At 43.4% G+C, this 72,089-nt stretch overlaps 2 protein-coding genes across 11 annotated transcripts in view; both read left to right on the forward strand.

The window, feature by feature from the left end:
* tlcd4a (TLC domain containing 4a) overlaps positions 1-5,275 on the forward strand; it is a 65,962-nt gene extending 60,687 nt beyond the window's left edge. For all 7 annotated transcript variants that reach the window (XM_070886644.1, XM_070886643.1, XM_070886642.1 and 4 more), the window contains one exon: positions 324-5,275. In XM_070886644.1, the coding sequence (XP_070742745.1) occupies positions 324-639 (316 nt within the window). In that variant the 3' untranslated portion in view covers positions 640-5,275. The remainder of the gene's footprint in view (positions 1-323) is intronic.
* Positions 5,276-14,747: 9,472 nt separating this feature from the next.
* hccsb (holocytochrome c synthase b) lies at positions 14,748-42,569 on the forward strand. Of its 4 annotated transcripts, none has more exons than XM_070886019.1 (7): positions 14,748-14,831; positions 24,538-24,680; positions 25,199-25,356; positions 29,037-29,182; positions 30,960-31,079; positions 34,954-35,040; positions 40,876-42,569. In XM_070886019.1, exons 2-7 carry the CDS (start codon positions 24,563-24,565, stop codon positions 41,075-41,077), a joined length of 831 nt encoding a protein of 276 aa, XP_070742120.1. In that variant the 5' UTR covers positions 14,748-14,831; positions 24,538-24,562; the 3' UTR covers positions 41,078-42,569. The 4 variants fall into 4 exon arrangements, with proteins under 4 accessions (XP_070742120.1, XP_070742121.1, XP_070742122.1 ...); XM_070886020.1 differs by having other exon boundaries at positions 14,761-14,831; positions 24,535-24,680; XM_070886021.1 differs by having other exon boundaries at positions 14,766-14,799; positions 24,535-24,680.
* Positions 42,570-72,089: the final 29,520 nt, after the last annotated feature.

Here is a 72,089-nt window from a genome sequence, read left to right on the forward strand (position 1 = left end):
GAATTGGGAAAAATTGGTTTCTGGTTGATACCCCAGTAACCAACTTTTTTGTGAGGTGTACTGTATTTACTCATCTTTACATGAGGATTGCATTTTATGAAGTTCTAGGTTCTAACATTATAGTTGGGGAGAGGAAGGTTGAACTTATGAATGAGGCAGGAGCACTCTATTTTGTTAAATCTCTTTTGGTGATCAGAATTGTCATTTAATCTGGTTTTGATATTTCTGTTTAAATTGCCACAGATTCTGATGGTATTTAAATTGTATTTTCATTGTGGTGTTACATTGGAAGTGTTTCTCATCCATTGCCCTTTCCTTTTCAGGTGGTTTTTGGAAGTGTTAGGTTATCCAAAAACTTCCATGCCAAACATTATTAATGGGTTTCTGATGCTAATGATATTCTTCCTGGTGAGAATTGCCGTCATGCCTGTATACTATCACAAAATGATTTCCACATTTGGATCAGAGGCCTTTTACAAGCTTGGACTACGAGCACAATTTGCTTGGATCGTTGCCAGCGTTTGCTTAGATGTCATGAATATAATGTGGATGTATAAGATTGGAAAGGGATGCTACAAGGTTTTGTGTGCCTGCAAGAAGGAAAAGGCAGACAGTCAGAAAAATGGAAAACAACGGTAGAGATTAACTTTGCTTGGAGTGATTTTTGTGATGTTTTGAGCTGGTGTTTTGAACACAATGGTGGTGAATACCGCATAAACCAACAATGTACTATATCACTTCGAAGGACTATTTATGCAAATACAGGTGACTATTGCATTATGGAGCTTATAACCGTTAACATGACTTTGCAAAAGGTAAAATGTAAAAACTGAATATGCACTGAATAACTATCACTTGATTTTTCATACTTACAAATAGTAAGTGGAGGTACTCAAACTGCATGCCTTTTACATCTAACTCTGGAGAATCTTCCCCATGCAGCATGGTTTTAGGTTTGCACTATTTATTTTGGAAAACATTGTAACGCTTTGAACACTGCAAACCAATTGTATGCCTGCATCAAGACCTTTTCTTGCCACGAAGGAAATTATTTTTTGGATACTTGTAAACAACGGCTTTGAGGATGTTCACACCAACCATGTCCAACAAATTCTTCTTCGCTGGAAACTTGCAACAATAACTTGCATTGATACAGCGCCTGTAATATAGAAAAAAGTCCCAAGATGCTTCACACAGCAGTGAGGGAAACGGTCATGTTCCTGCAGGCTTGGAGGATCAATCTGTCTATCTGCGTGCATAAAGGGACTCCTTTTTAAATATCTTCCATCTGAATTTTACTATCTAAATTCAACAGTAGTATTTTTAAAAATGAATAAATATTAAGAGGTTTCATCATGAGAAGTCAGATAAGTTGATCTGCTGGCTGCCCGGAAAATAATTTTTTGAACTTTTATTGTCTTAAGAATTATTAACAATAGCCTGCTAGGCATATAGGCAATATGAAATCTTTTTTCTGTTGAACTTTAAAAAAAGTATATAGTTCTACAGATTTACAAGACTTACAGCCAGTAATCAGTGCTATATGTGATTTTATAATTTAACCTTGTACAATAATTAGTGCTGAAGGGGTTGCAAACAGGTACCTGTAATGGCTTTGATTTCTGATTTTGTGTAACTAGATTGTGTACATGTGTAGACAATACAGTGTAGATTTTAATAAACTTGTGAATTCTGTATCTTGTTGGAACAAGTAACAACCATTAAGATCTTAATTCACGTGAGATAGATGAAGCCACAATGGTTTGTTTCTTGAATATAGCAATAACATCCAATGTGGAGTCTTGTGTGGTCTTTACTGGTCCTGTAGTGCTCCCATTTAGTCTTGACCAACACCTCTTAAATCATGACCGCAAAGCCCTTCAGTGCAATGTTATTTCTATTATTTACCATACAGAATTGATGCTGAGATTTTCTCTGTGTAATACTACTTTGTTGTGCAGGTTTATTTGGAACATTGCAGGCTTTTTGTTGAACAGGTGTATAGTGCAATGGTTGTATCATTAGGTCACATAGGCTTGAAGGATTGGTTGAACAGTACAGTACTGGGTCACCTGATGTCAAAAGCCCTATCCTGTTATCAGTTGCGTCACTGAATGTTGTAGGAAACACTCTGATACTTATTTGTTAAATAGAAGTTGTATAGAGGAAGTTGGTTAAAATCAGTAAATATTTCTGGTCTAAGTACCGATCTGAAAATCTGAGTTCAAATCATACCTCTTTAAAAAATAATGCTTGATTATACCTCACCGAGGTGAAAAGATTGAGTGCACAGAGCTAAGTCGGCAGCTAAACAATTTGCTAGTCCTGTATGCTTCGTTAATGGCAGAGTCGAATCACCATTTAACCACATGGGTAGATGTTTATGAAATTGTTTTTGTATTTTATATGTTTATCAATGGTTATGTTATGGTGGTCATGTGATGCACATAAGTACTAAAACAGGCTAGGAATAGTGTACTGCATATACTTGTTTCTGAATTCTCTAATTTAACCTAAAACAAATTTTAGACCATTGATCCAACCTGCACAGTAATTCCAAACCTGCTTGTGTGATATGTATCTGTAAACTGTTAATGAGATAGCGGTTTCTAAGTTTTATGTATTTTTTTTTTCTACACATCCAATTATTTGGTGTGTGTTTGTATATCTGATGATTATAAGTGCATTTTTCACCATGGTCTCATACAAGCCAGTTGGAGGGATGAATTGCCTTAACATTTACTATCATTAAAATATGTTTTACATTGTTTTTATCTAAACCAATACTGTTTTTCTTCTAGTGAGTTAAGGGACTTAAAGTAAAGGTCAAAATGTGTGTTTAAAAACTATTAATTTATATTGGAATCTCAATGTATATCGCAGATAAAACTATCCATTGCAAAATGTTAATGCAGCACCATAGCAAGCTAAGAGCATTGTAGATGATGTATGTCAATGGAAGCTGCTGAGCCACAGCTATATTATCAGTAAATGCAACTACCTACTGTTTCATGTGTGTAATTCAGCTGTCTCTGTATTTTTGAGAAAGCATGCCCTAACTATTGTGCTGTTACTAGAACTGTTTTAAACATAAATTGTATTTTTAATCTTATTCCAATGGTATGAGTAAAATATTTAGTATAGAAGGCTATTTTAGTTTCAATACTTTATACCAAAATACAAGCCTATTTATGATCAAACTAATACATTTTAATCTGTATAAAACAACATAAGGCATTCCTATAATGCATATGTGTTACCATAATTATCTAAAATTATCCAGGGATTCTTGCATACCACAATAAATATCCTATTTTGTAATTTAAGCATTTTTGGGGGGGTGAGTGTGTGTGCATATATCATTTTTATGGTAATTATAACTGTTCTAGATCAAAGAGAAATTTAAGCTTGGTAAAAGTGATGTTCTGACCAGTTTGGCTTTATGCAATGTTTTATAGTCAATGTTAATTTGTGTCTCTTGTTTTATGTTAGTCTTAGCGATGGACATTAAAGGATAGAAATTAATCTGACCGCCCATTTTACACTCCATCGGATATACTTTTCCATTGAAGTCAAATTGAAATTTAGTGCAGATATAAGAAGCCCTGGGGGCTTCCCTGAAACTGATGATGCTTACTGGAGTACAGTAAAGACTGGTGTAGCACTCAGCCATTTGGCCCCGAAGGTTGCAGGTTTGATCCTGTTCCGAGAGTTTTAATCCCAGCCGGCTGCAGCAATTGAGCTACTAGAATTGGTTTGAGTCCCCTCCCAGGCGAGGAAGGAGAAAACCTGTGAGGATTCCTACTCCCAATTTTTGCCCTCTGCTGAAATGTGTGTGTATATGTGGATGTCTGGTGATGGCAGTATCAGACTTGGTTGTGATATCCTCCATGGTAGAGATTTGCTCTCAAGTTCACGTGGAGAATTGTCACTGGTGTGAGGTACTGGGCACTACTTGTATCCATGCAACTGTATGCTAGCAAGAGTCGGTATCCTCATGAGACAGAAAATTGATTTTTTTAAAGTTACATATTAGTTACACATGTCTTATTAAAAATTGTTATAATGCTCCAAGCAGACACTGAATTTTCAAAATTTCCAAGATAATGTTTTCTAATGGCGTGTGTGGAAAGCTTATCTGCTGTTTGTTGCAGGACATAGTATCCTATTATTTTAAGATGTTTATTTTTTCATTTGGAGCAATATATTTTATTTTATGTGTATATTGCTTTTATACGTGCCAGGATGTTAATTCAGTTGGCCTTAAAATATAATAAAATTAACATTTTACTTAATTTTTTTTTAGAAATGAACTGTTTTCAGTGTATTTGTGCATTATTATTTTTTTGCTCTATACCTAAATTACCTATAAATGTTTTGTCCATGAAACTGAAGGTTTTGTTTGCTTGTGAATCATTGAGGTATGTTTATTTTAGGTGCTGATTAATTTAAAAAATTAAGTGATTGACGGAAATTTTAAAACAACATATGGCGTTTTGATGGAGAGTTATGGTTGCATTCAAAGAAGTTCCCAGCAAGATTGTCAATCGTTTTTAGTGTAGCAAAATGATAACAGGACCCTGAGGAGTGTTAATATAGGGAGGCAAAACTGCCTGCAGTGAATGTTTGTGCATTAGTTATAATCTTTTACAGTTTCATGTTAACACAATACAATGGAATCTATTTGTTTGCTACTTTAAATCCATGCATAACAATCCATTAAATTGTTATCAAAGGGTATTGATAGAGTAAATAGGGAGAAGCTGTTTTCCGTGCCAGAAGGGTCAGTAACCAGAGGACACAAGTTAATTGGCAAACGAACCAGAGGCAACATGAGAGAAAAAACATTATGATCTGGAATGCACTTCCTGACAGGGTGGTGAAAGCAGATTCAATAGTAACTTTCAAAAGGGAATTTAAGAAATACTAGAAAGGGAAATATTTGCAGTGCAATAGGGAAAGAGGGACTAATTGTTTAGCTCTTTCAAAGAGCCGGCACAGGCACAATGGGTCAAATGGTTTTTTGTGCTATATCGTTCTATATGATTAAGGGTTTTACACTGAAAATTGCATGTTCACACTGTCATTAATAAGTACTGCAACATTATGAATCCCAGTCGTATGAATCAAATGTCATGTAACTATCATCGTATAACAAAATTTTACAATTCTCGCGCTGCTGCAAACTATACCTCCTGAGTTTTCATTGAAAGCTTTTCATGCTGTGCCAGATGATCTTTTTTGCGTTTTTGTTTCTAATTAAATGTATCCTACACTTCCACAGTTGTGAAGAGACCTTTTTTTTTTAAACTTAGAACAATTTGCTGAAAGACCATATTATAAATGACAAAGCATGTGTTCTGGTCATTGTGCTGAAGAATACTTTGGTTTTTCACATGTATTTTTCCCCTGTGCCCTTGTCGACATTATTTTATATGCAAGCATAGATGGTGAGTGGCAGCAGGCTTTGTGATGGAGGGTGTCTGATCCTGTTCTCACTTGACATCCATACATACACACTGGCAGGAGGAGGGGATTTACTGCATAGTGATCGGGAATGTTTTTTCTGCCCAGTCTAAGCGTCCAGTGGCCTGCAGCTGTGGCCCTAACTAACTCAGCACAAACGAGAATCAAAGCTGGAACCTTCTGGTTTACAAAAAAGACTTGCATTTATATAGCATCTTTCACTTTCATTGATGTCTCTGTGCTTTACAGCCAATGAAGTACTTTTGGAGTGTAGTCACTGTTGTAATGTGGGAAATGTAGCAGCCAACTTGCGCACAGCAAACTCCTACAAACAGCAATGGGCTAATGACCAGATAATCTGTTTTTGTTATGTTGCTTGAGGGTTAAAAATATTGCCAGGACATCATGGATAACTCCCCTACTCTTCTTCGAAAAAATGCCATGGGCTCGATTACGACCACCTGAGAGAGCAGACGGTGCCTCGATTTAACGTTTCATCTGAAAGAAGGCACCTCTGACAGTGCAGCTCTCACTCAGTACTGCACTGGAATGTCAGCCTAGATTTATGTGCTCTAGTCCCTGAAGTGAACCCACAACTTTCTGACTCCGAGGCGAGTATGCTACCCACTGAGCCACGGCTGACACCTAAGGCACAGTACAGCATCTCCTCGGATAGTATGTTAACCCACAAGTAGTTTTTGAGTGGAATATTTAGAATTTTTTTGGCCTTTTTCATAAGACTCTTTGAAATTCTCTACTGTCGAGGGCTGTGGATGCTCAGTTGTTGAGTATATTCAAAACTGAGCTCAATAAATTTTGGGGCACGAAAGAAATTGAGGGATATAAGGATAGGGCGGGAAAGTGGAATTGATATAGAAGACCACCTATAATATTGAATGGCGGACAAGGCGCAAGGAGCCGGATTACCTACTCCTATTTCTTATATTCTTACAAGTTGTAAATTCTTTATTGTACATATGACATACATTTTTCTTGGCAAATACAATTTATTTACAACCAGCTAATACGATTGTACATGAGGTAATTTTATAAAATAAACATTTGAATTTATATTGTGCCTTATGTTAAAACACCTCTTTCATACAACACTTTGAGTAAAATATCTATTAGGTAGACAAGTGACTGTTATTCTGCAGCAGCAATGAGATAAATGATCAGTTAATTTTTTTTTGTTGAGATTGGTCAACACCACAACTTGCATTTATATAGCACCTTTTTAACGTCGTAAAACATCCCAAGGCGCTTCACAGGAGCGTAATCAGACAAAATTTGACACCGAGCCACATTAGGGCAGATGACCAAAAGCTTTGTCAAAGAAGTAGGTTTTAAGGAATGTTTTAAAGGAGAGGCAGAGAGGGAATTCCAGAGTTTGGGATCTAGGCAACTGAAGGCAAGGCCACCAATGGTGGAGCAAAACAAATCGGGGATGCTCAAAAGGCCAGAAATGGAGGAGGCAATGACAGCAGATTTGAAGCGGAGGGGGACAGAACCCAAGGAGAGGAAGCCGCTAACATGGACACCAGAAAGGGAAGTTGGGTGGTCAGCAGTTTGATGGGAATAGGGTCGAGGGAGCAGGAGGTGCATCTCATGGACCCACAGCAACTGAGGCAGCTGAACGGATGGTCTCCATCTTCTGGACAAAGGTTCATAAGCTTCTTGGACTTCTTGTTGGAGATGAGGGTGCAGGGGAGAGTGGTTTATGAAGTTCCAATGGGAGTGGCCAGAATTAAAAGAGTAATTCTTTTAATGGTGACAAGAGAAGATAATGAAATATTGGACGGGATAAACAGAGAGAGGAAGTTTTAACAGGTTTAGCATCCTTGAAAGTAAATAAATCGTCAGGACCGGATGAACTATATCCGAGGCTACTAAAAGAAGCAAGGGAGGAAATTACGGAGGCTCTGATTATCATTTTTCAATCCTCCCTGGCTACAGGAGTTGTGCCAAAAGATTGAGAATTCCTAACGTATCATTGTTTAAAAAGGGAGGAAGGGATAAACCGAGCAATTACATGCCAGTTAGTTTAATCTTGGTATTGGGCAAATTACTGGAATCAATTCTGAGGGACAGTATAAACCTTCATTTAGAAAGACACAGATTAATCAAGGACAGGCAGCATAGATTTGTTAAGGGAAGGTCGTGTCTGACTTGATTGAGTTATTTGAGGAGATAACAAGGAGGGTCGATGAGGGCAGTATGTTTGACATAGTTTACATGGATTTTAACAAGGCTTTTGAAAAAGTCCCACGTGGTAGGCTGATCAAAAAAGTAAAAGCCCACGCGATCCAAGGGAGAGTGGCCAATTGGATTCCAAATTGGCTCAGTGGCAGGAAGCAAAGGGTAACAGATGAGGGGAGTTTTTTGTGACTGGAAGGCTGTTTCCAGTGGGGTTCCACAGGGCTCCATACTCGGTCCCTTACTTTTTGTAGTATATATTAATGATTTAGACTTGAATGTAGGGGGCATGATAAAGAAATTTGCAGATGATACAAAAATTGGTCGTGTGGTTGACAGTGAGGAGGAAAGCTCTCGACTGCAAGAAGATATCAATGAACTGGTCAGTTGAGCAGAAAATTGGCAAATGGAATTCAATCCAGAAAAGTGAGGGGTAATGCTTTTGGAGGGCCAACAAGGCAAGGGAATACACAATAAATGGGAGGATACTGAGAGGTGTTGAGGAACAGACGGACCTTGGAGTATATGTCCACAGATCTTTAAAGGTAGCAGAACAAGTTGAGTAGTTAAAAAGACATATGGAATGCTTTCCTTTATTAGCCGAGGCATAGAATAGAAGAGCAGCGAAGTTGTACTCTAACTGTATACAACATTAGTTAGGCTACAGCTTGAGTACTGCGTGCGGTTCTGGTCACATTACAGGAAGGATGTGATTGCACTAGAAAGGGTGCAGAGGAGATTTACGAGGATGTTGCCAGGACTGGAAACCTTTAGCTATGAGGAAAGATTAGATTGGCTGGGTTTTTCATTAGAACAGAGGAGGCTGAGGGGACATTTAATTGAGGTGCATAAAATTATGAGCAGATGGGAAGGACCTATTTCTCTTAGCACTGGTGTCAATAACCAGGGGGCATAGATTTAAAGTAGTTGGTAGAAAGATTAGAGAGGAGAGGAGGGAATATTTCTTCACCCAGAGGGTAGTTGGAGTCTGGAACTCACTGTCTGAAAGGGTGATAAAATGTTCTTGGATGTGCACTTAAAGAGCCGTCATCTACAGGGCTACAGACCTAGTACTGAAAGGTGGGATTAGGTTGGGTAGCTCTTTTTTGATCGGCATGGTCATGCTGGCCAAATGGCTTCTGTGTTGTAATTTTTCAATGAAGGGCGTCAAAGGTGGAGGTGAGGGTGTGATTTGAACAGATTGGTGTTTGCAGAATAGTGGCGAATGGAGGGCTAATGGCTAGACCGTAAGAAATTCGAAAGTAAGAGAGAAATATTGGCCAGGAAACAGAATTTCCCGCTCTTTTAATACTGTCATGGGATCTTTGCCAATCCATCTGAACAAGCAGACAGAACTCTGGTTTAACTTCTCATGCAAAGGATGAAAAGGATTTAAAACATTTTTGCATAATTAATTTCCTCAGCCACTTCCTAACTTCATAGAATCATAGAAATTTACAGCACTAAAGGAGGCCATTTCAGCCCATCGTGTCCGCGCCGGCTGACCAAGAGCTATCCAGCCTAATCCCACTCTCTAACCCTTGGTCCGTAGCCCTGTAGGTTACGGCACTTTAAATGCACATCCAAGTATTTTTTAAATATGGCGAGGCTTTCTGCCTCTACCAGCCTTTCAGGCAGTGAGTTCCAGACCCCCCACAACCCTCCGGGTAAATAAATTTCCCCTCATATCTCCTCTAAACCTCCCCCAAATTATTTTAAATCTATGCTCCCTGGTTGTTGACCCCTCTGTTAAGGGAAACAGCTCCTTCCTATCCACTCTATCCAGGCTCCTCATAATTTTATACATCTCAATCAGGCCTCCCCTCAGCCTCCTCTGTTCCAAAGATTTCCAATCTTGCCTCATAGCCAAAATTCTCCAGTCCAAGCAACATTCTTTTAAATTTCTTCTGCACCCTTTTCAGTGGAATCACATCTTTCTTGTAATGTGGTGACCAGAACTGCACACAGTACTCCAGCTGTGGCCTAACTAGTGTTTTATACAGTTCAAGCTAACTTGTTTTAACTTGGTATTGTAATAAATCTCTATGAACTGTATTCTCTGGTCTTGTACGATTCAGAAATAACAGGATCTGGACAAAGTAATAACAGGCCATCAGGATGCTTCCCCTCTGCTTTCAGAGTTGATATGCAAAAAAACAGGTATAACTGTTCTTTGCAGATGTTAGAAAAATATAGGATTTTCAAACTGTATCTCCAAGGACATCAGATTTAGGTATTTACGGACTTACGAGCATGTTAGTTGTGCATGTGTATACACCTGAGCGGAGGCAGTGGCAGCAGCATAAAGGGAGCTGAGCGGCGATTTAAAAATTTAAAAAACATGGAGTGACATCATATGATAGCTGGTAACTGGTTGGTAAGGGTCACTTTTTTTAAGTGGCTAGCGTTAAATAGCTGGTTAGTAATAAAGCAGAAGCTTTGAGATTAGTAACTGTTAATGATATTAAATTAGTCACTGTTAATACTATATTAAATTAGTAACTAATACTACATATTAACTTGAATTAGATCGTAGTTTTAAGTTTCTGTACAGTTAATAGTTGAATAAATAAAGGCATAGCAGGGCAGCTTGCTCCAGTGGAGAGCATATACTGTGCCATGTGGGAAATCCAGGAATGGTCCCGTGTCCTGGACAACCACATGTGCAGGAAGTGTCGTCAGCTGGAGGAGTTTGAGCTCCGGGTTTCGGAGCTTGAGCAGCAGCTGACATCACTGCGCTGCATCTGCTAGGCTGAGAGCTTCGTGGATATCACGTTTAACAAGGTGGTCACCCCAGAGATAAGGAGTGCACAGGCAGAGCGGGAATGGATGACCGCCAGACAGAAAAGGAAGACCAGGCAGGTAGTGCAGGAGCCCTCTGCGTGCATCTCGCTCTCCAACCAGTATTCTGTTCTGAGTACTGGTGGGGACAATGGTTCCTCTGAGGAGTACAGTCAGAGCCAAGTCCGTGGCACCACGGGTGGCTCAGCTGTATTGGCAGGGGATTCGATAGTTAGGGGAGCAGACAGGCGTTTCTGCAGCCGCAGACGTGACTCCACGATGGTATGTTGGCTCGCTGGTGCCAGGGTCAAATATGTCACTGAGCGACTGCAGAATATTCTGAGGAATGGGTGAGCAGCCAGAGGTCGTGGTCCATATTAGTGCCAACGACAGGTAGAAAAAGGGATGAGGCCCTGCAGGCAGATTTTAGCTAGGAAAGAGATTCAAAAGCAGGACCTCAAACATAGTAATCTCTGGATTACGCCCGGTGCCACAAGCTAGTGAGTACAGAAATAGGAGGATAGACCAGATGAATGTGGGGCTGGAGAGATGGTGCAGGAGGGAGGGCTTTAGATTCCTGGGGCATTGAGACTGGTTCTGGGGGAGGTGGGACCTGTACAGGCCGGACGGGTTGCGGGGAGGTTTGCTAGTGCTGTTGGGGAGGGTTTAAACTAATTAACAGGGGGATGAGCACCTGCAGGCAGATTTTAGCTAGGAAAGAGATTCAAAAGCAGGACCTCAAACATAGTAATCTCTGGATTACGCCCGGTGCCACAAGCTAGTGAGTACAGAAATAGGAGGATAGACCAGATGAATGTGGGGCTGGAGAGATGGTGCAGGAGGGAGGGCTTTAGATTCCTGGGGCATTGAGACTGGTTCTGGGGGAGGTGGGACCTGTACAGGCCGGACGGGTTGCGGGGAGGTTTGCTAGTGCTGTTGGGGAGGGTTTAAACTAATTAACAGGGGGATGAGCATCAGCATGTTATATTAGAAAGGAGAAAGGAAGTGCTCAAAAGATTGGGAGAGGCACAGAACACTAAAGGAAGAAATTGTAAGGTATTAGGTGGGGTACAACTAAGTGAGAATACAGGATGGTCTAAGTTAGGTTTACAGTGTATGTATGTGAATGCACAAAGTGTAGTAAACAAGGTAAGTGAGCTGCAGATACAAATAGCAATGGGAATATGTTGTGGTATTAACTAAGACCTGGCTCCAAAAAAAGGCAGGATTGGGTATTAAATATTCCTGGTTATAAGGTGTTCAGGAAAGATAGGTTGTGTAGCAGTATTAGTTAAGGAGAACATTATAGTGTTAGAGAGGGAGGTCAGAGGCCAGGTATTCTGCGACGAGTGTCTCACCTCCTCACCCCCCAAAGCCTTTTCCCCCATCTACAAGGTCCAAGTCAGGAGTGTGATGGAATACTCTTCACTTGTCTGGATGAATGCAGCTCCAACAACGCAAAAAGCTCGACACCATCCCAGCAAAGCAGCCCGCTTGATTGGTACCACATCCACCACCTTAAACATTCACTCTCCATCACCAGTGTACCGTGGCTGCAGAGTGTACCATCAAAAAGATGCACTGTTACAATTCACCAAGGCTTCTTCGGCAGCACCTCCCTGACTTGGAAATATATTGCTGTTCCTTCATCGTCGCTGGGGCAAGATCCTGGAACTCCCTCCATAACAGCACTGGGGGAGTACCTTTACCACATAGACTGCAACGGTTCAAGAAGGCAGCTCACCACCTTAAGGGCAATTAGCGATGGGCAATAAATACTGGCCTTGCCAGAGATGCCCATATCCCATGAACGAATAATAAAAATCTCTTGATACCCTTACCTAACAAAAATCAGATCTTAATCTTTAAAATTTGAGTGACCTAGCAGTTTCCGCCCTTTGGGAAGAAAGTTCCCGATTTCTACTACCCTTTGTGTGATAAAGTGCTTCCTGGTTTGCGCCCCCTGATCTGGATTCCCCTAAAAGAGGAAATAGTTTATTTATGTACCCCATTAAATCTATTTCTCATTTTAACCAGTTTAATTAAGTTAACCCTCAACCTTCTAAACTCAAGAGAATATAACTCAAGTTTATGCAACCTGTCCTCATAATTTTACCTTTAGACCAAATACCATTCTGTTAAATCTGCAGTGTCAAATTTTTTCTTATAATTCTTCTGCGAAGCGCCTTGGGAAGTTTTATTACGGATGCAACATCGACAGGGTGGGAGGAATTGTAGTCCAGGTAGCTGTGGGAGTCAGTGGGCTTATAGTGAATGTTTGTCAATCACCTATCCCAAGAAATGGAGACAGAGAAGTCGAGGAAGGGAAGAGTCGGAGATGGACAATGTGAAGGTGAGGGAAGGGTGGGAATGGGAAGCAAATTCTGCCATCTCCATTTACACCCTATCTAGACTTAACTTGTCCCATTGTCATCTCCTTATGCCTTGCGCCATCATCCTTTTTGTTCATCCCTTTTGTCTCTTAACCTCTTCTGCGTTCCATCCTATCACAGATCTTCTCTTTTGTTCTTTCCTCCCCTCCCTCTTTCCCTGCCCCTATACTTGCTTAAAAACCTGTTACATCTCTAACTTTTTCCAGTTCTGACAAAGGGCCATCGACCTGAAATGTGAACTCTTGCTCCACAGATGCTGCATGACCTGCTGAGTATTTGCATCATGTTCTGGTTTTATACCTTGCATGAAGTTTGGTGCCCAAAACTGAACGCAGTACTCCAAATAGGGTCTGACCAAGGCTCTATACTACTGAAGCATACCAGTTCTTTTATTCCAGCTGTCTTGAGATAAAGACCAACATTGCATTAGCCTTTTTGTTTACTTTTGATTTTGTGCTTTATGTAAATGGACATTCAAATCCATCTCTTCCACTGTTCCTAGCTTTGTGCAATTCAGGAACTATCCTGATTTGTCTTTTTTGGATTCAAAGTGGATGACCTCACTTCCCCACATTGAACTCCATCTGCTACAGTTTAGTCCACTCATTTAATCGGCTTATGACACTAATATAAACTTCATGCTTCCATCTACAAAACGTAATATAGTTCTTAACTTGATGTCATCTGCAAACTTGGATATACAACTCTATTACTTCATCCAAGTCATTGATATACAAAAAGTGAAAAGTTGAGTGAGGCTCCAGTACATCCAACCAGAATAACTTCCCTGTTCTACCACATTTCCATAAAAATGAAAGATTGCTGGCTGATGGTAGATATATAGCAAAGCATCGTGGACTGAGACTGAGGTATGTCCTTCATAGGCACTTGTATAAATAAAAATACATTATATTTATTATCTTCCAGTGTGCTGTGCCCTCCTGTGCATTTATAAGTAAAGGGTAGAATCAAGAAATAAGTGAACTTTTAATTTTCCACGAGATTATTTTACAAAGATTGACAGAGACAGAAAGTACTTCCCCTCCTTTTTCCTGAATATTACCATGATAGCTTGGAACTTTCAGGATATACATTACATTAGTGTCAGCTGTGGCTCAGTTGGTAGTGTCCTTGCCTCGGAGTCAGAAGGTTGTGGGTTCAAGCCCAACGCCAGAGCACTTAAGTGCAAAAATCCAGGCTGTCGCTCCAGTACATATTGAGAGAGTGTGGCACTGTCTGAGGTGCCGTCTTTCGGATGATTTGTTAAACTGAGGCCCCATCTGTCCTCATGGCCCTATTTCAAAGAAGAGCAGGGGAGTTACCCCCGTGTCCTGGTCAATATTTATCCCTCAATCAACATAACAAAAACAGATGACCTAGTCCTTATCACATTGCTGGCTGTGTGCAAATTGGCTGCTGCATTTCCTACATTATAACAGTAACTACACTCCAAAAAGTACTTAATTAGCCGTAATGTGCTTTGGGATATCGGGTGGTCGTGAAAGGTGCTATATAAATGCTCGGGATAATTTTCCTATCGTCATGAAGTTGCGTTGATTGCGTCGGGTAAGTTTTATACTGAGTAAAAGGAACGGGCTGGTGGCAATCCTTGTGTCTCTTCGCTACTGGAGGCTCACAGCCCCGGGCTGGGGGCAGGAGGCTGCGTGTGTCACCGCCCCGGGCTGGGGGGGGAGAGAGGCTCACTAACCCGGGCTGGGGGGGAGAGAGGCTCACTAACCCGGGCTGGGGGGGGAGAGAGGCAGGACAGAGGCTCACTACCCTGGGCTGGGGGTGGAGAGGCTCACTGCCCCGGACTCGGGGATGAAGGCAGTCAGGCGCACGGACCGGGAAGAATTCCAGGAAGTGACGTGTGTTGGAAAGTGGTCTATTGGCGCAGCGGGCGCGGGGTGTTGTGGGAAGCACGTGACGGAACCTCGCAGAGAGTTGAGAAGCGGCGACGAAGGTGAGAGTGGAGGGGGAGCGGAGCAATCCGGGGTAGGTACTCCCAGGGCGGCTGGGCGATCAGTGACAGTAAGTCGCGGGGCGGAGCGGTCTGTCCGGGCCTTGAGCAGGTCGGGCCGCTGCTGCTGGGCCTAAATGGCGCCGTGGAGTTTGAAGGCTACCGGGGGACGAGCGGCTCTAGCTGCCGGCCCAGTACAGTAGGCTTGGGCTCAAATCACCTCCTGCCCCCAATACATCATCATCATCATCATCATTACCATCACCATAGGCCGTCCCTCGGAATGGAGGAAGACTTGCTTCCACTCTACAGTGAGTTGTCAGATGGCTGTACAGCCCAATACGGGAATTACAGTCTCTGTCACAGGTGGGACAGACAGTGGTTGAAGGAAAGGGTGGGCGTGGAGTCTGGTTTGCTGCACGCTCCTTCCGCTGCCTGCGCTTGTTTTCTGCATGCTCTCGGCGACGAGACTCGAGGTGCTCAGCGCCCTCCCGGATACACTTCCTCCACTTAGGGTGGTCTTTGGCCAGAGACTCCCAGGTGCCGGTGGGCTTGTTGCACTTTATCAAGGAGACTTTGAAGGTGTCCTTGAAATGTTTCCTCTGCCCACCTTTGGCTCGCTTGCTGTATAGGAGTTCTGAGTAGAGCGCTTGCTTTGGGAGTCTTGTGTCGGGCATGCGGACATGCAAGCCATGATCCTGACCAACGGATCTACCACAGACCCAATCCACGTCCGGGCCGGGGTCAAGCAGGGCTGTGTCATCGTGCCAACCTTCTTCTCGACTGTCCTTGCTGCAGTGCTCCATCTCACTCTCGACAAGCTCCCCGCTGGAGTAGAACAAAACTATAGAACCAATGGAAACCTGGTCAACCTTCGTCGCCTCCAGGCTAGATCCAAGGTCATCCCATCCTCTGTCATCGAACTATAGTACGCGGACGACGCTTGCGTCTCTGTACATTGAGGCCGAACTCCAAGCCATCGTCAACATCTTCACCGAGACGTATGAAAGCATAGGCCTTACACTAAACATCCGTAAGACAAAGGTCCTCCTGATCCCGCCACACAGCACTGCCCCTCAGTCATCAAAATCTACGGACAACGTGGACTATTTTCCATACCTCGTGAGCTCAACATTTAAAAACACAGATTCCTCTCGGATTTATCACTGAGATATTTAGCTAGACGTATGAGGATATTACTTCTCATATTAAAACAATTGTGACCAACATGTTCGTCATATTCAACCTCATTGTCTCCTCAACTAGATACTAATGTATCAGTGGAAACTGCGCAGGAATTCCAATAAATATATTTCAGATCATTTGCCTTTTCCATGTGGCACAAGTGGCTGAAATATATTACTTTAGAATTGGTTTAAATACCCAAAGCAATCCACTCTTATTTAAATGGGGTGAGGTAATTCACTTGCTGTTTTGTGTCATGAGTTACATGATCAGTTATCACTTCTTCACTTATCCATGTTTTGCTGCTGATAGGATTTTATGGACTATCTCGCTATTCTCCACCAACACATGGAGACTAGTATTTGAGTTACATGGTAATTAGATGACTAAAAATTATGGAAGATATATTTTTAGATTATTTCAACGGATTTGTTTGTTCAACGGTTGACATAATTTCTAAAATGTTTAAAGGCCACACTCCGCACATTTACAGCATTAGTTCCAAGACTGTTGTTTGGTTATCGAAGCACCTTGTGGTGTTTTTGTTAATGCTGCTATAATAAATGCAAATTGTTGTATTCGGCGGGGTTAGTATAACTATTCTTAATGCCTGCTGGATGTAAATTTTAATCATGACCAATGGAGGAATTCATTCCATAACTTAGAAGTTTTGCACTTTTTAAAATTTACTATGCTCCGTGCAGTTGCAAGTTGGTATGTGATGACTGAAATCTCCCCATTAAATCATTATGTAAGAAAGAAGTTGCTTTTATATAGCATCTTTCACATTGTCCGGACGTCCCAAAGCACTTTACTGACACAATTACATTTGAAGTGTAATCGTTGTTATTGGCCCTTAAATTCCGGTCGAGCTCTTCCCGCGGGCAAACGACAGAAAAAGAGAAAAAAGATGTGCATTTACCTGTTGCTGCTGCGCCCGTTGTAACTTCCGAGCCTGAGGTCTCTCGTGATTGCGCGTCGCAGCGCGTGCACGTGGGGATGTGCGCAGGCCGGGAGCTGGAGACAGTAGCCAATCAAGTGTTGTATAGATTCTCATTCATAGTAAAGGAGTTCCGTAAGTCCGGGACTCCTATTACTATGAATGAGAAACTCCCCACAAACACCCAAAACACTTTTTAAAAAAAAAAAGTAGAAAATAAACAACATATTTAACATTCATTTAAATTAAAGTTATATAAAAAAAATAATTTCTTGACTTTTTAAAAAGTTTTTTTAATTAAGCCTTAAAATAAACTTACCGTAGTGGGGAGAGTTTTTCAACAATAAAATGTGTTTTTATAACTTTATTTTAAAATGTTTGTGTATTTTTAAACACTTGAGCCTGAAAAGGCAGGTGTATAGCCTACTTTTACAGTCGCAAGATTTTAAAGGACATTTGCAGGGCAAATATCGGAAATCTTGCCCTGCAAGTGCCCTCGCTCCCGAGCTACGGAGGATCTGTCAAGCCAGAAACTTGGCAGATCGGAAAAGCCGGTTTTCAGCGCATGCGCATTGCGTACTGAAAACCAGCGCTTCCGATGCCTTTCCGCGTCCGTTGAAACTTCGTACAGACCCAGGACATTGGAATTTCAGGGCTATTATGTTGTTGTTATGTCAGCAGATGTGATCGTTAGCATGCACAGCAAGGTCCCGTAATGAGATAAGTAACTGCATAATCTGTATTTGCTGGTGTTGATTGAGGAATAACTGTTGGCCAGGACACTGGGAGAACTGCCCTGTTCTTCAAATAATGGCGTGAAATATTTTGGGCTGGAAATTCCCCAACCTTGTGCCCGTTTTTTTTGCGATATTTCGCTGTTTTTGGCGGAAAATGGCAAACCGGGAAATTCGGAGAAGTCTTGCACCGGCGGTTTTTAAGTACTGCTGGGGAGCAGATCACCGGCGTGCAAGACTCAAAATAGCGTTTTGCCAAAAATTTGGCTTTGAGGATAGGATGGAAAAAAAACACCTGGGAAAAACCTGTGTTGCAGCCCTTGGAACAGCGGTAGGTAAGTTAAAGTTTTTATTAATTCTTTTGCAGCAATTTGATAGTTAAGTGTCTTGTGAATGTTTTGTGATTTAAGGCCCAACTCGCAGCGGTATCGGCCTCGAAGAAAAGTTGCAAAAATTTGTGGTTTGTGCCACGAATCTTCGTGCTATGCCGATTTTTACCACTGGGCGCATTTTATCCCAATGTAGCGGTAGTGGAGTCATTTGCAAAAATACCGCTATGTCCACTTGGACCAAATGGGCCTTCAGTTTAACACCTCATTGGAAAGATGACACCTTCGACAGTTGAGCACTCCCTCATAAGAGCATAAGAAGCAGGAGTAGGTCATACGGCCCCTAAAGCCTGCTCCGCCATTCATAAGAACATAAGAATTAGGAACAGGAGTAGGCCATCTAGCCCCTCGAGCCTGCTCTGCCATTCAACAAGATCATGGCTGATCTGGCCGTGGACTCAGCTCCACTTACCTGCCCGCTCCCCGTAACCCTTAATTCCCTTATTGGTTAAAAATCTATCTATCTATGATTTGAATACATTCAATGAGCTAGCCTCAGCTGCTTCCTTGGGCAGAGAATTCCACAGATTCACAACCCTCTGGGAGAAGAAATTCCTTCTCGACTCGATTTTAAATTGGCTCCCCCGTATTTTGAGGCTGTGCCCCCTAGTTCTAGTCTCCCCGACCAGTGGAAACAACCTCTCTGCCTCTATCTTGTCTATCCCTTTCATTATCTTAAATGTTTCTATAAGATCACCCCTCATCCTTCTGAACTCCAACAAGTAAAGACCCAGTCTACTCAATCTATCATCATAAGGTAACCCCCCTCATCTCCGGAATCAGCCTAGTGAATCGTCTCTGTACCCCCTCTAAAGCTAGTATATCCTTCCTTCAGTAAGGTGACCAAAACTACACGCAGTACTCCAGGTGCGGCCTCACCAATACCCTGTACAGTTGCAGCAGGACCTCCCTGCTTTTGTACTCCATTCCTCTCGCAATGAAGGCCAACATTCCATTCGCCTTCCTGATTACCTGCTGCACCTGCAAACTAACTTTTTGGGATTCATGCACATGGACCCCCAGGTCCCTCTGCACTGCAGCATGTTGTAATTTCTTCCCATTCAAATAATATTCCCTTTTACTGTTTTTTTTTTCCAAGGTGGATGACCTCACATTTTCCGACATTGTATTCCATCTGCCAAACCTTAGCCCATTCGCATAACCTATCTAAATCTCTTTGCAGCAATCTCTGTGTCCTCTACACAACCCGCTTTTCCACCAATCTTTGTGTCATCTGCAAATTTTGTTACACTACACTCTGTCCCCTCTTCCAGGTCATCTATGTATATTGTAAACAGTTGTGGTCCCAGCACCGATCGCTGTGGCACACCACTAACCACCGATTTCCAACCCGAAAAGGACCCATTTATCCCGACTCTCTGCTTTCTGTTAGCCAGCCAATTCTCGATCCATGCTAATACATTTCCTCTGATTCCGCGTACCTTTATCTTCTGCAGTAACCTTTTGTGTGGCACCTTATCGAATGCCTTTTGGAAATCTAAATACACCACATCCATCGGTACACCTCGATCCACCATGCTCGTTATATCCTCAAAGAATTCCAGTAAATTAGTTAAATGTGATTTCCCCTTCATGAATCCATGTTGCGTCTGCTTGATTGCACTATTCCTATCTAGATGTCCCGCTATTTCTTCCTTAATGATAGTTTCAAGCATTTTCCCCACTACAGATGTTAAACTAACCGGCCTATAGTTACCTGCCTTTTGTCTGCCCCCTTTTTTAAACAGAGGCATTACATTAGCTGCTTTCCAATCTGCTGGTATCTCCCCAGAGTCCAGAGAATTTTGGTAGATTATAACAAATGCATCTGCTATAACTTTCGCCATCTCTTTTAATACCCTGGGATGCATTTCATCAGGACCAGGGGACTTGTCTGCCTTGAGTCCCATTAGCCTGTCCAGCACTACCCCCCTCGTGATAGTGATTATCTCAAGGTCCTCCCTTCCCACATTCCCGTGACCAGCAATTTTTGGCATGGTTTTTGTGTCTTCCACTGTGAAGACCGAAGCAAAATAATTGTTTAAGGTCTCAGCCATTTCCCATTTATTAAATCCCCCTTCTCATCTTCTAAGGGACCAACATTTACTTTTGTCACTCTTTTCCGTTTTATATAGCGGCAAAAGCTTTTACTATTTGTTTTTATGTTTTGCGCAAGTTTACTTTTGTAATCTATCTTTCCTTTCTTTATTGCTTTCTTAGTCATTCTTTGCTGTCGTTTAAAATTTTCCCAATCTTCTAGTTTCCCACTAACCTTGGCCACCTTATACGCATTGGTTTTTAATTTGATACTCCTTTATTTCCTTGGTTATCCACGGCTGGTTATCCCTTCTCTTACCACCTTTTTTCACTGGAATATATTTTTGTTGAGCACCATGAAAGAGCTCCTTCAAAGTTCTCCACTGTTCCTCAATTGTGCCACCGTTTAGTCTGTGTTCCCAGTCTACTTTAGCCAACTCTGCCCTCATCCCACTGTAGTCCCCTTTGTTTAAGCATAGTACGCTCATTTGAGATACTACTTCCTCACCCTCAATCTGTATAACAAATTCAACCATACTGTGATCACTCATTCCGAAAGGATCTTTTACTAGGAGATCGTTTATTATTCCTGTCTCATTACACAGGACCAGATCTAAGAGAGCTTTCTCCTTTGTAGGTTCTGTAACATACTGTTCTAAGAAACAATCCCGTATGCATTCTATGAATTCCTCCTCCAGACTACCCCGTGCGATTTGATTTGACCAATCGATATGTAGGTTAAAATCCCCCATGATTACTGCCGTTCCTTTTTCACATGCCTCCATTATTCCCTTGATTATTGTCCGCCCCACCGTGACGTTATTATTTGGGGGCCTATAAACGACGCCCACCAGTGACTTTTTCCCCCACAATGATTCAACATTTTGCTCATTAGAGCCAATATCGTCTCTCACAACTGCCCTGATATCATCCTTTATTAACAGAGCTACCCCACCTCCTTTCCCTTCTTGTCTATCTTTCCGAATTGTCAGATACTCCTGTATGTTTACTTCCCAGTCTTGGCCACCCTGAAACCACGTTTCTGTAATGGCCACCAAATCATACCCATTTGTAGTGATTTGTGCCGTCAACTCATTTACTTTATTTCGAATGCTGCGTGCGTTTAGGTAGAGTGTTTTAATACTAGTTTTTAAACCATGATTTTTAGTTTTGACCCCTCCTGCAGCCCCTTTATATTCATACATATTGTCCCTTCCTATCACCTTGTGGTTTACACTTACCCCAGTGCTATTCTGCTCTGTTGCCTCCTGCCTTTTGCATTCTTTCTTGGGGTCCTGTTCATCTGAGCTCTCACCCACCCTAACTAGCTCAGATCCCTCTCCTGGTTCCGAATACTCCTTGCATTGAGGCACCGAGCTTTCAGACTTGCCTTTTTATTACACTTTGACCCTTTAGAATTTTGCTGTACAGTGGCCCTTTTTGTTTTTTGCCTTGGGTTTCTCTGCCCTCCACTTTTACTCCTCTCCTTTCTGTCTTTTGCTTCTGTCTCCTTTTGTTTCCCTCTGTCTCCCTGCATTGGTTCCCAGCCCCCTGCCATATTAGTTTATACTCCTCCCCAACAGCACTAGCAAACACTCCTCCTGGGACATTGGTTCCAATCCTGCCTAGGTGCAGACCGTCTGGTTTGTACTGGTCCCACCTCCCCCAGAACCGGTTCCAATGCCCCAGGAATTTGAATCCCTCCCTGCTGCACCACTGCTCAAGCCACGTATTCATCTGAGCTATCCTGCGATTCCTACTCTGACTAGCACGTGGCACTGGTAGCAATCCCGAGATTACTACTTTTGAGGTCCTACTTTTTAATTTAGCTCCTAGCTCCTTAAATTCGTCTCGTAGGACCTCATCCCTTTTTTTACCTATATCGTTGGTACCAATGTGCACCACGACAACTGGCTGTTCACCCTCCCTTTTCAGAATGCCCTGCACACGCTCCGAGACATCCTTGACCCTTGCACCAGGAAGGCAACATGCCATCCTGGAGTCTCGGTTGCGGCCGCAGAAACGCCTGTCTATTCCCCTTACAATTGAATCTCCTATCACTATCGCTCTCCCACTCTTTTTCCTGCCCTCCTGTGCAGCAGAGCCAGCCACGGTGCCATGAACTTGGCTGCTGCTGCCCTCCCCTGATGAGTCATCCCCCTCAACAGTACCCAAAGCGGTGTATCTGTTTTGCAGGGGGATGACCGCAGGGGACCCCTGCACTACCTTCCTTGCACTGCTCTTCCTGCTGGTCTTCCATTCCCTATCTGGCTGTGGACCCTTCACCTGCGGTAAGACCGACTCGCTACACATGCTGCTCACGTCACTCTCAGCATCGTGGATGTTCCAGAGTGAATCCACCCTCAGCTCCAATTCCGCAACGCGGTCAGTCAGGAGCTGGAGGCGGATACACTTCCCGCACACGTAGTCGTCAGGGACACTTCTTCCAGTGTCCCTGAGTTCCCACATGGTACAGGAGGAGCATATCACGTGACCGAGCTTTCCTGCCATGACTTAACCTTTAGATACACTTAATTTGACGACAACAATGTTAACAGGTTACTTACTGATATAAAAAAGAAAAAGAAAAGCTACTCACCAATCACCAGCCAATCACTTACCCCTTTGGCTGTGACGTCACCTTTTGTTTTCTTTCTACTTTTTTGCTTTTTCTCCCGGCTGGAGCTGTACAAGCTGGGCCTTTATAGGCCTCTCGCCGACTGCCGCTGCCTCAGGTACATCCGCTGGGCCTTTATAGGCCTCTCCAACTCACGCTGTTCCCGCCTCTCGCTGACTGCCGCCGCCTCAGGAACACCCACTGGGCCTTTATAGGCCTCTCCAACACACGCTGCTCCTGCCTCTCGCCGACTGCCGCCGCCTCAGGAACACCCACTGGGCCTTTATAGGCCTCTCCAACACACGCTGCTCCTGCCTCTCGCTGACTGCCGCCGCCTCAGGAACACCCGCTGGGCAAAACCTCAGGCAATAAGATCATGGCTGAACTTTTACATCAACTCCACTTTCCCACCCGATCCTCATAACCCTTGATTCCACTAGAGTCCAAAACACACTCTCGGTCTGAATATACTCAACGACTGAGTATGCATAGCCTTCTGGGGTAGAGAATTCCAAAGATTCACCACCCTCTGAGTGAAGAAATTTCTCCTCATCTCAGTCCTAAATGGCTGGCCCTTATCCTGAGACTATGACCCCTAGTTCTAGGCTCTCCAGCCAGGGGAAACAGCCTCTTCGCATATATCCTGGCAAGCCGATACGCGTTTTAATGGGATCACCTCTTATTCTTCTAAACTCCAGAGAATATAGGCCATTCTACTCAAGTTCTCCTAATAGGACAGCTCTCTCTCAACCCAGGAATCAATCTAGTGCACCTTTGTTACACCCCTCCAAGGTATCCTTCCTTGGGCAAAGAGACTAAAACTGCACAGTACTCCAGGTATGGTCTCGCCAAATATCTCTCTCATTGCAGTAAGGCTTTCTTGCTCTTGTACTCCATCCCCCGTGCAATAGCGGCCAACATACTATTTGCCTTCCTAATTTGTGATTTGTGCCCAAGGGCACCCAAATCCCTCTGAATCCCAACATTTTTACCTTTTTAAAAAAAAATATTCTGCTTTTCCATTCTTCCTACCAAAGTGGATAATTTCACATTTCCCCACATTATATTACATCTGCCACCTTCTTGCCTAATCACTTAACAGCTCTATATCCCTTTGCAGCATCTTTGCATTCTTCTCACTTCTTGCAGTCCCACCTAGCTTTGTATTGTCATCAAACTTTGACGTATTACACTTGGTCCCTCATCTAAGCCATTGATATAGATTGTAAATAGCTGAGGCCTTGTGGCACTCCACTAGTTACACCCTGCCATCCTGAAAATGATTCCTATTCTGTTTTCTGTCTGTTAACCAATCCTCAATCCATGCTAATCTATTACCCCCCCAATCCCAAGAGCCTTAATCTTGTGTAAATCTCAGTACTATACTTCAGTGTTTACCTAGATTATATGCTCAAATCTGGTGTGGGGTTGAACCCACAGCCTTCTGACTAAGGTGAGAGACATGCCACTGAGCGAAGGCTGAAGGGCTGAAGACATAATTATTTAAGATAATGGGAACTGATGTGTTTATACATTCAATAAGTGAAAAATGAATTCTGTCCATCAGCATATTTAAGTATAGGAATTGTAAAAAACTAAAGGTTGCAAGGATCTTGTTAGGTTGATTACCTCATAATTGCAGCTTTTAAATTAGTACATGACCAGATGGTGGTCTGGTTTGTATATTCTTAATTATAACCCATGTATTGAGTAAATGCTGACATTTTGATTTTTTAAACAATAATACCGTGGAGCTAGCATGGTATTCAGCTTATAATCGGATTGTTGCCTTTTGTCATCTTGTCACAAATCTAAAGGGCTTACCATGTTTCACAGCAGATATTTGAGGCCTTAAGTCATCCAAATGATGGGAGCATCCACGTCAACGCTACCTAACAATGTGCAAATAGCTTCTGCTACTGCTGCAACACCGGCAACATCCTCATTATCGGAATGCCCTATGCATCAAGCCAAGAAGGAAGGTAAACATTTTTAAATGGCTGAAGCCTGAATACTGGTGTGCTTTACCTGAAGCATAGGAATGTGTTCTGTAACCAACTAGTACAATTATTTTATGAAAACAATGTTTTATATTAAGCACATTTAGGGGGCAGGATCTCATCATTATTGAGAAGTTTAAATGTGTCTTGGAATTGCTGTAGGGTCTCTTCAGAATTTAGTTGCTACATAATTTGGGACTTTAGAGATTCACACTGGGTATTTTATACATCTGTGACCATATGTGTTATGCATGAACAAATATTTAAAACTCATTGGCCTTCATGTTACGCTATGAATATTAGTGTACATATACATAATGTGTTACTTTGTTATATTTGTGGCTCTTTTAACCCAACAAAGAAATTTAGCATTCATACTCTTAAAACACCAACAGCAGAATTTCAAGGCTGTCACTACAAAATAGCATTGATATAGTTGTATAATTGTAATGATTCATTTAAAGGAATTGATCATCTTTTTGCAACCTGTGTTCCATCAGGTTGCGCAATGCATCAGGCAACTGCAACAGCTATCTCAACAGAGAATGCATCTTATCCCATGCCAGCACATCAGGAGAGGGCATATGAATATGTGGAGTGTCCCATGAAAGCAGCTGGCAGACCAGAAACAGAAGATGATATTGATCCTAGAAATATGGTAAATAGGACAGGATTCATTTTAATCTTTGAAATGTTAACATTTGTCCATGTTTTTCCATTTCAGTGTGCTACCCTTCCTAAGTTTTCCACTACAGTAAAGAATTTGGGTAAAAAATGCCCTGAAGGTTATTTTTAAAACCTTACGGGTAAAGATACCTTGAGTAGACTATAATATGTCGTTTTTCATGAAAATGTGCTAGTTTAATTCTGCTGTCTGTATCTATTTATGTGCTTACTTTAACTGTTGATTGGCTGAGCGATTGAAGCTTGAACTCCAGGTAGTTAAACTTGTTGGCATACCAGAGAGAGGTTGCATAGTGACATCTGATGAAAATTCCCAATTTGTTTAAAAAGTTTCTAAGAGTTGTTAAAAAGTCTAAGATGTAGATCAATAATAGGTTATAAAAGTTTGCCCAATTGTTTAAAAGTGCATCAGTGCATACGCCCCTACACTCGGTGCAACGCATGAGGCTAAAGAGGGTTTTTAGTCCAACCCCGATATCCTTGTCCCGCATCCCCACGGGCAATAAATTGATCCTCCTGGGTGAATTTAATGCCAGGATTGGCAAAGGCACAGCCGTCTGGGGAGGCATGATTGGCAGAGAGGGGGTAGGGAAAGCCAACTCCATTACCCTACTCCTGACAAAATGTATAGAACATGAATTCCTCATCACCAACACCCTATTCCGCCAGAGGGACAAATACAAGGCATCGTGGCAACACCCTCGCTCCAAACACTGGCACCTGCTTGACTATGTCATTGTCCGAGCCAGAGATCGCAAGGATGTGCGCATCACCCGCGCTGACGATTGTTGGACGGACCACTGTCTAATCCGATCCATTATCAGCATTAACATAGCCCCAAAGCAGAGGGGACAGTAGAAGCAGTTCCGCAAAAAAGTTAATGCCGGGGCACTTAGAAACTCAGCTAAGAGAGCCCTATGTAGCCAGCGCCTCACAGCCAATCTGACGTACCATGATGACCCGGAGATGCTGAATGCCCATAGCGCTTGGTCTGCCCTCCAGGCCTCTATAACCATTGCCTGTGAAGAGACGCTTGGTCACTCAATCACAAAAGATCAGGACTGGTTTGATGAAAATGAGCAGGAGATCGAAGAACTAATAGATCGCAAACGCAAAGCATTTCTGAGCCTCAAGCAACAACCCAACTTGGGAGCTGCAAAACAGCATTACAGACGGCTCACGGCTCAGGTCCAACAAAAAATCTGGGATCTAAAGAACAGGTGATGGATGGAGAAAGCACAGGGGATACAACAACTGGCCGACAGCCACGATATGCGAGGATTCTTCACTGCAATCAAGGCCACCTACAGTTCAAATTCCCTTGGCCCCACCCCACTCCTGGCCAAGAACGGGGAAACACACATCAAGGACACAGCGGCTGTCGGGGGCCGATGGAAGGAGCACTTTGAAGATCTCCTCAATCGAGACTCTGCCTTTGACTCAAGTGTTCTCGAATCCATCTCGCAGCACGCAACCCGCCACCAACTCAATGAAATTCCAACATTGCACAAGGTAGGCAAAGCCATAAAACAGCTCAAGAATAACAAGGCTAAGGGTGTGGATGGAATCCCTGCTGAGGCGCTAAAGTATGGCGGAGAGGCGCTGTTGGTGCGGTTACATGACCTCATCTCTCTCATCTTGAGGGAGGAGAGCATGCCGGGAGATCTGAGATGCAGTGATTGTGACCATTTTTAAAAAAGGGGAAAAGTCTGACTGCAGCAACTACAGGGGAATCTCCCTGCTATCAGCCATTGGGAAAGTTGTCGCTAGAGTTCTCCTCAATCATCTTCTCCCTGTGGCCGAAGAGCTCCTCCCGGAATCACAGTGCGGATTTGTCCCCTACGATGCACAACGGACATAATCTTTGCAGCGCAACAGCTGCAGGAAAAATGCAGGGAGCAGCGGCAGCCCTTATACATGGCCTTTTTTGCTCTTACAAAGACCTTTGACACTATTAACCATGAGGGTCTATGGAGCATCGTTCTCAGTTTCGGATGCCCCCAAACGTTTGTCTACATCCTTCGCCTGCTTCATGACGACATGCAGGCTGTGATCCTTACCAACGGATCCATTACGGACCCAATTCACGTCCGGACCGGGGTCAAACAGGGCTGCGTCATTGCTCCAACCCTCTTAATCTTCCTTGCTGCCATGCTTCACCTCACAATCAACAAGCTCCCCGCTGGAGTGGAACTAAACTACAGAACCTGTGGGAAGCTGTTTAACCTACGCCGCCTCCAGGCCAGGTCCAAGATCACCCAACCTCTGTTGTTGAGCTGCAGTACGCGGACGATGCCTGCGTCTGCGCACATTCTGAGGCTGAACTTCAGGATATAGTCAATGTATTCACTGAGGTATATGAAAGCATGGGCCTTACGCTTAACATCCGTAAGACAAAGATCCTCCAGCAGCCTGTCGCCACCGCACAGCACTGCCCTCCAATCATCAAGATTCACGGCGCGGCCCTCGACAACGTGGACCATTTCTCGGGAGCCTCTCATCAACAAAGGCAGACATTGATGTGAAGATTCAACATCGCCACCAGTGCAGCCTTTGGCCGTCTGAGGAAAAGAGTTTTTGAAGACCAGGTCCTCAAATCTACCACCAAGCTCATGGTCTACAGGGCTGCAGTAATATCCACCCTCCTGTATGGATCTGAGGCATGGACGTTGTACAGAAGGCACCTCAAATCGCTGGAGATATATCACCAACGATGTCTCCGCAAAATCCTGCAAATCTCCTGGGAGGACAGGCGCACACCATCAGTGTCCTCGCCCAGGCTAACATCCCCAGTATTGAAGCACTGACCGCACTCGATCAGCTTCGCTGGGCAGGCCATATAGTTTGCGTGCCAGATACGAGACTCCCTAAGCAAATGCTTTATGCGGAGTTCCTTCATGGTAAACGAGCCAAAGGTGGGCAGCGGAAACGTTACAAGGACACCCTCCAAGCCTTCCTGATAGTGCGACATCACCACTGACACCTGGGAGACCCTGGCTGAAGATCGCCCGAGGTGGAGAAAGTGCATCCGGGAGGGTGTTGAGCTCTTCGAGTCTCAACGCAAAGAGCATGAAGAGGTCAACTGCAGGCAGTGGAAGGAATGTGTGGAAAACCAACCCCACTGACCCCTTCCCTCGATGAATGTCTGTCCCACCTGTAACAGGGTCTGTGGCTCTCGTATTGGACTGTTCAGCCATCAGTGAACTCACTTTGAGACTTCCTCGATTCCGAGGGACTGCCTATGATGATGGTGATGAGTGACATCTATGAAATTAATAACCTCTATGCTACCATTTTATTTATGAATTCAACATGTTGCACCTTCTAATGAACTATTTCTTGAATGTCTTGCTTGTAAATGAAGTAAGAGAAGACTTGCAACATTTTGCCGAGAAGGTAGATAAATTGCATAACTTAGCTGTAATGAGGCAAAATGTATTCCGGGGAAGATAAATTTCATTTCAACTGAAATTAGCATTAAAACAATGAGTATCGACGGTGGTTTTAGATTTTTAATTTTTCCTTTCTAAGATTCAAATTAGTGAAATCAATGCATTTGAGCTGGATCTGTATTTACTTTTTTTTAGATAAAAGTTATATGATGACATCCTGTGACTTTTTTTTGAAGTTGGTATTTATCACTTTCTTTTGTAGATGCCACCACCTAACCAGAAGCCAGCACCAGATCAGCCATATCCCCTTTCTGTAGTCAGAGAGGAGTCCTCCATTCCTAGGTCTTCAGACAAGAATTGGGTATACCCTTCTGAACAGATGTTTTGGAATGCAATGCTCAAGAAAGGGTAAGCAGACAAAGATCTATTGTCACATAGGCACCAGTAGTATTACTACCGTCAGCCATGAGTTAAGGAAAGGAATGTCACCAGGTTAATGCTTGCAGGTTAGATTCTGATTCTTTTAGTCTGCATCACACAGCTACTCTTATTTTAAAAGCCTTGAGATTTGTAGTTTCTGTGAGCAGTTCTAAAAGGGTATGCGGATGGAAGAATGAAAACTGCTGCAGTATGTGGCCCTCCTATTTTGTGCCTGAGGACTGTTATTGTGGCAGCAGCAAGAGCTCAGAATTGCTTTTGATCTATTTTTGCATTCTTGCCTTGATCACAGCTCAACATTTTCAGCCACTGCATATATTTGTTGACGAGCTAACAATAGAAATGTGTTTTGATCTTAAGTTTTATTAACAGTCATGTTTTAGGAAAGTGAGTGGATTAATAAGTGTGTTTAGATAGCAATTGTGATATGTTAATAATAATTGGAGCATCCCAATGGCCCAGTGAGTAAATGTACAACATTGTGTGAAACTGAGCCATACAGACTAGGAAAGTTCAAGGTTTGATTCCAAATCTATGGTGACTTAGCTGAGCTTTTGCCATGGTGCCCCTGGACTATAAATGATCTGAAAAATCAGCAAGATTCCTGTTCTCGATTGCTATCCAGTTACCTCTGCTGGGAGATGTGGCTGCAAAGACAGGATTGGGCTCAGCTGTGATGCCTTCATGGGCAATAGCCTCTTGACACTCATTGTCTACACTCTCTTAGTGGCAAGTTACTGAGGATTGCTGACACTCTGAAAATTACCACAGCAAGACCTCAGGAGAGGACAGGACAATTTAAAAAAAGAAAACGTGGCAATACAAATGTCTTTTACCCTACATTTGTAAAACTGTGGGGTGGAAATTCAGGCTTCTGCCACCCCTCTTCGCAGTGGCGGCCAGCTTCCAGTGCCCCGCCGGGACATTCGGTGCCAGTATCGACGGGGCGGAGCAGTACGCCCAGGAGAGGCGAGCGGGTGTGCAACACCCCTGGTTGCGGCACCGGCTCGATATTTAGATCACGCCTGACCCGTAGCTTGCCGTGGTGGACGTTCCAAGCTGTAGCGGCTGCAGTGAGGTAAGTTATGCCGACCGCAGGTAAGTGTGATTGGTTATTTTTGTTTGCGATTTATGTTGTGATTGCGTGAGCTATGTATTGGGAATGTTCTTGGTGTTTTTTTTCCATGATTTCCCCCCACCCCACCCCTCGGGCCTCTGTTATGGCGCTCTGAGGCCGCCTCTTTAGCTCAGGATTTTCCCTTTCTCAGTCGGGCTAGCGGCTTAAAAGAGACGTGCAATGCCTCCCAGCAGCCTGCTCCAAACTCCGGGGCCAGCTGATGAATTTTGCGGCAGTAGACCCAAACCATTTGCCGGTGCAAAATTTACCGATCCGCCCGGAACACTGCCCCAACTGAGGCGCAACTGAATTTCCATCCCTATATGTTTTCTTTAGCCTATTACTAATCTAGCACAAGTTTTATGTTGCTCGGATTTCTAAATACCAATGTTTAGTTCTGATTAAAGAATAATGGTACAGAGTACCTGTGTTTCATCACTGGTGTAGTACTAAATTCTGGTTGTTGTAAGTGCTGATTATGAAAAAGGTCACGGTTTTATATTCTGTAATTCAACTTTCATTTCACTGATTGCTTGAGTTTCGCTCAAGAAAATGGATTATTTTAGCAAATGAAAAAAGCAATTACTGTCTTGGTTTAAAACTGTATTTCATTCTACAATTGTTTTACAGGTGGCGCTGGCGTAATGAAGATATTGCAGCTAACGATATGTCAAACATTATTAAGATCCATAATCAGAACAATGAACAGGCCTGGAATGAAATACTCAAGTGGGAAGCACTCCATGCCAAGTTAGTTCAACTGCTGAAAGCAGATGCACCTATTAAACAGCACAGTGGTAGTTGTCTGTTGCTAGGGTTATTTTTATTTCATAAATGAAATTGACCTTGCAATGTATCAAACTTTGATTTATTGAATTACTGTTTCATTTAATTAAAACGAACACTTGAAAGACCAAATGCCGACTGATCTCATCAGAGGGTTTACAGTCTTTAAGATTCTGAAAGTTCTGCGAATTCTGTGCATGTTGTTTACTTCCACCCGGATATAATAAGATTTTTATTTTTCACTTCGTTGAAGTATCAAAATGATATGCTACAGGTTTTATTCTGTGGACAAGTTCTTAGTGACACTAGTGTTAGTACAATGGAGGCTGCGGAAAGGAATTGACCACTTAAGGGAGTGAATTCTCCATGCAGAATTTCTTTTCATATGATTTCCTCTGTTTTCCAGAATATTTAAGTGAACTAAAATACTACCATCTGGAATTCAGTTGAGCCATTGAACCCTTACTGGAAGCTACAATCGTTGCAATGACTGAAAACGGTTTTCATCATCACAACTGACTGACCAGTCAACTATGTTCTGCGAGCATGCATTCATCACACAATTGGTTTATTCATCGTGCTCTGTGCTCACTCTTTTCCAGCTGCCCAGGTACACTTTCGTCAGTTGTGATGTTGAAAACTGCTGGTTTAAAACAGCATGGGTAGCAGAAGCAATGAAAAATGTGAAGAATATAGTCTTGATATGTTTTGCTGGCAAAAGGCCTATTTACTTAAACAGGCTCAATGTGGAGGATGAATTCATGGACTGCATACACAATAGTTTTCTAGATCAGTACGTTGAGGAACCAACTGGAGAGCAGGCTATTTTAGATCTAGTATTGTGCAATGAGAGAGGGTTTATTAATAACCTGGTAGTAAAGGGGCCCTTAGCGAAGAGTGACCATAATATGATAGATTTTTATATTAAGTTTGAAAGTGATTTAGTCAAATCCGAAGCTTAGGGTCTTCAATCTAAACAAAGCAAACTACATAGGTATGAGGGGCGAGTTGGCTACGGTAGATTGGGAAACCACAGTAAAAGGTATGATGGTAGACGAGCAATGGCTAGCATTTAAAGAATTAATACATAATTTACAACAAGTATACATTCCTCTAAGGCACAAAAACTCCACAGGAAAATTGGTCCAACCGTGGCTAGCAAGTTAAAGATAGTATTAGATCAAAGGAAGAGGCTATTAATGTTGCCAAAAAGAGCAGTAAGTCTGGGATTTGGGAGGATTTTAGAATTAAGAAGACCAACAAATTGATAAAGGGAAAATAGAATATGAGTGTAAACTAGTGAGAGACATAAAAACAGACTGTAAAAGCTTCTGTAGAGGTATATAAAAAGGAAAAGATTAGCAAAAGTAAATGTGGGTCCCTTACAGGATGAGACAGGAGAAATTATAATGGGGAATAAGGAAATGGCAGTGAAATTAAACACATACTTTGTGTCTGTCTTCACAGAAGAAGATGCAAAACACTCCTGGAAATAGTGAAGAAGCAAGGGTCTAGCGAGAATGAGGAACTGAAAGAAATTAGTATTAATAAAAAATAGTACTGGAGAAGTTATTGGGACTGAAAACCGATAAATCCCCTGGACTTGATGGCCTACATCCCAGGGGTTTGAAAGAGGTGGCTGTAGAGATAGTGGATGCATTGTTTGTCATTTTCCAAAATTCCATAGATTCTAGAAAGGTTCCCATGGATTGGAAGGTAACTAATGTAACCCTGCTATTTAAGAAAGGAGGGAGAGAGAAAAAGGGGGAACTACAGACCAGTTAGCCTGACATCAGTAGTAGGCAAAATGCTAGAATCTATTAAGGACGTGGTAACAGGGCACTTAGAAAATAATAATAGGATTAGGCAGAGTCAGCACGGATTTATGAAAGGGAAATCATGTTTGACAAATCTGTTTAGAGTTTTTTGAGATAGTAACTAGTAGAATAGATAAGGGAGAACCAGTGGAAGTGGTGTATTTAGATTTTTAGAAGGCATTTGATGTCACACGAGGTTATTGAACACAATTAGGGCACATGGGATTGGGGGTAATATACTAGTGTGGATTGAGGATTGGTTAACGAATAAAAAGCAGAGAGTAGGAATAAATGGGTCATTTTTCGATTGGCAGACTGTAACTAGTGGGGTACCGCAAGGATCAGTGCTTGGGCCTCAGCTAGTCAATGATTTGGATGAGGGGACCAAATGTAATATATTCAAGTTTGCTGATGATACAAAGCTAGGTGGGAATGTAAGTTGTGAGGAGGATGCAAATAGACTTCAAGGGGATATAGACAGGCTAAGTGGGTCTGCAAGAACAGAACATGGCAAATGGAATATAATGTGGAGAAATGTGAAGTTATCCACTTTGGTAGGAAAAATAGAAAAACAGTACTTTTTAAATGGTGAGAGATTGGGAAATGTTGGTGTTAAGAGGGACCTTGGGTGTCCTTGTACACGAATCATTGAAAGTTAACATGCAGGTACAGCATGCAATTAAGAAAGCAAATGGTATGTTAGCCTTTGAGTATAAGAGTAAAGGTGCTTACTGCAATTATCTAGGGCCCTGGTAAGACCACACTGGGAGTATTGTGTACAGTTTTGGTCCCCTTACCTAAGGAAGGATATACTTCCCATAGAGGGAGTGCAACAAAGGTTCACCAGACTGATTTCTGGGAGAGAGTGATTGTCCTATGAGGATTGAGTAGACTAGGCCTATATTTCCTAGAGTTTAGAAGAATGAGAGGTGATCTCATTGAAACATCCAAAATTCTTACAGGGCTTGATGAGGTAGATGTAAGAAGGATGCTCCCCCTGGCTGGGAAGTCTAGAACCAGGGATCACAGTTTCAGAATAAGGGGTCGGCCATTTAGGACTGCGATGAAGAAAAATGTCTTCACTCATAGGGTGGTGAATCTTTGGAATTCTCTACCCCAGAGAGCTGTGGATGCTCAGTCATTGAGTATATTCGGTGACTTGTGGGCCTCTACGCAAAGGCCTGCGTAGAGGCTCACGGACGTAAGCACTTCGCCATGTGTCCCTGAGATTACTTGGGCCGGCCCAACCAATCCAAGTAGGGTTATTCGCATTCATACTTGTGATGAGTTCTGTATTTATGGAATCACCATAAGTATGGATGGGAATGCCCCCAAAACACACAAACACTTGAAATAAATGTTTTCAAAATCATATTTAAAATGAATCAAAATGGAATTTGATTAATTATTTAAAACTTTTTTTTGAAAGATAAATTTACATATTTTAAGGGTCTAAAAATAAACTTTCTGTATGTCTTTTTCTGTACTTTAAAAGTCTTACACTTTTATCAGTTGAAAGAATTTCAAGGGCATTCGCTTGACAAATAGCCCAACTCTCCACCCGCGGTGGCTCTTTACTTCCAGATGCATGTGATCTGGAAAGTTTCGCATGCCCTTAGGGGACGCGAATTCAGGGCCAATATGTCGTGTTCCTGAATTTTCACAGCTTCCCTGCACTACTTGTAATTGCTCACTTATTTGGCTGAATTTGTAGTGTACTGCAATACATGGTGGTGTCATATGGGGAGGAGCTCCATTATTAGCTTTGTTGGGACTCTTGTCACATCTTAAAATAAACCCCAGTCATTATCTCTGTTGTCTCCTTAAACTGTCTGGGTTTCTCATAATTTGAATAATGTCTCTAATGTGAAACCTTCATATCTTTCAGTAAACTTCAAGTTCACAAAGAATGAATTCAGTCACTGCTACATAATATTCTGAATAATCAATGCATGTTAGGTTTAAATGTCAATTTAGTTAAATTGAAAACATTTGATATATTTTTGTTTTTGGTATTGTAGAGAATGTCCCTGTGGGCCTTCACTAATCCGCTTTGGGGGGAAAGCTAAGGAATATTCACCAAGAGCTCGGATTCGTTCTTTACTGGGGTATGTTTTGAATCGTTTGAAATTATTATTTAATGTAATTAGATAATTCAGCGCATTTTATTTTGTCCCACTTCATGTATTTTACAATTTATTTTTTACTGTGTCAGATTGTCTTAGACTACATGATCTTTTAAAACAAGTAAATAAATTGTGCCATGTTTTTGGGGAAAATAGGAAGGCGTCCCTGAATGCCGTGTGTGGGGGGCGGTGGAAGAAAGAGATGGCATGTAAGAGAACTTGGTAACCAATTGGTCGAAATCCTTCCTCACTTCTATGTAGTTCAAAGCATTTACTTGAATTCGGCCCAGTCGCACTGCCAGTTATATCAAATTCCACAGCGCGGCTTTGGACAATGTGGACCACCTTCCATACCTTGGAAGCCTATTATCAGCAAGGGCAGACATCGACGACGAGGTCCAACACCGCTTCCAGTGCGCCAGCGCAGCCTTCGGTCGCCTGAGGAAGAGAGTGTTCGAAGATTAGGCCCTCAAATCTGGCACCAAGCTCATGGTCTACTCATCATCATCGTAGGCAGTCCCTCGGAATCGAGGAAGACTTGCTTCCACTCCTGAAGTGAGTTCTTTGGTGGCTGAACAGTCCAATATGAGAGCCACAGACTCTGTTACAGGTGGGACAGATAGTTGTTGAGGGAAAGGGTGGTGGGACTGGTTTGCCGCATGCTCTTTCCGCTGTCTGCGCTTGATTTCTGCATGCTCTCAGCGTTGAGACTCGAGGTGCTCAGCGCCCTTTCTTATGCACTCCCTCCACTTAGGCTGGTCTTGGGCCAGGGACCCCCAGGTGTCAGTGGGGATGTCGCACTTTATCAGGGAGGCTTTGAGAGTGTCCTTGTAGCATTTCCGCTGCCCACCTTTGGCTCGTTTGCTGTGAGGGCGCTTCGAGTAGAGCACTTGCTTTGGGAGTCTCGTGTCTGGCATGCGGATTATGTGGCCTGCCTAGTGGAGCTGATTGAGTGTGGTCAGTGCTTCAATGCTGGGGATGTTAGCCTGAATGAGAACGCTGATGTTGGTGCGCCTGTCCTCCCAGGGGATTTGTAGGATCTTGCAGAGACATCGTTGGTAATATTTCTCCAGCAACTTGAGGTGTCTACTGTATATGGTCCATGTCTCTGAGCCATACAGGAGGGCGGGTATTACTACAGCCCTGTAGACCATGAAATTGGTGGCAGTTTTGAGGGCCTGACCGTCAAACACACACTTCCTCAGGCGGTCTACCCTCCTGTATGGCTGAGACGTGGACCATGTATAGTAGAGAACAGCTCCACAGGTCGGAAGATAAAAGAGCTGGAGCGGCATACCACTTCAACCTCCAGCACGAGCTACTCCAAGTGTATACAGATTTTGAGATGGGAAACTGGGTGATGTCATCAAAACCCTGGTCACCGTTTTGGAGCATGGGCAGGAACATGCTCCTGCTGGAGCAGGGCCCAGGTACAGAGGAGTGGAAAGGTCGGGGCGGGGGAGCGGCGAGAAGAGATGCAACAGATGAGGCCCACGGGGCAGCATGGGCCAGCCCACACTGAGGTATGTGTGCACGCTGGGTCCGTGCAGCAGAGCAGGTCTCCAGTCACCTTGGTTAATCCTTGTCACTAGACCAAGACCTAGCTCTGTCAAGCCCGTGTGGTGCCTGGTGTGCAACGGTCACCGCACGTTAAAAAAATTAATGCACAGGCATCTTCCACCCCCTCAATTGGAGTTCAGGACTGGAACATCGGGTCCTTCATCAAAACATCTGTGAACTCGTGGAAGCAAGTCATCCTCGTTCGAGGGACCGCCTATGATGATACAGTAGACACCTCAAATTGCTGGAGAAATATCACCAGCTATGTCTCCGCAAGATCCTACAAATCCCCTGGGAGCACAGACGCACCAACGTCAGTGTTCTCAATCAGGCCAACATCCCCAGCATCGAAGCACTGACCACAGTTGACCAGCTCCGTTGGGCAGGCCACATTGTCCGTATGCCCAACACAAGACTCCCAAAGCAAGCGCTCTACTCGGAACTCCTACACCGCAGGTGATCCCCAAGTGGGCAGAGGAAATGCTTAAAGGACACCCTCAAAGCCTCCTTGATAAAGTGCAACATCCCCACCGACACCTGGGAGTCCCTGGCCAAAAACTGCCCTAAGTGGAGGAAGAGCATCCGGGAGGGCGCTGAGCACCTCTAGTCTCGTCGTCGAGAGCATGAAGAAAGCAAATGCAGGTAGCGGAAGGAGCGTGCGGCAAACCAGACTCCCCACCCACCATTTCCTTCAACGACTGTCTGTCCCACCTGTGACAGAGACTGTAATTCCCATATTGGACTGTACAGTCACCTGAAACTCACTGAGTGGAAGCACGTCTTCCTCTATTTCAAGGGACTGCCTATGATGATGATGATATACTTCCTCAAATGCTCTCCCTAGTTTTCCACCAGTGATGCCTTTAATTTGCCAGTGGCACCTTCCTTAATTAGACTTTGAGGTTAGGAACTCCCTGTGAGGGAATTGTGTGCATAAATCATTGTTTTACCACTATGTGGGAAAGGACACTATATATGACCATTATAGAATGATCAACAATCTAATTCAGTCTCTTCATTGTATTAAATGTGAGTGAGTTGAAGGTCTGGGTACATGAGGTACACTTGTGTAGTTTATTGTCTACCTTATTCCTTCCTTTTAATATGCAGTGACTACCATCTGCTGGAATTTTGAATGCACTACATTGGGGAAAGGTTTTCAAAACTTCAGCAGAACCACCCTCAAAATAAATGTCACTCCATGCTATTTTTTTTGTATTTTACTACAAAAATGATGACATATATAGGCCCCAAGTTTCCACACGCAGCAAAACAGGTGCCCCTCCGAGCTGGGCGTCGAAAACGGCGCCTGAAAAAAAACGCGCTATTCTCGAGCGCTTTGCAGCTCGATGTCTGCTTGGCGCGGCGCACAGGGGGCGGAGCCTACCACTCGCGCCGAATTTGTAAGTAGGAGGGGGCGGGTACAATTTAAATGAGTTTTTTTCGTGCCGGCAACCCTGCGCGTGCGCGTTGGAGCGTTCGCGCACGCGCAGTCTGAAGTAAACATTGGCACTCGGCCATTTTTAAAAGTGCTGCAGAAAAAGTGAAAATTTGTTTATTGAACCCTTGCAAAGGCTTGCATTTTAATTTTCTTGATATTTCTGTGTGTGAGGGTGAGGGAGTGCATTCTGTAATTAAAGATAGACTGTGATAAACGAGTCACATGCACTTGTTTGAGACTATTCAAATTCTTTGTAGCTGTTCAATTTTTAACATTTTTTAATAAAACCACATTGCCCTTCCATGATCAGCACTGAGGCTTCTTGCAGCTTTCTCCCCCTGCCGTCCATTGGGCCCGATGGCAAACCGCTGCCTCAAGTACTGAGGCTTCCTGCAGCCTTCTCCCTCCCTCCTCCTGCTGTCCGTCGGGAACGGCTGCCTCAAGTACTGAGGCTTCCTGCAGCTTTCTCCCTGCCTCCGCCCCCCCCTGCCGTCCGTCGGGCCCGATGGCAAACGGCTGCCTCAAGTACTGAGGCTTCTTGCAGCTTTCTCCTGCCCTTCCTCCCCCCCCCCCCCCCCCCCCCCTGCCGTCGGTCAGTCCCGACGGCAAACCACTGCCTGAAAGGCCTGCCTGAAGCACTTTCACACAGGTAGGAACATGGTTTATTTAATCTTTTCTTTGCTTGTAAATTTTTATTCAGGTTGGATTTATTTGAATAATATTTGTATAAGTATAACTAAGGATTGATTGTAGAATTTAATGACTTCCCTTCCCCCCCCCACCTCGTTCCCGACGCCTAATTTATAACCTGCGCCTGATTTTTTAATGTGTAGACAAGGTTTTTTTCAAGCCTACAAAAATCTTCACTTGCTCCATTCTAAGTTAGTTTGGAGTACGTTTTCACTGTGGAAACTTTCAAATCAGGTGTCAGTGGCCGGACACGCCCCCTTTTGAAAAAAAAATTCTGTTCAAAAGTGAAACTGTTCGACCTGACTAGAACTGCAGAAAACTTAAATGTGGAGAATTCCGATTTCTAAGATACTCCGTTCTCCACCAGTTGCTCCTAAAAATCAGGAGCAAATCATGTGGAAACTTGGGGCCATAAATTCTAAATGAATGCAAGAATTTTACTTGCGTATGAATTTTATATAAGTATTTCAAGTATATATTTCAACTTGCATCAATATAGCTCCTTTAACGTAATCACTTGGCACTTCACAAATGAAAATGGGGAAATAGACACTGTACAATGGAAGAAGAGATTAGGGAAGTGAACAAAAGCCTGGTTGGAAAGATGGCTTTGAGAAGGTTTTAAAGGAGAAAGAGAAGTGGAGAGACAAAACGGTTTAGGGAGAGAGTTGAAGAGAATGGCGTCACGGTGACCGACTGCTTCATCAGCTATGGTTACTAAATATGGTGTTATATTAGCACACTAATTGAAGGGTGTGGTATTTATAATTTTTAAAAAATCACATCTAGTCAGTGCCACCTATTTACAATTGTTCATTTCATACAATTGCATATAATTGATAAAACATTGAATCATATTGCAAGAACTGGTTTCATTTCATCAAATATCAAGAAAGAACAAATTCTGACATCAAAAGATGTGATGTGTCATAGAGAAGGGGTATCTCAACTATGTCCTAACACGACATTTTCTATTTCTGGTCTTTTTTGAGGCATTTTTCTCCTATTTTAATTTCACAGGCTTGGTCTTTTACAAAGGCCTTCTTGGTGTTGCTTTTTCATTGGTAGATCATTTCTAAATCTATCAATGGTGAAAGCTACCTTTCTAAACCACTAGACGTTGGTAACTCTGGTAGAAGCTAACAGAGCATCAAATGTAAGTGAGAAACTTATTAGTACGGAAACCAGGAGAGCAGGTCCAGTAATATTGATCGCCTTTGAAAATGTTGCTTATATCAGTTGAGTTTGACCAGAAGTATGGCTTGCAAAGTGAATAAAGCAATTTGATTGGGTAAATAAATAAAGGCGACTGGGGAGCAGATCCGAGACTGGCAGATTGGGAGCTGCACATCAGAGAAGGCGAGTAGTTCAGATACTGGCACACCCAGAGAAGCTGAGTAGATTAGAGATTGGCACATAGTGAGAATAGATCAGATCAGGGTCAGTGCATTGCAGAGGGAGAGTACTACAGCGAGAGGGAGGAGGCAACATCGCAGTTTCACATTAAGGACTGTTTAGAAATGATCTTGAATATCGTGGTAAGTACCAGTGTGAATATAAATTACATTGTGGAATTTTCTACCACAGAAAGTTGTTGAGGTCAGTTCGTTAGATATATTCAAAAGGGAGTTGGATGTGGCCATTACGGTGAAAGGGATCAAAGGGTATGGAGAGAAAGCAGGAATGGGGTACTGAAGTTGCATGATCAGCCATGATCATATTGAATGGTGGTGCAGGCTCGAAGGACCAAATGGCCTACTCCTGCACCTATTTTCTATGTTTCTAAACTTGTATATTAAATATTGAGTTATGAGGAAGTGGATAGGCAAGAATTATTGCCGAAAAGGAGCAAATTAATCTAAATGACTTGGCAGTTGTGAAAATGAGATGGCATTGACTAAAATAAATGCTTTTGAATTAATGTTTTGTAGCATTCTATGAATTTGGTATTTTTGTGAGTCTCCATGACATGCAGGTAAGTGAGCCATTAAGACAACAAGTCTGGACATGTCTGCTTGAGACTAATCACAAAATTTAAGTTTTAAAAATGTGGATGTATTTAATATTAACTTGGTTTTGTAAGGTGACTGTTGTATTACAGTTGATTTATTTTAAAATTTCACTAGGTATGAACTTCCCTTTGATCGACATGACTGGATTGTGAACCGTTGTGGAAGAGAAGTACGATATGTGATTGATTACTATGATGGTGGCGAGGTTGACAAATCAACGTACCAGTTCACTGCTCTAGATGTGCGTCCAGCTCTAGATTCCTTTACTGCGGTTTGGGACAGAATGAAAGTCGCATGGTGGCGCTGGACCTCATAAAAAAAATGTAGTATTTACTGCACATGAACCTATGGATATCATAATCTTTAAACTTTTAAAAATTTAAAACAATTACCTGTAAGTAGCAACTGGACAGGTTATATGTAACCTGCATTGTCATTGACCAGATATCACGTGTTTAAAAGCTCTGTTGACCGTTTAAAACAATTTGTGATCATTTCAGTGCATGCACTGACATGGTACAGACATGGTGTATGGTTTGTATTATTTATGTTTTGTGTTGTATTCTATACATTTAGTACTTGTAACTGCTGATTAGGGAGGGATAACTTAATCCATCTTACTCATTTGTGAAGATATTGAAGGATATACTCGACGAAATTACTTTACTGAGGCTGTACACCTGAATATTCCAATTTATTAATTTCAAAAAGTGTTAATTTAATATATTTCATTTTGAGTTTGAGTGACTAGATGGAATACCGATGATTGCAGCCATTAGACTGTTCGCGTGCTTTGAGTGGAGTAGTGTTTGAAAATTATGGTGCAATGCTAGACGTGAGCCCAGTGCGCGCTCTTCACTTTAGTACTGAGCTGCAGCACTCAAAAATGGAGGTGGGAATGGACTAATTATAGTAATTGCCCTGATGTACCAGAGAGCTGAATGAGCTCTGAAAAATAAAGGTACAGCAGCTAAATTTTACATTAGGTTTTCAGTTAGATTGGGAAGTACTCGTTAAGAGTTCCAAAAAAGCTACTTTTGCTAGACTCCCTTGATGTACTGTAATTTTTTGGGGAGTTCTCTCTCTCCATTATGGCAGGCATTGGACTTGATACTAATATTAATAAGAGATTATCCCTTTACCACAGTGGATATTGTTGAGGTTACAGAATGTGAGAGTGACTGGTCTGAACGAGAATCCGGGCCTGAATTGGTCGAAAGTGTGACGTGGTAAATCAAAGTTTTGATTTTGTTTGCATTCCATACACCATCAACAGTCCATATTTGCAAATCTGTCACCCCAAATTATGTTTAAGGTTTGACTTTTTGTTCATTATTGCCCAAATTTATTTTTGGAAGCAAGATGGCTCTTCTGCTTCAAAAGTGATGTCCTCATTTCTGTATTGGTACTTGATTGCTGTAACTTTTGTACAGTGCTATTTAATTGTAGAAATGTGATGCAATGGTGGGGACACCTCTCTCTTTGTTCTAAACTGAACTTCACACCACTGTTCCTAAACCACTTCCTGGGCTCAGACTTGATAAAGGAGAGTTTTCATAGAATGATAGAAATTACAGCACTGGAGGAGGCCATTCGGTTCATGGTGCTGGTGCTCTCTCCTGTAACCCCATTATCCCACATCCTTTTATATTCCTCCTTTTCAAATAGTTGTCCAATTCCCTTTTGTTCTGGAGCAGGGGTGGGCAATTATTTGGTCTGGAGGGCGACTGAACAAGTTTTGGTGAGCTGTTGAGGACCGCACTCATAAAATGAATTGTTAACCGGTACCATTAAAATTTGTTACGGCATTTATTGTATAAAGAACTCCATGTCATTTACACACTGCACTTATTAACATGCTAACGAACATGATACAGGTTTACCCAAAACTTCTCAGCAATTGACATTATGCCATAATTAAAACTGGTTACTTGACAACTGTGGTGAAATTTTGTAAAGACAAAACAATTAAGCAGTTGAAAACTTTCAGAAGAAAGCCTCTCCCAGGAGATCACATGGCTCTGGTTGGGGTGGAGTGTAGAATGTTTCGGTACAAGGGATGTCGTTATTGTGTGAGGCAGACTGGTTGGGCTGGGTGCTCTTTACCTGTCTGCCATTGTTCATTGTTCATTGTTCATAGCTTTATTTGTAATCTTCAGGGCTGCTGACTGAGAGCCGTGTGGCTCTTTGTAGGCTGGTGTGGACACGATGGGCTGAAATGGCCTCCGGCGCTGTAGGTTTCTATGTTTAAAAAAAAAACAGATCATAAACAAATATCTACTATCAAATATTTTAATTTTATTTCAAATTGTATATTGAAAATTTGGTTAAATAAAAACAAAGAAGCTCACTCAATGGGAAGAATGAAGCCTCTGCTGTGCGTTAATCAGAGAATTGAGGGTGGGTATAATCTCCGCTGTTGCAATGCTGAGCACTGCTGCAAGGTGGTCATCGCTCATCGAACATCTATGTTTTGATTTATTGTGTTTTATCACAGAAAATGTCTGCTTGCATATGTATGTTGATCCAAACAGCACAATCATCTTCCAGGCATGGACCTTGATCTTTGGAAACTGTTCATTGTAAAACCCAGGAAGTGGCACCGATTTGAATTGTTCTGCATGCAATGCATCACATTGCAGGTTGATAAGCTCGAGTTGGAAGTCATGTGGAGCGTTATCAACGTCAAATGTGAACGGTGCGGATACCAGAAACTGGTCATTTTCTATAATTCCAAAATCCTAGAATCAGCGAGAAAATTCAGCCTGCAAGTTGAGTAGCGAGGAAGTGTACTTGTTCAGTTTTTGATTGCAAACAATAATCTGTTGCAAAGTGGGGAAATGGCTGAACTGCTTGTTTTCTATATGAAGGGAGAAAAGGAGTAACTTTGTCATAAATGACTTGATACTGAAATGCAAATCATGAGCAAAAAGACCCCTTTCCATCCCTTAAATTCAGTTTGTCATTGTGGCCCATGATATCAACAGCAATGCAAAATCAGAGAGCCAATCCGCTTCGTTCAACTGGAAAATGCAAATCTTTCAAAAACAAACCCATCTCGGCTCTCAGTTCCCCCACACTTTCAAAGCTTTACCCAATCTAAGCCATCTTGCGTTGGTATGATACACAACATCCATGAGCTCTTATTCGGAGCTAGAAATGCAGCTGCTTAGTGCCTCCTGATATGCCCCCCCCCTCCTCCTCCCCCCCCCCCCCCCAAGGCTCTAAGGGGTTAGCGGACCGGGCACGGCAAATACGGCGACGCCTGCGAACCTCCGTGCTGGTTTAGCGCTGACGCTAACTATACCGTCTGGGCCTCTAGTGCCTAGCAGATCGTGATGTCATAAAGTGCACAGCGCCCTGTTATCACGCCGGATGTGGAATTGCCTCCCGCACCCTGCTGTATCGTCGGGCGTGAGCAACGGCAAGAAGAGGAGGCATCAACTTGGCTGGCCACTTAGGGAGTGTTAATTAAAGGGCACAGTTTTCAGGTAGGACAATCTTTATTTTTGCACCGGGCTGGTTCCTGCTCAAAGTTTTTGATGTCTCATTGCTGCAAGATGTCCAAGCACTCCACTTTGTGAGAGTGGATCTGTCACATAGGTGGTCTTGCAATGCAGAACTGCTGACAAATAGGTTGTGCACCATTATTGGCCCCTTTATGCGAGGGAAGCAGTCTCTGATGCCATTAGCAATGCGCTCCAAATTCTTCAGTACTCTGCCACTACCGCCCCGTTCATGGAATTTTGTGCCCTAAGAGAAGTGATTAGCGCTTGATTTCGCACTCCACTTCCCTCTTGGAACGCTAAAGCTGAATTTCCCGGCAGGAGAGTCATTAGTGCCTGGCGCTACTTTTCAAACGTTAACGTCCCAACTGAGGCGTTACAGAATTTCTAGCCCTCGAGAGTCTTCAAGCAGTTACAAATTGCCTGTGGTTTAATCCTTTTGCTCGAATGTAGTTACCACTTTCATAACTCTGTCCATACATTGCTTAGTTTTAGAACACTTTTACAGAGGACCTCTTGATGAATAAGGCAATGTAGAAAAATAATTTTTTACTCTGGATTTGTTTCTCTGACTTGATCTTGAATTCAGCATTACAACATGTTTGCATGTCAGATTTGGGCTTCAATCAGTGATCACACTTGTTTTCACTCCACTCTTAATTTTGACATGCACTGATGTACAGTCTCTAATAAATCTTTTCCTGTTGTCATATCTTTCATTGACTGCATTGATGCCAATTTTTCTGTGAGCTCAAAATTTTCAGTGAGCCCTCGACTGAAAATCAACAACTGAGCTGGTTCTTTGACGTCACATTGAGTGCCAATGCAAAATAGGAGAAATTGTTTACTTCACTTTTCAATTGCACGTCCAGGTTCTCCGAGATATCCTTGACACATCTCACGATCGTTCGCCTCAACAAGCAAATATTCTCGCACTGCTTTTTCTTGTCTGGGCAGTTTTAACCATACATTCCTTTTTATAAATTCTCCATTAGAGAACGGTTTGCTGTTCTGGGTGATTTTGTGTACAGTCACGTAGCTTGCTCTCGTAATTCTGTCCTGTGCAGCTAATAGTTTTGGGAAAAAACTTTGCTTTTTGAATACGAGCAATTTCTTCAGCAGATAAGTTTTTATATTAGGACGCCGTTTACTCTCAAAATGCTGGTTCAAATTGTATTCTTTGAGCACTTCCATTCTTTATTTGCAAATTAAGCATACAGCTTCTACACTCGCATTGGTTTAAAAAAATATATTCAACAAAGAATGGAGTTCTTTGGCATTCAGCATCTACCATTTTCATCTTTGAAGAACTCATTCCGGGATTTGGGATTCAAGCATATTTTTCTGGTTGGACCTGTAACGTCACATCAAAATCAGCGAGGCACAAATACTGTACTCCAGAGAGACACTTTTGTTATTCACGTGCAGTGGTGATTATATATATATATATATATTTATATATATATATATACATATATATATGTATATATATATTTTTTCCCTTTTGCTACACTAGTGGTTCTCAAACATTTTTGGTTGAAAGACCCCTTTTCAATGGATTAGTGATCACGGACCCTCATCTAAATGATAATACTATACAATACAATATGAAAGTGCTGCATTTAAGAAGTATTTTAATGCTTTTAAGGAAACATATACAGATTTTCTCCCAATACTTTTTGTGTTATTGATTGGGTTGAAATAATTATTGATCAATAAATCATTGAAATCAGAACAGCATAAATGTTTGTCAGATCAATGAAAATATTTGATAGGCACAGTAACTTGTAAATTTAATAACCTATGCTCACTGACACTTTAAACCACTTCATTGAATTCTATTCCAGAGTTCAACACAATGTCAGCAGAAATTAGGAGACAATCAGATGGTTCTTGCATTGTAATTCTTTGCGCTGTATCACCGCTCCTTCACGCGCGCTCCTTCACGCGCACTCCTCTCCTCACGTGGCAGCCGCACTCCTTTCCCGCCTCGCACCAAGCCTGCCCCTGGCCGCTGCTCATTGGCTAACACTGGACCACTTCTTGTGATAATTCAATAAAGGTCTACCGATAAAAGCAGGTAAGCTGATTTCCTTACCCGCTCAAAGTTTTTGTATCTTCAGAATATTTTGTGGACCTTATGAAAAGTCTCTACGGATCCCCAGGGGTCTGCAGGCTGGATAGAATCAATTGGCGGGCTGTATTCTGCCCACTCATCATCATCATAGGCGGTCCCTCGAAACGAGGATGACTTGCTTCCACGCCAAAAAAAAGGAGTTCGCAGGTGTTTTCAAAAGAAGAACCCGAACTACATCCTCAAGGATGGAAGATGCCTGCGCGTGGATTTTTTTAACGTGTGGTGGCCATTGCACACCAGCTACCACACGGGCTTGACCGAGCTAGGTCTTGGTCCAGTGCCAAGGATTACCCAAGACAACCGGTGACCTGCTCTGCTGTACGGACCCAGTGCGCACACATATCACAGTGTGGGCTAGCCCGTGCTGCCCCTGGGTCCCTGGCCCCAAACTCACTCATCCCCTGGGTCCCGATCACGTCCCTCCACAGTCTCTCACAGCTCCTTCACCCTGACCTCACCGCTCCTGCTGCAACTGCCCATGCTCCAATCACCAACCTGTAACTTTGCTGACGTCACTCTTCGCTGCCGTTGCCCTCCTGCACCAGCTAGTGCTGTACCTTGTAGTGGTATGCCTCCACACTGCTCCTGGGCTGCTGCTTCTTCTATAGCCTCGACCTGCCGCTGGTGGTCTCTCGCAGGTCGGGGCCTCCACGCTGCTCCCAGGCCGCTGCTCGCCGCTACTCTTCTAGTGTCTGCCTCATTGTGGTGATCTAATAACTCTTGGTGCAAAAACCTTCTCCTTTGTCCAATGAGAATCCTCGGTCTCCGTCCCCTTGTTCCCCATTCACCCATCAGTGGAAACAGTCTTTCATTATTTACTCAGTTCCTGGGGTTCACTCTCCTTTTTACTGGCTGCTCCTATTTCAGCGCCATTGCCACTCATCAACACTGCTGCTCCTGGTTCTATAGGAAATGCTGAGCTGCACCCCCATCACAGTCTCCATCTCTTCCCCCTCCACCCGAACCCCAATCCTCTGAATTCCAGTCTCCTCCTTTCCTCTAGCTCCCATTCTTTCCCTTGAGTCACCCCGAGGCATCCAATTCTCCAGTCTCCACCTCGCTCCGTTCCATCTCCCGACTCCCAGTCCGCTGTCGCTCTCTTTTTGCCAGACTCCCACTCTTTCACCTGCGAGTTCCTTAGCCCTGTTCACCCTCTTCCAACTCAACCCTGCTCCGACTCTTCTCCCCTCCAGATTCCAGCCTGTATCTCCACCAACCCATCCAGGGGCTGGATCTCGCCGGAGTTGATTGATGTCACAGGGTAGGGGGTGGGGGCCTCTGCTGCTGTGAGCAATTTAAAAGGCAAAGTACTCTGGGGCTGCTAGCAGAAGTGCACAAGAGATTCATGCTCCATTCCTGGAGCGTTGGCATGCCCTAGTTATGATTTGGGTTGTGTAACAAACTACACCTGAAATAAAGTTTTGAAGTACTGTAATCAGTATATGTATTCTCCATGAAAACCTTCAAGATCAAGATTAAAGTACTAACCTTTAATCATTATCCTATGCTTTCGTCAGACATGGAGATTCTGGCTCCTCGAGCCTCCACCCTGATGCTGCGGTGGGGGCCTAAGCCTTGACTGTTGCCAACTTCTCCCTAAGTTCTCTAGGCTTAGATTAATGGGTATGACATTATGGGGAAAGAGCATATGCAATTAATATTGGGCATACAGAAATTTTATCTATGTAGCTTTCTCAGAAGTTTGGTTTGAAAACTTTCAGAGCATGTTTATTAACTGCAGTTAACTCCTGAGGTTTAAGTCTTGTACAGTAAACAGTACAGGCAAACATAAACTTATCCTCTACAGGCTCAATGGCAGTGGAGATCCATTTTTTTCTTGCATCGCATAATCGCTTCTATTGAGAGTTTTTCCTCGTGTCGCTTCTGGTTCTTTTACCAATCACGTTAAACATGTGCCCTCTTGTTATCGACCCCTCACCTATTGGAAACAGTTTGTCTTTAATTACTCTATCTAAATCCTTCGTGATTTTAAACACTTTATATAGCCAAATGCAGCAAGATCCCATAATCAGTAATGAGATGAGTGACCAGTTAATCTACTTTTGGTGACAGAAACATAGAAACATAAAAAATAGGTGCAGGAGTAGGCTGTTCGGCCCTGCACCGCCATTCAATAAGATCATGGCTGATCATTTACCTCAGTACCCCTTTCCTGCTTTCTCTCCATACCCCTTGATCCCTCTAGCCGTAAGGGCCATATCTAACTCTCTCTTGAATATATCCAATGAACTGGCATCAACAACTCTGCGGCAGGGAATTCCAAAGGTTAACAACTCTGAGTGAAGAAGTTTCTCCTCATCTCAGTCCTAAATGGCCTACCCCTTATCTTAAGGCTATGTCCCCTGGTTCTGGACTTCCCCAACATCGGGAACATTCTTCCCACATCTAACCTGTCCAGACCCGTCAGAATCTTATACGTTTCTATGAGATCCCCTCTCATCCTTCTAAACTCCAGTGAATAAAGGCCCAGTTGATCCAGTCTCTCCTCATATGACAGTCCAGCTATCTCTGGAATCAGTCTGGTGAACCTTCGCTGCACTCCCTCAATAGCAAGAACGTCCTTCCTCAGATTAGGAGACCAAAACTCTACACAATATTCCAGGTGAGGCCTCACTAAGGCCCTGTACAACTGCTCCTATACTCAAATCCCCTAGCTATGAAGGCCAACATACCATTTGCCTTCTTCACCGCCTGCTGTACCTGTATGCCAACCTTTAATGACTGATGAACCATGACACCCAGGTCTTGTTGCACCTCCCCTTTTCCTAATCTGCCGCCATCCAGATAATCTGCCTTTGTGTTTTTGCCCCCACAATGGATAACCTCACATTTATCCACAATATACTGCATTTGCCATGCATTTGCCTACTCACCTAACCTGTCCAAGTCACCCTGCAGCCTCTCAGCGTCCTCCTCACAGCTCACACCACCACCCAGTTTAGTGTCAGCCGCAAACTTTGAGATATTACACTTAATTCCTTCATTTAAATCGTTAATGTATATTGTAAAGAGCTGGAGTCCCAGCACTGAGCCCTGCGGCACTCCACTAGTCACTGCCTGCCATTCTGAAAAGGACCCGTTTATCCCAACACTCTGCTTCCTGTCTGCCAACCAGTTCTCTATCCACGTCAATACATTACCCCCAATACCATGTGCTTTGATTTTGCACACCAATCTCTTGTGTGGGACCTTGTCAAAAGCCATTTGAAAGTCCAAATACACCACATCCACTGGTTCTCCCTTGTCCACCCTGCTAGTTACATCCTCAAAAAATTCCAGAAGATTTGTCAAACGTGATTTCCCTTTCATAAATCCATGCTGACTTGGTCCGATCCTGTCATTGCTTTCCAAATGTGCTGCTTTTTCATCCTTAATGATTGATTCCAACATTTTCCCCACTACTGATGTCAGGCTAACTGGTCTATAATTACCTGTTTTCTCTCTCCCTCCTTTTTTAAAAAGTGCTGTTACATTAGCTACCCTCCAGTCCATAGGAACTGATCCAGAGTCGATTGACTGTTGGAAAATGATCACCAATGCATCCACTATTTCTATGGTGGGTAGGGAGAGGAATGTTGGCCAGACACAGGAGAAACTCCTAGTTCTTTCTTGCATAGTGACCCAAACCAGTGGAATGTGCAGACCAGACCTTGTTTTAACCTCATCTGAAGGACACCAGCCCTAACTGTGCAGCACTCCCTCAGTCAACCTAGACTATTCTCACGACGCCGGAAAGGGGATTAAAATCACAAACCTCTGACAGATTTCAGGTCGCAATAATCTTGCCCAAAATTGTATGTGGTTTTCACTTATCTAGGAAATTACAGTATCACATTTTTATCTATCACCTCACGTTTCTTCCATTGAAAGAAAGTATTCGTTTGTTTCAAGTGAGCTTGAAGATTTGGATTTAGATCTTCAGTATCTCACTGTCAATACCATTTCATTCAGTGGGCAATAACATTTATTTGTGTCCTTTGGCTATAATCTTCATGCTTTGCATGTAGCTTAGCTTCCACTAACCAAGTGGACCCAGCTTTCCCACCCTTTGTTTTTCTTTCTGAGCCAATGCTGATGTTGTTCATTGTGAATGTTTCTGTGAAATGACGTCTGGTCAAAGAACAAAGGTTTAATACCAGCCCAAGGCTGGTGAGCTAGGTCACCTGACTTCCTTAAAACATCACATTTTTCTGAGATGATTCTTCCCTTGCCCCTGACGGGATGATGGAAAATTCTATTTGTAAATGGAGGGAACTGACGACCATACCTACCTTAGATAATTTAACATTATACATATTGGTTCAAATGGAAAGTGAGACATTATTCTGGATAATTTATTCCATTCAATCTGATAAAATGCTTTATTAGCGTTGAAGGGCAATATCACTTAATCATTTTGCTATGCCTAAAATGAATCTTAACCTTTATCAATCTTTTTATATATATCTTAGCAGTTAATTCCTTTCATTGATTCAGTTTTGCCATTTAATATATTCATTTCTCAGCAACATAGCTAGCAACATGGATGAGCTGCACCTGCAAATGATTATCACCAAACAGCCGTAACACATTTTGCAGTTGTTTTAAAAGGTTGCATTATCCTCTTAACAGAAACACAAGTGGTATGACATGTTGGTCCAATCATGAAAATATGGGCTGGATGGGACAACATCCTTAAAAGCCACATAAGGAAAACAATTTTGCACTGGTGATGGGCCATAACTGGTTTCATTTCACAAGGAGATGTTAGTGGAGGTTCTTGCCCATGGACAGAGGTGAAGGTGAAAGACCCTGAGTTTGATCTCTCATCTGGCATCTTGGCAAAGGCCTCAGGGCAGGTATATCTTTCTACCTGCTAAGGAGTACTGAATAGTTTGGGTGAAAGGGGCAGATGATGATGCAACTATTTTTGAGAGCCCTTCAGGTCCAGACGGCACCTTGACATGATGTGACTGAAGTAACATGGGAGGTGCTGGGAACTGAAAGAAAGACTTGCATTATTATAGTACCTTTTATGACCACCAGACGTCTCAAAGCACTTTACACCCAATGAAGTACTTTTGGAGCGTAGTCACTGTTGTAATGTGGGAAACGCGGCAGCCAATTTGCGCACAGCAAGCTCCCACAAACAGCAATGTGATAATGACCACATTGTTTTTATGCTGATTGAGGGATGAATATTGGCCAGGACACCGGGGATAACTCTTCTGCTCTTCTTCGAAATAGGAGCAGGAGTAGGCCACCTGGCCCCTCATCTCCAGAATCAACCTAGTGAACCTTCTCTGAACAGCCTCCAATGCAATTATTTTCTTCCTTAAATACGGAGACCAAAACTGTACACAGTACTCCAGGTCTAGCCTCACCAATACTCTGCCATGGGATCTTTCACATCTACCTGAGAGACCAGACAGGGCCTTGGTTTAACATCTCATCCAAAAGACAGCACCTCTGATAATTCAGCACTGCATTGGAATGTCAACCTAAATTTTTGAGCTCAAGTCCCTGGATTGGTGCTTGAACCCACAATCTTCAGACTCACAAGTGAGAGTGCTACTTACCCACTGAGCCACATCTGACACTGAGATTAATTGATAAAATGCAGGATTTAACTTAGAAGCCGCTATCAGTGAGAGATCAGCCTCAAATGTGAATTTTTTAAACTATCCTTTTCTCTAATCTTAGGATTACTCCCAGTGCTAGTGAGTATAGAACGAGGATGATAGTGCAGGTAAATGCATACCAAGAGAAGTTGTGCCAGAAGAAGGATTTCAGGTTCTTGGGGCATTGGAACTGAGGCTGGGGGAAAAGGCACCTGCATAAGCTGGGATCAATGTTCTCGCTGAGAGGTTAACTAGTGCTGTTGGAGAGGAATTAAATTAATTTGACGGGGGGGGTGGAACCATAAAATAGCAGAGAGGAACAGAAATGAGATCAGAAGACAGAGATATATAAACAATAGTAAAGTTAGAATTATCCCAAAGTTGCAGGGACCAAATTGAGGGATATAGCAAAAGTGATGAAGGAGGGATTAAATTGTATGTACATCAATGTCCGCAGTGTAACTAATAAGGTTGGTGAGCTGCAGGCACAAATTGCCACATGGGATTATGACGTGGTTGCATTAACAGAGGCATGGCTCAAACAAGGTCAGGAATTGGTTCTTAATATTCCTGGTTACCAAGAATTCAGGAATGATAGAGAAGGATAAAGAGGCAGGGTGCGGCAGTCTTGATTTAGGATGATACAGTTCTAAATAGAAAGGATTTACTCGATGGTTCTAGGGCTGAATCTATTTGTTTTAACTTGAGAAATGGGGGAAGTTGTTACATTGTTGGGAGTTTTTTTTATAGAGCTCCAGCAGAAAGGAGATAGATGAGCAAATTTGTCGGCAAATTTCAAACGCATGTAACAAAAATAGGATTTAATTACCCTAATATATACTGGGAAAAACATAGTGCTAAGGGTAAGGAAGGAGAAGAACTTCTGTGCACAGGAGAACTTCCTCGATCACTATGTCTCTAATCCAACAAGGAAGGAAGCAGTGTTGGATCTGTTTCTGGGAAATGAAGTAGGGCACCATCTAGCTAACAATAACCACGGCATAATTCGGTTTAAAGTAATGATGGAAAGAGAACAGAAAATATCGAAGATAAAAATGTTCAATTGGGGAAGAGCTAATTTCAGTGATTTAAGACGGGACCCACAGGTAGATTGGAAAAGGCGATTGCAGAGTATTGCATTCATATACATTCAAGTCCAGAAAAACAAGTTTGCATTACGTCTGTGGTTCAGTTGTGAGACAAGTACGTTAGACTGGTGAGATACATTATCGATACGTGCTGGGGATCGGTAACCGGCGCGTAGCGACAATCTAGTTCCAGAACTGCTGGATGGTGTCCAGGCAGTCTGGTGGTGCGGTGCCCAGTGCTGGCAGTGGGAACCCGATTGGCTCAAGTTGCCTGCTCTTGAGGCTGTTACCGTTGCTCCTAGTGTTGGACAGGTTCACAGATGCCTGTGACCTCCCTGTCCTTTCTTTGCGCCCTGGGTCGCTGCTGCTCCCTGAGGAGCAGTCATCTAGCAGTGCACAGGGAACTGCTGACTCGCTTGCCTGGGCGCTGTTTAGTTTGGGATCCTGGCTGGTCCTGTTCCCCTTTGGGAGGACTGTTGCGGGTGACCCTTTGTTCCGGGTATGGCCTTGGTGGCGATGGGGTGTGGGGGCTGCACCTTAGCACAGTTTGCTCTTTCAGACTTGTGGCGATTGGTGCCATTGGGTGCTGAGAAGCGGAGCCGATCAGGGGCAGGGTATCGATACTAGTGTCGTTGCCCTCCTGAGATCGCTTGCTCTGCAGCTCGTGTGTATTGGCTGCTTGTGGCCATACTCCATGGTGCATAACACTGGTCCCAGGGATGCAGCTACAGCGTTGGGTAGCTCACTGGACCTGTGTGCTCCTGATGGGTGTTTTCCCGCTGCATTGGCTGTGTGCAGTTGAAATCCTACATCGCACAACGTTTCATTACTTATAGCGAATACCCTGTGGCTCCGATCGCGATCGCGTGATCTTTCCTTGCTTGTTGCATGTATACAATTCTGATCATCAAATACACATTTTACATGATTGCAATCACGCAACTTTTCCTTGCTTATTGCATGTACACAACTCTGATCATCAATTACATATTTTACATGATCGTCATCTTTCCTCCATCCACGATGTCAACTGCGGTGATCCTCTTCTCCCCGGGTTCTGCCTCCGAAGTTGGGAAGTCGCCTCTGGATCCGATTTTCTTTCTCTGGAGTCCTGCCACTGGAGCCTGGAAGGTGCACGCGGGTTGTCCCAGCTGGATCATCTCCACGCAGTCGTGCTGAGCGGTCTGTGCCTCGGGTGCTGTGCTGGTTTGCTCTCTGGTGCCGGATCCAACCTCAGGTGAAGGCTTGTTTTGCCTCTGAGCACAGAGGACGTCGATCGCTGGAGGGGAAGTCTTCCCACTTTCAATGAATCTTCTCCATCCACCTTCTTCAGGGTAGTGTTGGTCCATCACCTGCAACAATCCACAGGGGAAACTTGTGCACCGCGCCATCGTGGAGTACCTTAACATCCGCACTACCAAAGACTGGGGTAAGTTCATCAGTGTAGGTGCGCAGCTTTGCCTAAATCGGGACCAATTTGGGTCGTTCAGCTTGATTGTCCCATAGCCTCTCAAAGGCTTCTTGATTCATTACTGACTGGCTCGCCCCCGTGTGCACTTCCATGAAGACTGAAACTCCATCTATTTCGACTTCCATCCTCAACGGGGAACACTTGGTGGTGCAGGTAAACATGCTATATACCTTGTCGTGGGGCTGAACTGCCTCTCTGCCTATCGTTTCATAACCCGCGCTGGATTCATGGCCATCTGCAGACTCTTCATTGACACAGTGAGTCATATTTCTCTTACACATTCGCTGGAGGTGGTCCTTTGTGCTGTAGCCTTTGCATACATGGTCTTTAAAACGGCACTGGTGAGCCCTGTGATTCCCTCAGTAACGCCAGCATGGAGCTACTCGGTTAGCCCCCTCGGCAGATTCTGAGTTAAGGGACTCGGGGGCCTGTTCTCTCTTCCCTGAGAGAGTTCGCATTCTACAGTCCAGCCTCTAAAAGGCGCCCCTCTGTGCACAGTACTTGCCGGGTTTGAATCCTGAGGGTGAGTCATCTGCCTAGAGCCGTAGGTCGAGGTCATGAATGCCTGGCTCACAGAAATGGCCTTCTGCAGTGTGACTGTGGTATCTGCCGACAGTAGCTTATGCAGAAGGCCCTCATGGCCAATTCCAATGACAAAAATGTCCCACAGCGCTTCGGTGAGGTGGTTGCCGAAATCACACAGTGTCGCCAGCCTCCTGAGGTCTGCAGCGTATTTCGCGATTTTCTGGCCTTCGGGACTTTGGCGGATGTAAAACCGGTGTATGGCTGTGAGGATGCTCTCCTTGGGCTTGAGTTGCTCATGGATCAGTGTTCCTTGTATGTCTTGGTCATTGTCTTTGCTGGTGCCAGCAAATCCCTGACGAGGCCATAGACGGTGGGCCCACAACTGGTTAGCAGGATAGCTCTGCACTTGCCAGCCAGTGTGGTCGGGTTGTCTTCTGCCAGGTCGTTTGCTGTGAAGAAATGGTCGCGCCTCTCTACAAAGGCATCCCAATCATCACCATCGGCGAACTGCTGCAACGTACCAAGGGTAGCCATTTTCGCGTGAAAGTCCGTAATCTCATCGCCAATTATTATGTCCTTAGATGCTCTGATAATGACTCCACGAGGCAATGAGTTGTACTTGAACTGTAGTGACCTTAGTCCTCTATTGATAACTCCAGATTGAGGATCACACCTGGTGGCCTGCCTTTTATACTAGGCCAGGCACACCTGTACAGGTAACCTACAAGTCTCCCACTGCTGTGCCCTCTGGTGGCACACTTTGTGATAGTACAAACAGTAGCCATGTAGGATACATGATAGTTAGCTAGCAAATAAGTTTAGTCCATTAAGAACCAAAAGGGAAATTGTCATGCAGAGGCAGAGGACATGGCAAAAGTATTAAATTAGTACTTTGCATCTGTCTTCACAAAAGAAACGGATGATGTGAAGGTTACATTAAAAGAGATGGGTGAAGTTAATGACAAGATAATAATAGAGATAGAGAAGATTTATTAAAAAGATTAGCATTACTAAAAGTTGCTAAGTCACATGGTCCAGATGGAATGCATCCTAGGTTTCTGAAAGAAGTAAAGATAGAGATAGCAGAGGCATTGGTCACAATCTTTCAGTCCTCATTGGATACAGGAGTAACACTGAAGGACTAGAATGTTGCTAATATTACACCACTATTCCAAAAAGGAGAGAGGGATAAACCAGGAAACTACAGGCCAGTCAGCCTAACCATTATCCAGGTCAAAACAAACTTTCATTTGGAAAAGCATAGGTTATTCAAGGAGAGCCAGCATGGATTTGTTCAAGGTAAATCGTGTCTGACTAATTTGATTGAATTCTTTGATGAGTATCATCATCATAGGTGGTCCCTCGAAACGAGGATGACTTGCTTCCACACCAAAAAAGGACGAGTTCACAGGTGTTTCGAATGAAGGACCCGAACTACATCCTCAAGGGTGGAAGATGCCTGTGCGTGGATTTTTTTGACGTGCGGTGGCCGTTGCACACCAGCCACCACACGGGCTTGACAGAGCTAGGTCTTGGTCCAGTGGCGAGGATTACCTAAGACGATTGGAGACCAGCTCTGCTGCACAGACCTAGTGCGCACACATATCGCAGTGTGGGCTGGTCCGTGCCGCTCCTGGGCCCCTGGCCCCGAACTCGCGCCTCCCCTGGTTCCCAATCACATCCCTCCACAGTCTCTCGCCGCTCCTTTGCCCCGACCTCACTGCTCCTGCTGTATCTGCTTATCTATGAGGTAACAGAGAACGCTAATCAAGATATGGCAGTAGATGTATATATGGACTTTTGGAAGGTATTTGACAAAGTGCTACACAGGAGGTTTATTAAGAAGATGGAAGCCCATGGAATTAAGGGGAAAGTGGCAGTATAAGAACATAAGATCATAATAAATAGGAGCAGGATTAGGCCGATGGCCCATCGAGCCTGCTCCGCCATTCAATAAGATCATGGCTGATCTGATCATGGAATCAGTCCCACTTCCCTGCCCGCTCCCCATAACCCTTTACTCTCTTATCGCTCAAAAATCTGTCTATCTCAGCCTTAAATATATTCAAATACCCGACCTCAACAGCTCTCTGAGGCAGATAATTCCATAGATTTACAACCCTCTGAGAGAAGAAATTCCTCAATTCAGTTTTAAATGGGCGGCCCCTTATTCTGAGACTATGTCCCCTAGTTTTAGTTTCCCCTATGAGTGGAACTATCCTCTCTGCAGCCACCTTGTCGAGCCCCTTCATTATTTTATATGTTTCGATAAGATCACCTCTCCTTCTTCTGAACTCCAGTGAGTATAGGCCCATCCTACTGAACCTATCCTCATAAGTCAACTCCCTCAACTCCAGAATCAACCTAGTGAACCTTCTCTGAACAGCCTCCAATGCAAGTATATCCTTCCTTAAATACGGAGACCAAAACTGTATACAGTACTCTAGGTGTGGCCTTACCAATACCCTGTACAGTTGTAGCAAGACCTCTCTGCTTTTATACTCTATCCCCCTTGCAATAAAGGCCAACATTCCATTTGCATTCCTGATTACTTGCTGTACCTGCATACTAACTTTTTGTGTTTCATGCACAAGGGCCCCAGGTCCCTCTGTACTGCAACACTTTGCAGTTTTTCTCTATTTAAATTGTAATTTGCTTCTCTATTTTTACTGCCAAAGTGGATAATCTCAAATGTTCCCACATTATCCTCCGTCTGCCAGATTTTTGCCCACTCACTTAGCCTGTCTATATCCCTTTGCAGATTTTTTGTGTCCTCCTCACAGTTTGCTTTCCCACCCATCTTTGTATCATCAGCAAACTTGGCTACATTACATCGGTCCCTTCATCCAAGTCATTAATATAGATTGTAAATAGTTGAGGACCCAGCACCGATCCCTGCGGCACCCCACTAGTCACTGTTTGCCAACCAGAAAATGACCCATTTATCCCAACTCTCTGTTTTCTGTTAGTTAGCCAATCCTCAATCCATGCTAATATATTACCCCCAACCCCGTGAGCTTTTATCTTGTGCAGTAACCTCTTATGTGGCACCTTATCGAATGCCTTCTGGAAGTCCAAATACACCACATCCACTGGTTCCCCTTTATCCACCCTGCTCATTATATTCTCAAAGAACTCCAGCAAATTTGTCAAAAATGAATTCCCTCTCATAAAACCATGCTGGCTCTGCTTGATTGAATCATGCTTTTCCAAATGTCCTGCTACTGCTTCCTTAATAATGGACTCCAGCATTTACCCAACGATAGATGTTAGGCTAACTGGTCTATAGTTTCCTGCTTTTTGTCTGCCTCCTTTTTTAAATAGGGGTGTTACATTTGCAGTTTTCCAATCCCCTGGGACCGCCCCAGAATCCAAGGAATTTTGGTAGATTACAACCAATGCATCCACTATCTCTGCAGCCACCTCTTTTAAGACCCTAGGATGTAAGCCATCAGGTCCAGAGGACTTGTCCGCCTTTGTCCCATTATTTTACTGAGTACTACTTCATTAGTGATACTGATTGTATTAAGTTCCTCCCTCCCTATAGCCCCTTGATTATTTACTATTGGGATGTTTTTAGTGTCTTCTACCGTGAAGACTGATACAAAATACTTGTTTAACGTCTCTGCCATTTCCCTGTTCCCCATTCTCCATTATCCATTACTCCATTCCCCAGTCTCATCCTCTGAGGGATCAACATTTACTTTAGCCACTCTTTTCATTTTTATGTACCTGTAGAAACTCTTACTATCTGTTTTTATATTTCGTGCTAGTTTTCTCTCATAATCTATCTTCTCTCTCTTTATCATTTTTTTAGTCGTTCTTTGCTGGCTTTTAAAAGTTTCCCAATCCTCTGGCCTCCCACTAGTCTTGGCCACATTGTATGCCCTTTTTTTCAATTTGATACCCTCCCGTATTTCCTTACTTAGCCACGGATGGTTATCCCTTCTCTTACAGTCTTTCCTTCTCATTGGGATATATTTTTGTTGAGAGTTATGAAATATCTCCTTAAATGTCTGCCACTGCTCATCAACCATCCCACACTTTAATCTATTTTCCCAGAGCACTTTAGCCAACTCTGCCCTCATACCTTTGTAGTCTCCTTTGTTTCAGCTTAGGACCCTGATTTGAGATCTAACTTTCTCACCCTCCAACTGTTATGGTCACTCATTCCTAGAGGATCCTTTACTATGAGGTAATTTATTAATCCTGTCTCAGTACCAGATCTAAGATAGCCTGCTCCCTGGTTGGTTCCGCAACAATCTGTTCAAGGAAACTATCCTGGATATGAACTCTTCCTCAAGGCTGCCCTGGCCAATTTGCTTTGTCCAATCAATATGAAAGTTAAATCGCCCATGATTATTGCCGTTCCTTTATTACAAGCCTCCATTATTTCTTGATTTACACTCCATCCAACAGTGTGGCTACTCTTACGGGGCCTATAGACTACACCCACCAGCGACTTTTTCCCCTTATTATTCCTTATCTCCACCCAAACTGTTGATCCTCTGAGCCAATATCATTTCTCACTAACGCATTGATCCCATCCTTTATTAACAGTGCCACCCCACCTCCTTTTCCTTTCTGTCTGTCCTTCCAAATTGTCAAATACCCCTGAATATTTATTTCCAAGTCCTGGTCACCTTCCAACCATGTCTCTATAATGGCTATCAGATCATACCCATTTGTATCTATTTGTGCCGTCAACTCATCTATTTTGTTACGAATGCTACGTGCAAGGAGACAAGATTGGCCCAGTGACAGGAAGCAGAGGGTGGTGGAGGATGGGTGTATTTCAGACCGGGAGGTGGTTTGCAGTGATGTTTCCCAAGGGTCAGTTTTGGGTTCATTACTCTTTGCAATTTTTATAAATGAACTCGACTCTGGTTTAGGGAGAAGCATTATGAAGTTTGCAGCTGATATGAAACTTGGCAACGTGGTAGATCATGATAAGGATAGTTATAAACTTCAGGTTGACAGATGGGATCGTGAAATGGACAGAAGATGGCAGATGGACTTCAATGCAGAGAAGTGTGAAGTGATGCACTTTGGGAGGACTAATATGGAAGGACAGCATACTATAAATGGCATGATTTTGAAAAGTGTAGATGAGCAGAGAGATCTTGATGTCCATATACACAAATCCTTAAAGTTGATAAGGTGGTTAAAATCATATGGGTTACTTGAGTGTATAAATAGAGGAATAGAATGTAAAAGCAAAGAGATCATGCTGGAACATGATAAATCACTGGTTAGGTCTCAGCCTCCTGTGTGAGTATTGTGGACAATTCTGGGCCCCACACTTCAGAAAAGATGTAAAGGCATTAGAAAGGGTTCAGAGGAGGTTTTATCAGGATGTTTCCGGGGGTGGGGGACTTCAGTTATGAGGAAATGTTGGAAAAGTTAGGACTGTTCTCCTTGGAACGGAGAAGATTAAGAGAGGACCTAAAAGAGGTTTTCCAGATGATTAGATGTTTTGATAGAGTAAATAGGGAAAAGAGGTCATAGATTCAAAATTGTTTGGAAAAAGATCTAGAGGGGAGATGGTGAGAAATGTTTTCATTCAGCAAGTTGCCGGAATCTGGAACGCTCTACCTGAAAAGCTGATGGAAACTGATTCCTTAAATAATTTTAAAAGGGAGTTGAGCAGGTACTTGAGGATGAAGAACTTACAGGGTTATGGACAAAAGCGGGGGTGTGGGACCAAGCATGACTGCTCTTGCAAAGAGCCAGCACAGGCACGACGGGCCAAATGGACTCCTGTCCTGTAACTTTTTATGATCCCAATTCTCTTCCTTTACAGTTCTTGTCACACTGTGGTAACTCATGTAGACCCATAAGTAGTAATAACCATCCAGTATGTCATCTAAATAGTTGTTTGTGTGTGTTTGCCCCTGGAGAGTGAGTATAGCCAGACTACTCCATCATAGGAGTCATCACAGTTGAGCCCAATCTTGTATTTACATGCTTTTCCAGCGGGGGTTACTGCTTAATGTATAAGAGCAGGAGCTGTAATTGATTTTATTTTCTCTCTGTCTCAAAGATGTTGAAGTCAACTGTGATGCCCTCGATGCGATTGAAAAACTTATCAGCAAAGGCCACAGATTCAACCTGGGAACTTGCTGGGCGGGATGGCGCAGCATTATATAATTAGGTGCAATTATCCACCGAGGCAGCAGGGGGAGCTGAAACTTTACGTTGGAAATAATGTGGGGGAGAAAAAGTTCAAATCTCCTCTAGGTGGCAGTAGAGTCATTTGCAACCTTTCTGTGAATGACGGCCTGCATGTTTGTTGCAAATGGCAGTAACTGCATGTTTCGTGCTTCCAGTTTCAGTGAGATGATCCTGATTTTAACTTAAAAGAACAACATCACAGTGTGGATTATACAAAAGCAAAATACTGCGGATGCTGGAAATCTGAAATGGAAACAGAAACTGCTGGAAATACTCAGCAACATCTGTGGAGAGAGAAAAACAGAATTCACGTTTCAAGTTGCTGACCTTTCGTGTGTGGACTGTGTCCAGTCCCATCTTTTAGGTCCCCCCTCTAAAAGTTAAACCTCGCCTACCTAAATCATTATTTTAATTGCTTCCTTTATACCCTTGTGAGAACCTGACATTTTGTGAACTCTGGTGAGGTCATCCCTTTCAGACGTGAAGCTGCCAGTCATTTTGAAATTAAGTACAGGTTGAGTGTAACAAGAAGTTTTGAGTGGTTATTCAACAAAAGCTCCTTGCTTGCTCAGCCTGTGACTGATGTCAGCTGGCCACCTCCCAATCTGAAATGTCAGGTCTCAACAAGGTGGCAGAGAAGCAATTAAAGGGAACATTTCTTCTGCCAAATATCAGGGGTTTGTTTTTAAAATTTTCCATGGGCAAACATAAAAGAGCAGCAGTGTGTAATATTCCCACACATTTCTGAGGCTACAATAAATGAGTCAAGTCAAGTCCATTTTATATACTTTGAAATTGTCGTTTAACTATAAAGAAAAAATTTACGGGGGGGGTAATAACAAGTGAATGCCTTTAAAATTGACTGCAACTTCAGGATGGAGCGCATGGGGAAATTTGATAGCCTGACTTCACTCTGTGTGAGATATTGCACCCTCAACCCTCACAATAATATGGAATTTTATTTTAAAAATTCATCCATACGTACCTGTTTCTGATATGACTACCGGTACCGTTTCCTGCTCTCGCCCCAAACTGGAAAATTTCATCAACTTTGCATCCAATTTTCACCCCTCACTTGCCTTCACATGGCCCAGCTCTGACTCTTCCCTTCTGTTCCTTCACTCGACTTCTCTGTCTCCATTTCTGGGGATATGCTGTCAACCAATATCTACTATAAGCCCACTGACTCCCACAGCTACCTTGGTTACACTTCCTCCCACCCCGCATCCTGTAAGGACTCTATTCCATTCTCCCGGTTTCTTCATCTTCCTCGCATCTGTTCTGAGGTTACCACATTTCACACCAGTGCATCCGATACGTTTTCCTTTACCCTCAACCAAGTATTCCCCTAGACTGTGTCTGTCCCATTTCCTGCACTTCTGCTCTCTCCCCTCCCTCCCAGAACCACGATGGGGTTCCCCTTGTCCTCACCTTCCACCCCACCAGTTTTCGCATTTAACCATCATCCTCCACCATCTCCAGCATGATTCCACCACCAAACACCTCTTCCCCTCCCTTCCCCTTTCAGCATTCCGATGGGACTGCTCCCTCTACCCTGGCCCACTTCTCAATCCCCAACTACCCCTTCCCTTCCCATGGCATCTTCCCGAGCAAGTGCAGGAGATGCAACACCCGTCGTTTTATGTCCTCCCATCTCACTGTCCAGGGCCCCAAACAGCGAGTTACCATACTGTATTCGCTGCTCACGATGCAGTCTCCTCTACATTGGCGAGACCAAACGCAGATTGGGTGCTCACTTTGCTGAACACCTCTGTTCCGTCCACAAGCATGACCCTGAGCTTCCGGTCGCTTGCCATTTTAATTCTCCGCCTACTCCCTCTCTGACCTCTCTGTCCTCGGCCTCCTACACTGTTCCAGTGAAGCTCAACGTAAGCTCAAGAAACAACACCTCATCTTTTAATTAGGCACTTTATATAACCTTCTGACTCAACATCGAGTTCAACAATTTCAGATCATAACCTCTGTTCCCATTTTTTTGAACAGCAAATTGTTGCCATTTACAGCTCCTCTAAATCCAGCTTTTGTTTCTTTACTTGTCCCATTACTGCCCCCTTTTGTCTTGCACCATCATCACTTTTGTCATTTAAATCATGCCTGCCCTCCACCCTATCACAGACCGTCCATTTTGTTCTTTCTTCCCCTCCCCCCTTTCCCTGCCTCTGTGCTTGCTTAAAACCAGTTACATCTGTAATAGTTGACAAAATATCACATACTTACAATGTTTCTCTCTCCACAGATGCTGCCTGCCCTGTTGAGTATTTTCAGCATTGTCTGTTCATATATGTATGGAAATATATTCTGCTAGCTCAAGACGCAGGCTCATATTTTGCAGTCAGTGGTGAAGCACAGGCGTTCACCGCTGGCCCGGAAGCAAGCTTCCCCACAGAGATCTCATGATCTCACAATCTCTGTGGTGAGAAGTTTGGCTTTTCCAATGTTCAGTTGAGATCAGTGCAATATAATGGGGGAATCCCCAATGCAAGCTGTCTAAGCAGCCAATCACAAAGCAGAATTCTCACAGACCCGGGAAGTGAAGAAGCTCCTTTTATGCTGACGTTAAAAAAATGTTACAGAGAACAGAACAAAGACAGGGGCTCTCACATGGGGAAATGCTAAACCTGAAATAAAGAACAATCTTAAAATTTAAGTTACCTAAAAAAAAATAATTTTTATACAAATGGAGAAATTTGACACTCCACAAAATAAAAATTAATTTTTCAGGGCCATAATGTTTGTTTAAAAAAACAAGCCTGAAGGCTTTGTGTCTTAATGCAAGGAGTATCCGCAATAAGGTGGATGAATTAACTGTGCAAATAGATGTTAACAAATATGATGTGATTGGGATTACGGAGACGTGGCTCCAGGATGATCAGGGCTGGGAACTCAACATCCAGGGGTATTCAACATTCAGGAAAGATAGAATAAAAGGAAAATGAGGTGGGGTAGCATTGCTGGTTAAGGAGCAAATTAAGGCAATAGTTCGGAAGGACATTAGCTTGGATGATGTGGAATCTATATGGGTAGAGCTGCAGAATACCAAAGGGCAAAAAACGTTAGTGGGAGTTGTGTACAGACCTCCAAACAGTGGTAGTGATGTTGGGGAGGGCATCAAACAGGAAATTAGGGGTGCATGCAATAAAGGTGCAGCAGTTATAATGGGTGACTTTAATATGCACATAGATTGGGTTAACCAAACTGGAAGCAATACGGTGGAGGAGGATTTCCTGGAGTGCATAAGGGATGGTTTTTTAGACCAATATGTCGAGGAACCAACTAGGGGGGAGGCCATCTTAGACTGGGTGTTGTGTAATGAGAGAGGATTAATTAGCAATCTCGTTGTGCGAGGCCCCTTGGGGAAGAGTGACCATAATATGGTGGAATTCTGCATTAGGATGGAGAATGAAACAGTTAATTCAGAGACCATGGTCCAGAACTTAAAGAAGGGTAACTTTGAAGGTATGAGGCGTGAATTGGCTTGGATAGATTGGCGAATGATACTGAAGGGGTTGACTGTGGATGGGCAATGGCAGACATTTAGAGACCGCATGGATGAACTACAACAATTGTACATTCCTGTCTGTCGTAAAAATAAAAAAAGGAAGGTGGCTCAACCGTGGCTATCAAGGGAAATCAGGGATAGCATTAAAGCCAAGGAAGTGGCATACAAATTGGCCAGAAATAGCAGCGAACCCGGGGACTGGGAGAAATTTAGAACTCAGCAGAGGAGGACAAAGGGTTTGATTAGGGCAGGGAAAATGGAGTACGAGAAGAAGCTTGCAGGGAACATTAAGACGGATTGCAAAAGTTTCTATAGATATGTAAAGAGAAAAAGGTTAGTAAAGACAAACGTAGGTCGCCTGCAGTCAGAATCAGGGGAAGTCATAACGGGGAACAAAGAAATGGCGGACCAATTGAACAAGTACTTTGGTTCGGTATTCACTGAGGAGGACACAAACAACCTTCCGGATATAAAAGGGGTCGGAGGGTGTAGTAAGGAGGAGGAACTGAGGGAAATCCTCATTAGTCGGGAAATTGTGTTGGGGAAATTGATGGGATTGAAGGCCGATAAATCCCCAGGGCCTGATGGACTGCATCCCAGAGTACTTAAGGAGGTGGCCTTGGAAATAATGGATGCATTGACAGTCATTTTCCAACATTCCATTGACTCTGGATCAGTTCCTATGGAGTGGAGGGTAGCCAATGTAACCCCACTTTTTAAAAAAGGAGGGAGAGAGAAAACAGGGAATTATCGACTGGTCAGCCTGACATCGGTAGTGGGTAAAATGATGGAATCAATTATTAAGGATGTCATAGCAGCGCATTTGGAAAGAGGTGACATGATAGGTCCAAGTCAGCATGGATTTGTGAAAGGGAAATCATGCTTGACAAATCTTCTGGAATTTTTTGAGGATGTTTCCAGTAGAGTGGACAAGGGAGAACCAGTTGATGTGGTATATTTGGACTTTCAGAAGGCTTTCGACAAGGTCCCACACAAGAGATTAATGTGCAAAGTTAAAGCACATGGGATTGGGGGTAGTGTGCTGACATGGATTGAGAACTGGTTGTCAGACAGGAAGCAAAGAGTAGGAGTAAATGGGTACTTTTCAGAATGGCAGGCAGTGACTAGTGGGGTACCGCAAGGTTCTGTGCTGGGGCCCCAGCTGTTTACACTGTATATTAATGATTTAGATGAGGGGATTAAATGTAGTATCTCCAAATTTGCGGATGACACTAAGTTGGGTGGCAGTGTGAGCTGCGAGGAGGATGCTGTGAGGCTGCAGAGCGACTTGGATAGGTTAGGTGAGTGGGCAAATGCATGGCAGATGAAGTATAATGTGGATAAATGTGAGGTTATCCACTTTGGTGGTAAAAACAGAGAGACAGACTATTATCTGAATGGTGACAGATTAGGAAAAGGGGAGGTGCAAAGAGACCTGGGTGTCATGGTACATCAGTCATTGAAGGTTGGCATGCAGGTACAGCAGGCGGTTAAGAAAGCAAATGGCATATTGGCCTTCATAGCGAGGGGATTTGAGTACAGGGGCAGGGAGGTGTTGCTACAATTGTACAGGGCCTTGGTGAGGCCACACCTGGAGTATTGTGTACAGTTTTGGTCTCCTAACCTGAGGAAGGACATTCTTGCTATTGAGGGAGTGCAGCGAAGGTTCACCAGACTGATTCCCGGGATGGCGGGACTGACCTATCAAGAAAGACTGGATCAACTGGGCTTGTATTCACTGGAGTTCAGAAGAATGAGAGGGGACCTCATAGAAACGTTTAAAATTCTGACGGGGTTAGACAGGTTAGATGCAGGAAGAATGTTCCCAATGTTGGGGAAGTCCAGAACCAGGGGACACAGTCTAAGGATAAGGGGGAAGCCATTTAGGACCGAGATGAGGAGGAATTTCTTCACCCAGAGAGCGGTGAACCTGTGGAATTCTCTACCACAGAAAGTTGTTGAGGCCAATTCACTAAATATATTCAAAAAGGAGTTAGATGAAGTCCTTACTACTAGGGGAATCAAGGGGTATGGTGAGAAAGCAGGAATGGGGTACTGAAGTTGCATGTTCAGCCATGAACTCATTGAATGGCGGTGCAGGCTAGAAGGGCCGAATGGCCTACTCCTGCACCTATTTTCTATGTTTCTATGTTTCTATGTTTCTATGTTTCTATGTTTCTATGTTTAGCAGTCAATACGCTGTTAAAACCCTAGTTACACCGAATCCAAAAGAGTCTTAACTTTTGATGGGGTATTTAACAGCGATATTATAACGGAAAAGCCCAAGTTTTCATCAGTTTCACTGATTTCCATGGTTTCACTGATTGTCGACTATGCGGGGGTGGGGTGGGGTGTAAGCGGTGGGGGTGGTCCACAGTGCGGCCTGTGTTGGAGCAGTGAATAACTGACTGCATTACGATATGCATGGGCTGCATCCTGAAGTTGCGGTCAGTTTTAAAGGCGTTCGCTGTTATTACCCACCATAAATTCTGGGCCATTGAGTCGTCTGATCAATACTTTTATTTATCAAATCAATACAAACCCAAAATACGCCGTACTCATGAGGTTGGATCCAATAATCAGAGGCAAAGAATTCATCGGGCTTCGTGCATTCCATCCGCTGTCTGCTCATGGCAGTCTCATTGAAACTACTCAAAGTTCTTGAAGTGTATCGTTATTGTACCTTTATATGGTTAATTATGTGGGGTATGTTATGTATGCAACCCTATGCAACCTGTATCATACCGCCATTAGAGGGCATACCTGTTGGAGTCCCAAGGGATCCCAGCATCCCTTGGGAGCACTGTATATAAGCAGGCCTCCCATGCTGTACCAACACTCTGGAGTTTGAATAAATGAACTAAAGTCATACTTACTCATGTCTACAGTACTCAGTTACATAGCTTTATTATGAACACAACTACTGGCGACGAGATGACGAACAATCACCCAAAAATGCAGAGAACTGTTGGTATCCTGGAGAAATTCTCAAAAGGGGACGATTGGGTGGCCTTTGTGGAGTGACTCGACCAATGCTTTGTGGCCAACGGGCAGGAAGGGGATGAGAACGCTGCCAAAAGAAGGACGATCCTCCTCACCGTCTGCGGGGCAACAACCTATGGCCTCATGAAGAATCTTCTAACTCCAGTAAAACCAACAACCAAATCATATGAAGAACTGTATACGCTGGTCCGGGAGCACCTAAATCCGAAGGAGAGTGTTCTGATGGCAAGGTATCGATTTTATACATGTCAGCGGTCTGAAGGCCAGGAAGTGGCGAGCTACGTCACCGAACTAAAGCGCCTTGCAGGACATTGCGAATTCGATGGATTCCTTGAGCAAATGCTAAGAGACTTCTTTGTGCTTGGCATTGGCCATGAGGTTATCCTTCGCAAACTATTGACTGTTGAAACACCGAACCTGAGCAAAGCCATAACGATAGCCCAGGTATTTATGTCCACCAGCGATAACACCAAACAAATTTCGCAGCATAAAGAGGTTTCTGCAAGTATTGTACACAAAGTAACGTCGTTTTCAGGCAGGAATGCATATGGCAGAATGTACACGCCTGCAGCTGCACGACCTCAGATGACCCAGAGTCCGCCATCAAACGTTAATGCGAGGCAGTTAACACCTTGTTGGCACTGCGGAGGTGATCATCGAGCCCATCAATGCCGCTTCAAACACTATGTGTGCAAAGGCTGTGGAACAATGGGACACCTCCAGCAAATGTGCAGATGAGCTGCAAACCCTGTAAACCACAAAAGGGGCAAAGTGTGTTAAAAAGACAAGCCTGAAGGCTCTGCCTCAATGCGAGGAGTATTCATAATAAGGTGATGAATTAACTGCACAGGCAGCAATTAATGAATATGATATAATTGGCATCACGGAGACATGGCTCCAGGGTGACCAAGGCTGGCAACTCAACATCCAGGGGTATTCAACATTTAGGAAGGATAGACAGAAAGGAAAAGGAGGTGGGGTAGCATTGCTGGTTAAAGAGGAAATTAATATTATAGTAAGGAAGGACATTAGCCTGGATGATGTGGAATCGGTATGGGTGAAGCTGCGGAATACCAAAGGGCAGAAAACGCTAGTGGGAGTTGTGTACAGACCACCAAACAGTAGTAGTAAGGTTGGGGACAACATCAAACAAGAAATTAGGGATGCATGCAATAAAGGTACAGCAGATATCATGGGCGACTTTAATCTACATATAGATAGGGCTAACCAAACTGGTAGCAATACGTTGGAGGAGGATTTACTGGAGTGTATTAGGGATGGTTTTCTGGACCAATGTGTCGAGGAACCAACTAGAGGGTGGCCATCCTAGACTGGGTGATGTGTAATGAGAAAGAACTAATTAGAAATTTTGTTGTGCGAGGCCCCTTGGGGAAGAGTGACCATAATATGGTAGAATTCTTTATTAAGGTGGAGAGTGACACAGTTAATTCAGAGAGTAGAGTCTTGAACTTAAGGAAAGGTAACTTCGATGGTATGAGACTTAAAGGGTTGACGGTGGATAGGCAATGGCAAACATTTAAAGGTCACATGGATGAACTTCAACAATTGTACATCCCTGTCTGGAGTAAAAATAAAATGTGGAAGGTGGCTCAACTGTGGCTAACAAGGGAAATTAAGGATAGTGTTAAATCCAAGGAAGAGACATATAAATTGGCCAGAAAAAACAGCAAACCTGAGGACTGGGAGAAATTTAGAATTCAGCAGAGGAGGACAAAGGATTTACTTAGGAGGATGAAAATAGAGTATGAGAGGAAGCTTGCTGGGAACATAAAAACGGACTTCAAAAGCTTCTATCGATATGTGAAGAGAAAAAGATTAGTGAAGACAAACGTAGGTCCCTTGCAGTCAGATTCAGGTGAATTTATAATGGAGAACAAAGAAATGGCAGACTAGTTGAACAAATACTTTGATTCTGTCTTCGTGAAAGAAGACACAAATAACCTTCCGGAAATACTAGGGGACCGAGGGTCTAGTGTGAAGGAGGAACTGAAGGAAATCCTTATTAGGCAGGAAATTGTGTGAGGGAAATTGATGGGATTGATGGCCATTAAATCCCTGGGGCCTGATAGTCTGCATCCAAGAGTATTTAAAGAAGTGGCCCTAGAAATAATAGATGCATTGGTGATCATTTTCCAACAGTCTATCGGCTCTGGATCAGATCCCATGGACTGGAAGGTAGCTAATGTAACACCACTTTTTAAAAAGGGAGGGAGAGAGAAAATGGGTAATTATAGACTGGTTAGCCTGACATCAGTAGTGGGGAAAATGTTGGAATCAATTATTAAAGATGAAACAGCAGCGCATTTGGAAAGCAGTGACAGGATCGGTCCAAGTCAGCATGGATTTATAAAAGGGAAATCATGCTTGACAAATCTTCTGGAATTTTTTGAGGATGTAACTAGTCGAGTGGACAAGGGAGAACCAGTAGCTGTGGTGTATTTGGATTTTCAAAAGGCTTTTGACAAGGTCCCATACAAGAGATTGGTGTGCAAAATTAAAGCACATGTTATTGGGAGTAATGTACTGATGTGGATAGAGAAATGGTTGGCAGACAGGAAGCAGAGAGTTGGGATAAACGGGTCCTTTTCAGAATGGAAGGCAGTGACTAGTGGTGTGCCGCAGGGCTCAGTGCTGGGATCCTAGCTATTTACAATATACATTAATGATTTAGATGAAGGAATTGAGTGTAATATCTCCAAGTTTGCAGATGACACTAAGCTGGGTGGCGGTGTGAGCTGTGAGGAGGCTGCAGGTTGACTTGGACAAGTTAGGTAAGTGGGCAAATGCATGGCAGATGCAGTATAATGTGGATAAATGTGAGGGTATCCACTTTGGAGGCAAAAACACTAAGGCAGAATATTATTTGAATGGCAGCAGATTAGGAAAAGGGGAGATGTAACGAGACCTGGGTGTCATGGTACATTCGTCATTGAAAATTGGCATGCAGGTACAGCAGGCGGTGAAGAAGGCAAATGGTATGTTGGCCTTCATAGCTAGGGGATTTGAGTATAGGAGCAGGGAGGTCTTACTGCAGCTGTACAGGGCCTTGGTGAGGCCTCACCTGGAATATTGTGTTCAGTTTTGGTCTCCTAATCTAAGGAAGGACATTCTTGCTATTGAGGGAGTGCAGCGAAGGTTCACCAGACTGATTCCCGGGACGGCAAGACTGACATATGAGGAGAGACTGGATCGACTGGGCCTGTATTTAGAAGGATGAGAGGGGATCTCATAGAAACATATAATATTCTTACGGAGCTGGACAGGTTAAATGCAGGAAGAATGTTCCCGATGTTGGGGAAGTCCAGAATCAGGAGACACAGTCTAAGGATAAGGGGTAAGCCATTTAGGACTGAGATGAGGAGAAACTTCTTCTCTCAGAGAGTTGTTAACCTGTGGAGTTCCCTACCGCAGAGAGTTGTTGATGCCAGTTCATTGGGTATATTCAAGAGGGAGTTAGATATGGCCCTTATGGCTAAAGAGTTCAAGGGGTATGGCGAGAAAGCAGGAAAGGGGTACTAAGCTGAATGATCAGCCATGATCTTATTGAATGATGGTGCAGGCTCGAATGGCCTACTCCTGTACCTATTTTCTATGTTTCTATGTTTCAATAAGATCCTGGCTGATCTTCGATCTCATCTCCACTTTCCCGCCCGATCCCCATATCCTTTGATCCAGAAACTTATCTCAGCCTTAAATATACTCAATGATTCAGCATCCATAGCCCTCTGGAGTGGAGAATTCCAAAGGTTCACAACCCTCTATCGACTCTTAATCAGTTCCCATGGACTGGAGGGTGGCTAATGTAACACCACTTTGTCAAAAAGGAGGGAGAGTGAAAACGGAGAATTATAGACCGGTTAGCCTGACATTAGTAATGGGGAAAATGTTGGAATCAATTACTAAAGATGTAATAGCAGCACATTTGAAACGCAGTGACAGGATCGGTCCAAGTCAGCATGGATTTATGAAAGGGAAATCATGCTTGACAAATCTTCTAAAATTTTTTGAGGATGTAACTAGTAGCGTGGACAAGGGAGAACCAGTGGATGTGGTGTATTTGACTTTCAAAAGGCTTTTGACAAGGTCCCACACAAGAGATTGGTATGCAAAATTAAAGCACATGGTATTGGGGGCAATGTATTGAGGTGGATAGAGAACTGGTTGGCAGACAGGAAGCAGAGAATCGGGATAAACGGGCCCTTTTCAGAATGGCAGGCAGTGACTAGTGAGGTGCCGCAGGGCTCAGTGCGGGGACTCCCTGT

This window comes from Pristiophorus japonicus, chromosome 8 (assembly GCF_044704955.1).
Source record: "Pristiophorus japonicus isolate sPriJap1 chromosome 8, sPriJap1.hap1, whole genome shotgun sequence".
Classification (NCBI taxonomy): Eukaryota; Metazoa; Chordata; class Chondrichthyes; family Pristiophoridae; genus Pristiophorus; species Pristiophorus japonicus.

What these genes read in the sequence shown, in the direction of transcription:
- hccsb (XM_070886019.1), top strand. Translation starts at nt 24,563, where the DNA reads ATGATGGGAGCATCCACGTCAACGCTACCTAACAATGTGCAAATAGCT. An exon ending in GCATCAAGCCAAGAAGGAAG is followed by an intron (nt 24,681 to 25,198) that starts GTAAACATTTTT and finishes GTGTTCCATCAG; the next exon opens with GTTGCGCAATGCATCAGGCA. An exon ending in CGGATTCGTTCTTTACTGGG is followed by an intron (nt 35,041 to 40,875) that starts GTATGTTTTGAA and finishes AAATTTCACTAG; the next exon opens with GTATGAACTTCCCTTTGATC.